General features: G+C 40.4%; 1 protein-coding gene across 1 annotated transcript; it reads right to left on the reverse strand.

Annotated features, from left to right (window-relative positions):
- Positions 1-34,497: 34,497 nt before the first annotated feature.
- Positions 34,498-37,665, reverse strand: barhl2 (BarH-like homeobox 2). The gene is made up of 3 exons (XM_078258192.1): positions 37,113-37,665; positions 36,006-36,231; positions 34,498-34,810 (listed from the first exon to the last, which is right to left on the reverse strand). Exons 1-3 carry the CDS (start codon positions 37,663-37,665, stop codon positions 34,498-34,500), a joined length of 1,092 nt encoding a protein of 363 aa, XP_078114318.1.
- Positions 37,666-72,089: the final 34,424 nt, after the last annotated feature.

Below are 72,089 nucleotides of genomic sequence, written 5' to 3' on the forward strand. Positions count from 1 at the left end.
GTGATCTCGCTATGGGATTTAACACTAACGCAGGCAACCAGGCCTGCTCCATCACAACGTCTTCCTCTAATGAACAGTGAAACGCTCCATTGACCAGGAGGAGGGAGGGCGCTGGGTTTGAGATCGCAGCAGATCTGTCTACAACGCTAATGATCATTGCGGTTAAATTCAACTAATTAGCCACATGCATGCCTGCTGAATTTGCTGCTGGTTTCAGATACGCGACAAGAAACACTGAGCTGGTGGTTTCAAACGCGGAGACATCTTGAAGTGCAAATAAAGATTTCCCCCAAAGGCTCGTGTGGCCGTGTTCATGGCACCCAATATAAGTTAAAGACATTCTCATGCTTATGAGAGAGAGCAGGCAGTGTAATTTAATTCTGTTGACATTTACTGTCAAGGAGTATTAATTCACAGGCATCCTCTGCTGCATGGGCTTACTCAGCACCAGCGGGCCGCAGGCTCTGGAGAAAGACATGCTCCCTTTACTGTACTCTTAGCAGATTTCCCCTCAGACTGTTGCTGTGATCGGAGGCACACAACCCCCAACCCATAGGTCACAACTGCAAAACGTAGGGATATAGCCTGGTGGAATGTCATATATACAGGTTGTGTCCTCTAAGCACAGAGACACCTTCAGAATGCATTTTAGGGGATGTGCCTTTATCATCATCCAATGTCACAACAGAGAAGATCCCAGATTTCTTCAGTACTCCACTTAGAGGAAAATATGAACCCACTTTGCTTAGTGTGAGATCTATTTCTGACTGTTGTCTGGCTAAGCATCACAGCAATTTCCAGAGGGTAAAAGTAACACAAAAAAAACATCCATTAAGACCTTATAGCTCGTATTTGCGCGTTGCCTACTCCTGAAATTCATGTAGGGCATCACAGTTTTTAAAGAGAGGGGGAGAGAAAATGTCAATAATATTTGACCTGATTTGATTTATAAAACTCACAAGAAAGCAGATCAATTCTTAAGCTCATCTTTCTCCTGTTCACTCTTCTAATTTTTTATTTAGCCTACTTTTGTTTTAGATTAATATTTATGTGTGGCTATGATACAAAATGTGCATGCACATTTGTGTTCATATGCTCTTCAAAGTGCATCTTACCATGTGCATATGTACATGTACTGTAACTGTTGAAATAAAGTCTAATGGACAAGGCTTGTGCTTGGTTTAGCTTCTAGCAACGACACAATCTTGAGTGAATAATGTAGCCCCAATCAGCAGATGATCTGGGGCTAAAAACTTGAGTGAATATCAGGAGCCTTTAAATGTAACAGAGAACAATTACTTATTTGCGCGGGGCTAATACATCATTTACTATATTTAAGGAAATGTGTAGTATGTGTGGAATAAAATCCAGAAAAGAATCAAAGAGCATAGTGGGTATTTTAATATATGCTCAAATAAAGCACACAGTGCAGCAGAGAGATGCTTCTGCTTTTTTAGCCATTATGCATTTTCACATTTAAATATTCAGGAAATAGGGAAATATTATAAGTGAAAGCTGATAAAAGCTCTTTTTTAACTAGCAAAGGAAATTGTGCTCCTTTTATTTTCCTACATTAAGAGACTTCTGAACATAAACCCTATTTTTGCTGGTGAATTGTGACCTAAATGAAGGATTAAACTGTGTATAGCAGAGCCTTTAACTGCCTGTGCTGGAGCTGTGACAGGTCCTTGGGAGATACACAGAGACTGCTTGCAACACATGTCATATATCATAGCTTCAATCTGTACCCCAACCACTACCTGCAAGCTACAAATGTGCACTTCTCCTGTCATTTCTGAGACAGAAGAGGAGGGGGGGTTGGGAGCTAAAAACCAAATAGCTTTGCATTGTTTTGTTTTTTTGTCTAGCCTACATTGTTTGAATCTGGGAGAAAAAGGAAATGCTGTGATTTGAAAACATAACCATGCATTTACAATGTTATTATTTTTTTTTTTTTCATTTCATTTCATTACCAGAATGATGCCAATGAACTACATGTCCATCATGAACACTGAATATGATCGCTTAGATGTATATTATGCAAATATAGTTGTGAGGAATAACGCTTAACTTCTGAGTTGAAGGGCTTATTGGAAATTGGAAAAAGGTTCTGGCCCTGACCTGTGTGCTGGTAAAGAAACAGTCACAGGAAGTGACAATAACTTCTTTTTTTTTAAATTTTTAGGGCTGTCAGCGCTAACGCGTTAATCGCGGTGCCGGCATGCGATTAATTTATTTTACACTTCACTCGGCTTTGCGTCGTGCCTAACGGCTACTATTTTGACCCTTTGGCGCTGCCGTACTTCTTCATAACACATCTTCTGCTGCAGAATGCAGGCAGGCTGCTGGCATGGAGAAAGACAGCAGCAACGCACTTCTGAATGGCGCTTTTCTTTTAAAAAAACTCCTGGACGGCTCAGTAGACAAGTCGAAAGCCATATGCACATTGTGTAAAGCCGAATTAAAAATATAACCGAAGCACGTCAAGCTTGAGCTACCACCTACGAGCTAAGCATATTAATGTGACGCAGTTTGATGCTAGCGGGCTCAGGCAAAGCAGTATTTTGGAGAGTGCTACTTGCCGACCTGTGGATGAAACCAAATCCAAGAAAATGACTACAGCTCTTGCAAAATGGGTGGCAACTAACTGCAGACCTGTCAGCATCGTAGAGGTCTTAAAGAAGTGCTACGGTTGGCATGTTCTGACCCGTCTTATACATTGCCATCGAGGGGGACAGTAGTTTCACCACACACAGCCTATACGACACGGAGAAAGCAGCTTAACTGGAACTGCTGCCAAGTGCAAATGCTGTCTCATTAACCGATGATCACTGGATGTCAGTGAGTAATCACAATTATTTAGGAGTTACTAAACACTATATTGACTCTGGCTGGACTTTGCACTCGTTTGCCTTAATGGTGGTTGTTAGTGTTATATCTCAGTCAATTGTTCTCAATCCTTGTTAAAAATGTAAAGGTTAAATGTCCTGCTGTGGCATCTGGTTTTTGGACCATTTTGTTTATACTGTATAAGCAAAGTGTTAGTGTTACATCTCAGTTAGGTTAGGTACTTGTAGGAATTGTGCAGTAATGACAGATTCACACATTTGTTTACAGTAAATAAATAATAGTCAAGTTCATAAAGTCACTTTCTTTGCATTCATTTGATTCCCAATCAAGATACACTGGTAGGAATGGCTTTCAATTGTTATTATGTACTTAAAAACAGTTCTGAAATGCAAAATAATAGAATTTTAATTGTGATAAAACATGTGATTAATCGCGATTAATTATAGAACTTCAGCGATTAATCGTGATTAAAAGATGTTAATCGTTTGACAGCCCTAATTTTTTTATTTAAAGATCAATTATCCAGTTCATTTGAAACTGGTATTAGGATTAAAGTTATATTGCTGACAGATTGACTGAGTTTGAACAAAAATATCTTCAGATCTTTGTAACCTATTTGTCATTCGGCACATTATCACACCTGATTACTATTTACATTTGGTTATTTCATCTAGGTGTTGCAAATTATTAAAAAATCTCAGGTATTAATCTTTATTCTATTAAAATCTATTTTGAAAGAAAACTTATTTAAAAGCTTATTTCATAAATATTTAGCCTACATTTTATCTCTAAAGGCTTCTGTGCAGAACACCAGCACTCCGTGAGACACAAGGCGTATGCATCACTTTCTCTTGCTTTAGGGAAAAAGCATTAATTGTTTCTTGCTGATCTAATTTCTTGTGCTATTGTGTTAATCTATTGTAATGTATGATAAACAAGCCATTATGCATGTCCGTGATAATGATTTCATGCTAGTGTTATGCTAAGTCTTAAATAGGTTGGTAATTTGGACACAGCTGTAGGATGTCATCAACTATGGGCATTTTTGTTCTACATTCAATTGCCAGTTTATAAGGTTCTGGGGGTGTAACCTATAACTACTTTGTATATGTATCTGCTCATGTCACAAAAATATCTATCTGTATTCAGATTTATACCAAAAAGAGCTGTTTCATTAATAATGTATACATGTGTGTAAATGTATAACTTAAAGGAGAACTCCGGGCAATGTTTACGTTAATCTTGATCGCTATAAGTATGTGAGTACTGTCGATAGCAACAACAAAAAAAACGAGCCGAATCGGTGCTAGCAATATGGAGCTGCTGCAGCTAATGCCGAGAGCTCCCACTTAGCTAAAACGGCCGTTTTGGGAGCATATCATAAAGAGTGCCTTTGTGCCTCTTTAACAGACACAAAATGCAATTAAAATGTCTGTGCAACATGAACAGGGCCCTTACATGACAACAAGATGCGTTTTCAACTCAGACATTGTTTAAATTCACTTACCCTGTTGGCTGCTAGCTGCCGTCTGGGATGAGTGAGTGTGTTCAGCCAGGCTTCAGTAATAATCATCACGCAGCAGTCCTTGTGTATTTGTAGCATATATATCCATTTTGTGTGCGATCCATCTGACGTTGGTGAATAGTAGTCTCTGCTGTGGCGAACTGTGTGTTAGTTGCCTTAGCCAGGCTAGCAGGCCAGACCGGCATCCTTCTACTTCCTCCCCACCTTCCCAGCCTGCCTCGGCCGACAACAACGTTACTTTACAAGAAACAGGCATCATTTGGCCCGTTTCCATTTAGTTACATAGTCACTGATATGATCATAACCACTACAGTGCTCAATTACCTATTTTTGAGAGGGAAATAAACTTTTTTAGCCACAAAAATTTCGCCGCAAAAGTATGAACTGTCCTCTGGAGGACATCCACCAGACCAACGGGCGCCCGTGGATTGTTGTCGGCCGCGGCAGGCGGGGAAGGCGGGGAGGAGGTAGAAGGATGCCGGTCTGGCCTGCTAGCCTGGCTAAGGCAACTAACACACAGTTCGCCACTGCAGAGACTACTATTCACCAACGCCAGATGGATCGCACACAAAATGGATATATATGCTACAAATACACACAGAACTGCTGCTTGATGATTATTACCGAAGCCTGGCTGAACACACTCACTCATCCCAGACGGCAGCTAGCAGCTAACAGGGTAGGTGAATTTAAACAATGTCTGCGTTGAAAACGCATCTTGTTGTCATGTAAGGGCCCTGTTCATGTTGCACAGACATTTTAATTGCATTTTGTGTCTGTTAAAGAGGCACAAAGGCACTCTTTATGATATGCCCCCAAAACTGCCGTTTTAGCTAAGTGGGAGCTCTCGGCATTAGCTGCAGCAGCTCCATATTGCTAGCACCGATTTGGCTCGTTTTTTTTGCTATCGACAGTACTCACATAGTTATAGCGATCAAGATTAACGTAAAAATTGCCCGGAGTTCTCCTTTAACAAAATAAATTTAAATAACCTAATATTTTGATCATGTACCTAAATTAACCAAACAATAAAGCATTATTTCCATTTGAGTAAGTAAAAAAAGCTGTGTAACTGGTAATGCTCCAAGTGGAACTGAATAGTAGAAATGCAAGGTGGTTGTACAGTGGGAAAATAAAAGTCAAAATTGAAGTGTGTGTATTAAATGTAAAGCTGACCTGAAGTGTGTTTTTAATAAAGAAATAAGAAAGCTACCAAGTATAATTGGGCCATAATAGCTCAAAAAAATACAGTACATACAGTTGGTCTGAGAGGTACGGATAATAATCTGAATATCTTTTGGCCATGTTGCATGCACATTTGAGACTTAAACTTCAGCTCGTCAGTTTCCTGTCAAGTTGACAAGGTGCCAGATAAGATGATGAGGTAAAAATAATAAGTTGTAAAAGTGGGAGTAGTAGTGAATCTGTAAGCATTCAAATACAACATCCTATAAATACTAGCATGATAAAGGTTGTGATTTTCAGGGTTTTTTTAAAAAGTGTTTCAGAGAGGCATTGATTCAACCTTTTTGATGCTGCAGTTTGTGGAGTTGTCGAAGTGTATGCGAGGAGTTTCAAATATTTTGTCCATCCTATTCAAATTAGTGATGGTAGACTAACTATTAGAAAGTGAAATGAGTTGTCTGAGCATCTGGTGTTCAGACTTTGTTTCTCAGAACCTATATTTTGCATTTTAAATAGGTAATACTTTAGCCAAGTCTCCCCAACACTTACCCAAAGGTCAGTTTCTGATATTTCTCAACAGTGCAATTCACTGCTTCTGAGCAGACTGGATACCAACCGCATCTGCAAATTAAAGCATTCACTAACCAATCATACCACTTGAGCTTCAAGTGCAATATGAGTCACACTGAAAATCAAAATCCTTTATGGCATACCCAACACCTGCCAGTTGCCTTAACTTTGTGGATAAACTTCTTTTTTTTTCTCCTAGTTCTCGCTCAGTATCCAGTCATCATATGATGCTGTAGCAAATGAAATGGGCATGAGCACAGAAAGCAAACACACCTTGTTTCTGCAGAAAAGCCTTGTACTGGATGAACAGGTGTTACGGCTGAATACCATTGCAACTTCAGAAAGGAAATGTAACAAGGCTAAATCACACACTGCAACGAATAATTTATTTCCAAATAAGCATTTAAGATCACTAAACTAAATCAGAAGAGTAAAATACCTTGGTGAAAAATTTGCATATAAGATTATAATTAAAGTGAAGCCTCTCAGTGCGTGTAGTGAATCAGTTTTTACTGCTTTCTTGAATTAAACAGACATGAAGGATCCAGGTGGTAAATTTCATCCACTTATTTTTAATCAGCTTTTTGTATTGTTTAAAGTTTTATTAAACGCTGAAAGGTTATGTGACGAAATAAATGTACACTATCAGTTTCTAACGTTGTTTATGCTGGTTGTGGTGAATTCAGTGCTGTAGAGCTAAATGCATACTTTACATTATAGATGTGGGAGAAAGTCTCATGGAAAAATATTTGATGAATCATTAAATCTCATAGAAACTATGAGCCAATATTCTATAAACATGAATATTTAAAACGCAGTATGTGATTAATAACATGATTACACAGCTTTGTTGAATACTCGATTCTGATTGGTTAGTTACAGCATTCTACGGTCTGTTATTTCTGACTAGCAGACCACTGCTACGAATAACACACCATTGCTATGGATGCAGGTCTGATAATAAACTCTGGAGGACCATTTCAAAATAAAAAAATATATAAAATTAAATCAGTATGTTGTGTCAAATTATTGAATTTTGTATTAAGTAGTCATTTAATAAGCTGGATAATGTAGAGTGAGCAGGGTCACTATTGTGAACTAAACCCTTTCAGCATTATTCAAAACCTGCATCATCCTGTTGGAATTTAATTCGCAATTGGTCAGATGGTTTGAGCATAATCTCTTTAATAAAAAGCTTAAATTAAATTAATACTCATTTAAAAAAAAGTTTGAAATATCTTTATATACAGATGACAGTTTTATATACAGGTGCTTTATCATTAGAGAGACAGATTTTGCTCTGCCGCACAACTTAGCTAGCTGAACGATGAGGACATGGTGACTGAAGTGGACCAGAGAACCAGTTGTAAGAGTGCCTAAAACAACCACAAGGCTGGCAGTCGAAACTAGCTATTTAGCTAAAAACTGGGGGTAACGTGTATCTCTTCAAGCTTCCTTTTTAGTCACTAGTCCTCTTCCTTCCAACTCTCTCTCCCCTTCCCCTTTTCTGAACCTGACCTATCAGCTGAACTAGGGTCAAAATCTTTCCACCATGAACTCCCCAGGAGTCTCTCCCATGTTAGTCCTGCAGGGTTGCCACACATCATCCTGGAAGTCCTGACCTTTGATGTGTGCATGCGTCATAGCCTCGCTTTTGACGGACCCCTGCCGGTTGTTTATTAGTGCTTGGTGAAGCTATGGGACTACACATTGCAGGGAACACCTGTGATTCAAAGTTCCGCCCTTGGTCTGAGTGCAGCTACGAGGGTGTTCCAAAGCAGCTGAACATTCCTTCAACCAAGGCCTCAGCCACGGTTGTCGCCTCTTGGTCAGTAAGGGGGTACCCCTCAAGCTATTTTATAAAGTAGTCAATGGCAATGTGGCCCCAGCATATCAACAGCCCCTCTGTCCACGAGTGCCCCCACACGGTGCTGCTGTAAGGGTGTGCGAGAATGACCTTGGGGGCTGGCGCGAAGGCCCTAATAGAATGTCTGTCTCAGCCGTCTCAATGTCTTTGTCACCCCAAAGTGACCAACTCTGGATGCACCTCAAGCACTTCCCAGTGGAGGTCTTTGGTTACAGCCAATGTGGCTCTCCAGTGGCTGGCTCATGTCAGCACCTCTTCAGAACTCATTCCTGTAGTTCCACTCCAGGTCATTGAGACCAGAGACCTCTGACAGTGGCAGACTGGGCAACCACAAGTTCCCAGGTTGGCCAAATGTCTGTTTCCAGCCGCCCCATGACCACTTCCCCACCATCGACTGTGTTGCTGTCAAGGGTAAGTGGCAGCTATGTGTTGGGTGCAACCAGCACCAGGTACTGTTTCAGTTGGTGGAAGGCTGCATCCTTATCTGGTCTCCACTTGTAGGGTTTGGGACGTTGCACAGCCTGAACGGCATGGTGGTGACCTGCCACAGGCAGTATATTGTTGTGTATTAGGATAATTTGATGGCTTCAGTCCTGTTGCTAACTGTTTGCCAGTTCCTACTTGGTTTTATGAAGTAAGTAATTGCTTAATAATTATGATGTCAAACAACACTTACAGATATATTTTGCTGATTTAAATCCAGCTCTGTGTCATGGCAGTGTGGGCAGTGTGCCAGTACATAGAGCTCCCAAGGGAGGTCTGCCAAGATCCACTGGATGCTGCAAAGCACCTCATGACCTCAGGTTTGCCGTGATCCGTGCACTGGCACAATAGAGGGAAGCCAAACACTGTTTATCTAAACACACTGCCCACACAAAGATGACACAGAGCTGGATTTAAATCTGGCAAAGTATACGTGTCACTTCTTTGAAAAACTGCTCGCCCTGGCTCTATTTTCGCACACTTCCTCCAATTTATTGTTCAAAATTGACACTAAACTGGACTCCAACTATAAAGAAACAAGGTAACTTACTTTGCAAATGTTAGCTGCTTGTTAGCAGAACAAAAGTAAAGTGCCAACCTAGCTGAGTTTAAGAGGAACGCAGCAGTGAAAGGTAATGTTGACAGACTTTCTCAGGGATTGTTGACTGAATGACAACAGTGTTGGCTAAAAGGCTCGGGATTGTAACAATGACAGGAAGTTATATCTACCTTCACTCCTTCAATTACGCTAATTTGACCCTCTCCGTAACTGTGCTTGACTGAAAAACAGCAGTGTTAGCTTAATAGCACAAAAAAAAAATCTAATCCCCTCCTTGCAGGGCACAATCGCTCATAGCATATCCGGAAATTTTTTCACGTTTCATCTGCCACAGTATGCTTGCTCACTGCATGTAAGGAAGAGTTGTGTCACAAAGACACGCTTGTGTGTCATTTCCATATTGAAAACATTGCACTTCTCATCTTAACATACTTCAGATAGATACATTTCGATAGATAGATAGATAGATAGATAGATAGATAGATAGATAGATAGATAGATAGATAGATAGATAGATAGATAGATAGATAAATAGAACCTTTATTGTCATTATACAAGTGCATAATGAAACTTTGTCTGGCTTTCTTCCCAGAGGGAGTCTGTAGATTTGTTTTTGTGCTGCCTGATGCTGCTTGCTGATTGTACATGCTAGCATAATGCATCACTTTAAGGTCAGACAGGTGTCAGCAGATGCTACATAGGTAATCACTACGATGATATTTCAATTTAAAGTCATTGTGTCATTTTGTGAGTGGTTGAAAGTTGTCTTTAAACCACCTTTAAATTAAGTATCATGCTCGGAGCTTTCTAACATGCTAAACGTACCAGCAAAGTCTAAGTTATTCCATTTATTCTGATTAAATTCTCTACTTCATTAACTTTCTTGTTTCAAGTTTCGGAGAGTTTTTCTTGTCTATTATACCAGTACCACACAAGTACACTACTATTAGATTGTCAAATCACTGCTGTTCCCCTTTAAAAATCGCACAGTGCTTCTGCACGATAGACTATTGTTTTATTAAAGGTTGGAGTGACACCATGATCATCTCATGCAAAAACACTTTTTTATGAATTATAAGCTGATCCCTGCCATGGAGAATGAGCAGGCTCATGCTGGCTTCTTAACTGCTGACACTGCTGGTCAACGAGATGGTTTTTTCCTCTCCACGGGTGTTTCTTAACTTGCAATAGAGAGCATTGGCAGGTCCTAAATTGGTGGCATTTTGTGGTCTTTAAAGAAAGGAGACTCATTAAAACTAACCCAGAGAAGCCTTCAAGTTTCCTCCATCATTAGATGTAACAGCAGATAAGATAAGTATAATTATAGATCTGGGTAACTTGTGTTGTCAATTTAAAAGTGATGGAGCTGCATAATCCCCAACCTTGTAATTGGCCAATGGCCCCTGCAGCGTCAGGCCTGTTTTTAATGAGTGTTAGGCTGAGCAGAGGTACTCACAGAGTTGGTCACTGCTGAAAGCACGCATATTACTTCTGTTGCAAATCACCCAGTGCTACTCTTGTCACTTTCAAGTCTTGCTCCATATTTTCATTAATATGACTTACATTATTTTGTAATGTCTTTGAATGACAAATCGTAACTGTGTATATACATTTAACAAGTACACAGGTAACAATTAAAAGAAATTCAGATGTTGTTGAGGCTTTTTCAGGACAGCTAGTGTAATGCTGTGGTATAATACGATCTAAATGAAAAGTTTCATGCATTTAAATCTATTTAACAATTTCCACTACCTCCTCTGAACACTGAGACTCCCAGTGCTAACTAAAGTCACATTCACATTTCATACACTGTCAATACAGTCTTAAAAAGCCAACACAGATGCGCCTTAACCATTAACAGCCTCTAGATACTGGCCCTAAAAAACCTCAGACTGCATTTGATTCTCTTTTTTAAAAAATCCTGCTTTCTCTCCCAAAATCAAAAAGTCAGTAATATTTTTTATTCTACAATACAATACAATCTTAATGGCTAATTCTCTTTTTTCTATGTTTGGGTAACTTTGAGAATCATTGCTCCCTTAAGGAGTTATTAGTAACTAAAAAACAGAAGCGTGTTTTGGGCATGTTTGTTTTATTGATGTGGTGTCGAGGTCTATCACATTCAACTGTGGTTTTCCGCTGTTTGTGTCTTTTAGTGGTCTGCTTAGTGCTGCATGAAGTTCAACTTCCACTGGCTGAGCGCCCATTTCTGGTTTAGCACTCCGGCTAATTTAATGAGGATTCAATTATTTAATTGTGCAACTCTTTTAGACTTTAAAAATGTTATTGGAGGATGGATCGAATTCTGATAGTGAAACAAGTCATTTCCCGGGGGTTGTGACACAAAAAAATATTTATCTACTGATTTACAGACATCTCTGTAAGCCTATGGTAAAAAAGTATTTTTGGGCATCATTTAGTGGTTTGGAGGGTCTGGCTAGTCTACACAGCATTCCGGGATAGGAAAAAAACCTGCTCTGGTTTATTGGCATTTCTTTAAACCAATCACTTGGGCTGGAAAAGCCATGGTTTCAATGCAAAATATACTCAGGAAGGAACTTGTTTTGGTGGAACATGTGTAGATTCAAAAGTTGTTTTAGTGGTGCAACAGAAAACTCAGATTGGACAGATAGTCTAGCTAGCTGTCTGGATTTACCCTGCAGAGATCTGAGGAGCAGTTAACCATAGTCCTCATAAATCCACCGGAGTTTAGAATGCCCACACAAAGGAAGCCCAAGGCAACGGATATCCGGCCTAAATGAGTGAAATCCAGAATTTTCGTCGGCAAGGGAGCAATCCGACTAGACTAGGTATCATGTGACAGACAAGGAAAGTTAGAATTCCACTGTTCCACCGCTATGTCAAATTGCCTTTAAAGTCCGTCACACTTCCTGGGGGCCTGGTTTAAACATTCATACAGATATTGTAAGTACACAACTTAACAAAATATATAACAAGGGTCTAGTCAATTTAATACATTTTAATGTAGAAATTCTACAGAGATCTTTAAAAAGAATATTGAATATGTGTCCTACAAAGAGAAAACTAAGCTGGCATCCAAAAATTATTAAAAACACTGCTATTTGTTTGTGCTACGTTTGTGCCGGTTTCTGCCATAAAAATTACCGTTTGTGCTGTTAAGTGTGCTTTTTAAGTAATTAAACTTTCTGGCCAGTGACGTCACCCAGCCCCCCATTAATGTCCAAATCTCCCCAAAATGGTCTCAATCGTTTGTGCTATGTTTGTGCTGATTTGTGCTGTTAAAAGAAACATTTGTGCTACTTTGGTTTTTACGTTATCAGGCTTTATTTGTTACATGGCTACTATTTGCACCGCAAAGGCTTCTGACACCAGCCATTCATGGGAGTAGCTGGCATAGTAGCACAAATGTTGTTTTTTTTAACAGCACAATTTTGGGGAGATTTGGACATTAATGGGGGGCTGGGTGATGTTACGCGTGTAACAAAGCGTAATAGCTAAAAAAACATAGTTTTTTTAACAGCACCAATGTAGCACAAACGATTGAGACCATTTTGGGGAGATTTGGACATTAATGGGGGGCTGGGTGACGTCACAAGCATAATAAAGCGTAATAACTTAAAAAACATAGTAGCACAAATGTTTTTTTTTAACAGCACCAACGTAGCACAAACGATTGAGACCATTTTGGGGAGATTTGGACATTAATGGGAGGCTGGGTGACGTCACAAGCATAATAAAGCGTAATAACTTAAAAAACATAGTAGCACAAATGTTTTTTTTTAACAGCACCAACGTAGCACAAACGATTGAGACCATTTTGGGGAGATTTGGACATTAATGGGAGGTTGGGTGACGTCACGAGCATAATAAAGCGTAATAACTTAAAAAAACATAGTAGCACAAATCTTTTTTTTTAACAGCACCAACGTAGCACAAACGATTGAGACCATTTTGGGGAGATTTGGACATTAATGGGAGGTTGGGTGACGTCACGAGCATAATAAAGCGTAATAACTTAAAAAACTTAGTAGCACAAATGTTTTTTTTAAAGCACAAATCAGCACAAACGTAGCACAAACGATTGAGACCATTTTGGGGAGATTTGGACATTAATGGGGTGCTGGGTGACATCACTGGCCAGAAAATGTAACTAACTAACTAACTTAACAGCACAAACGATCATTTTTATGGCACAAACTTCACACAAACGAATAGCAGTGTTTTTAATAATTTTTGGATGACATGGGGGGCCAGCTTCATGCAGGTCATTTAGCCAGCAAATCAATGTATACATGAGATTTCTTAGAACAGTTTGTAAAGAATCGACTCCTACGTCACAAACATTTCTTGCACTACACTTTAGGTCTATTAAGTAATATTGTGATAGCATCATTAGGCCTATATAACTTTTATGAAGCGAAAAAACTACTGCAAAATACCTTTAAAGTCAGAAGTCCATTATGTAGGTATGTACTGTAGGTAACAAATCCTATAATAGATTAAACATTCAGATATACTATAGATAATCAATCTTGGAATTGAAAAAAAAAAAGAAATCAGAACTTATGGAGATTTGTCAAAGAAGGAAGAAATCATTGAAAGAAAATTTTAAATCTTCAAATGAAAACATTGAACAATTTGGCCCATTACTTGAATCAGCATGGAGATATAGATTAAAAAGAAGCTCTGTATGATATTAAATAATAGGGGAAACTTTAACTACAGCCATTCTAGGTTATTTTTATCACATACTTTGGGAAACACTAAGCATGATTAACCATTGGAGGATATGGCTCAAGTAGGCATTTAACCATAAAATTGCAGTCACCCCCCCACGGAAACAGATCAAAAAGAGTGGTAAAAAGGAGCTACACAGTAGTGCCACACATGTGGTCGAGGGTTTAAAAAATTAGCAATGCTCAACTGGAACGGAAGTAGCTTGCAGTGACTGCCACAGCAGAGTTTCTCTAATCATATGTAACATCTACCTTTGGAACGTAGTGGAGGGAGTTTACAATAAGCTTAACCCCTACTTTTATATTGCACTCAGCAGGTTTCCCCTTCCATGTTGGGCACTTTGAACACTATTTTGTTATTCTGACTTCACTTGGTTTAATAATCTGCAGTTCCCTGTTTTTTTTTTCTTTTTTTCTTTGTCTTTTTTCTAAAACTCTACCTCGCACTGCTTTGATGTGTTGGGGAATACACACTGTAGCCGATTAAGTCAGCTGGTGTTTGACAGGTTAACTATTAAAACCTCACAGCAGAAAACTACATATAGAGGTTACGTTTTCGGACTTTTATTAAATCCTAACCGTCGCTAAAAGAGAACTAGAATTTAAGTGTGAAAACCTTTTTTGTAAAGTCGTGGAAGGGAATTGGTTGATGATGATAGCGTAGGGGAATTAGCGAAATTCCCTCCCACTGACCCATTTGATAGCACGCAACGGAGGTTGTTTGAGAATGTGGCGGTCATCGTGGTGCGACGCGTTTAGCGAGGGTCAAACTTTCAGGAGCTCTGTGGTAACGTGGGAAGAGAGAGCTGAAAAAAGTGGCTGTGAATTGATTGAAGTTTGTACATAATTCTGCATCAATGGCCTCCTCTGTCCCTGCGCTGAGGACTGAGAAAGAGACAGGGTTCGATTGCTCAATATTCATCTACATTTTTTCCCCTGGATAGGCACAATATGGTGGGCTTAATTAACTTCTCTCAAAGGTGAAGCAGTGCGCACCATCTGCTGTGAGACAATCACATTTGTATGCCTCTCTGAATAATCCCGTCACTCTATTAAAGCAAAGCAGTATGCCGGGGAAGAGAAGTCTGGGTAGAATAGAAACACTTCTCAATCATATATCACTTTAAAAAAAATCTAAATAGTCTTTAAACTGTTGAATGTGTTTTATTTAATCACACATTGCACCTTTATCTTCCCAGCAAAGACAGAGAAGTTGGTTTCCACGAGATTTCCACAACTGTCCAAAAAGGAAACATTTAAGCATGAAATAAGCATCGTAGTCCATTGAGACATATTTCTCTGATCATTTCATACATGTTATGGCTAGGCAATTATATTCTTTAATATATCTGAAGGACCACACATTGCAATCAAGGGTCTGCTGAACTTGCCCTAAAGCCGGGTCATTATTTGATCTTTGTGCATCTTAATCTGATTATCTCATTGTGGAGGTAAACTTCAGACTCAATCTTGTTAGCAGCTGGCCAAGATGGATTACGACGGCCAGTGAGGTGGAAAATGAACTGAGCAGTTCAGCTTTGGACTTGCTCTCTTTCAAGATACTCACCACCACTACTTCAACTCCTTCTGCTTTTCTTTCTGTTGGCCCTTCAAACAAGATATTATCCTCAGGAAAAGCATTGGCTCGCCCCCTCCCCACACACCCTTTTCTTTAGCTCTGATGCTTTAACTAAGTGAGGACAATGGCAAAAAAAAATCCTGACCTCTCTTAAACATTCAGATTTTCAGACACACCGTGTTATGAGAAGATTGTAAAGTGGCTAGAACCTTAACTCCACAAAAAGACGAATCTTGCCCTGAAAGGCTTAAATTCTAAGACTTTGTGTTTCGGCTGTTGTCGGGCCATTTTGACCAAAACATGCAGTAACCCAATAGGTCGAGAGAGGTATGCGTTGCCTCGATTCTCATCTTAAATGAAGAGGGTTGGTTTTTTGCCTTTTCTTTTTTTTCCTCCTTAAATTATGCAAATGCCTTAGATGTGTGGTCCTGCTTAAGACACTCAGTTTTGCTTGTGGTCTTATTGCGGTATTGAGTGCCTTTACAGTGAATGCACACCACAGTCCACAGCACAAAAAGTCCCCCTAAAGGCTGAAAGGAGTTCAAAGCATTCAAAAGACAAAAAGGACTAAGCTGGGATTTTTTTATGTACACTGAAAAGAAGAATAAAATATAAGTTCCCTATTGGTGCCTGTTATGGCAGTGGCACCCATATTAAAGCATTATGTTACGACATAAAGGCTGCCTGAAATTTTCCGTGCGCACCATATGCAAAAAAAGAAATATAAGAGAACTTGGGAGAATAACTTAGAAAGGCGGTGATTTTGTAACACGAAGCACTGAATGCTCTTTTTGACACACTACTGAGGGAACAAGAAATTCAAAAGAGGTTATATTCGATCAGGTTTTCTGCCTCAATAGGTTATAATCACTCCTAAAGTATTGAGCACTACACAGAGAAGAGAGCTTCTAAGGAGGCTAATCAGCAGGTTTTCTCCCTATTATCGTTTCCCATCTGAGGGTAACAGCCCACAGAAGTACCCCCTTCTATTGATTATCTGGACTGGAATTTAAATATTAATACACTGCCCGGCCCTGCTTGGCACTCTCTCTAGAGCTGGGCTGCATGGCAAAGCACTCATTCCCCAGATTAAAAACCCCCTCGTCTTTTTTTTTTTTAAAGCACAATCCTGCTCTCTTTTCAGCTGTAAGAAAAAAACTTCAAGGGGGAAGTTGAGAAGAGAAAGGGGCCAGAGCTCTGTCTCTGCAGTGAATTCAAAGACGACACTTTTCCTCCAGGCCTGGGTCTGCTGAAGATGCAGGAATCACACGGCAGCCATTTAACCGCTGCTGTCTGCCATAGAGAAATAGAGACGGAGGAGCTACGTCCTCTGTTTGCCTGCTCAAGTAAAAACGGAGGATTCATTGAGCTTTTAACCCGTTTTAGCACATGAATTACATTAGAAAATAAGGCAATACATATTCCAAATTATGGATTTGAAGAAAAAGTTTGCAATGTAAACACTCAACAACAGATGGATAAAATAGTTGAAGAAGCAGCCAACATAAATATAATGTGATAGTTTCTCGTATGTTCTGTACATTACATCCATGAGCCCAAAGAGCCTTGTCCACTCGACCTTGTGAATGAGCACATTTGCCTTTAGGGCTGGTTCTGCAGAGAGGGGACAAAAGTGTGTTGACATCAGTACTGGTTGGGCAACCCAAACACACAAGTTATGGCCCCACTTGACACAAGTGTAGTGAGCCACAACAGAGAAAAAAATGGGTAACATAGACTGAATAAGAGCAGAGATGTTTGGTCAGTGAGATAAAAGGGTTATATCAAATACGGGTCAACAGGAATTTTAGACATCTTTATCATAGACACAGCATTAAACATCATATTAACAAAAATAGATAATAGGTGTATGTGACTTTAAACCCCCCTCCCCCCGTTTCATTTCCCCTAATGCAACTCAGTGTTGGTTACCGCTCACATTATGAGTCAGAGTGATCGTCCAAATCCTGGCGTAATCCTCCAAGAGTCATATAACGAAGAGATCAACCCAGAGCACAAGACAAATAATTTAGCAAGACGTTAAGTCCCCATCTCACACAGTGAGAGAGATGTCCATTAATACACCTACCTTGATTTGCATTTGCTCTAGCTGAGATTCATTGAATGAAAAAAATCCTAAGTTTGGCCCCTAAGTCAATCAGCTCTTTTCACTCTGAAATTTGGGCCTAAGATACATAAAGTTTTGCCTCCCCGAATAATATGTGTTGAGGCTGTAATTAAGACTGTTGCTCAAGTTGGAACGACAGGCTCCTCTCCACTGAGGCAGTGGTACTGTCATTTCTGGGTGATGGTTATTTCTTTTTGCACAGCACACATTATTCTTGGTTTAAATTCTATCCAGAGCCTGTACATGTTTCATATATTCCCCCAACACTTACCGTAGCTAAATAGTTTGGCTGAATAGGTTTCTTTGGTTTCTTTAGGAAAAATGAGATAAGAAAGCAATATCAGGCTCAGGGAGTTGGTACGTGCTTAGTCTAGCTTAGTATGAACACTGTAAGCAGCGGGAAACAGCTAGCTAGCCTAGCTCTGTATAGATTATACTTTGTATAGCCTTTGGTTTAACCTTTACATGAAAAAGAATGTAAAAAATATTCAGGATTTAAAGGGGGAGTAACATGGTAGAGCTATTTCTTGACAAAAAAAGTGTTTAGAATCTGGTTGCTGCCTGATACTGGCAACTCGTCTCAGTACCAAACTCTGGCGAAATAATGGGATAAAATACATTTTTGCTCCTACCCCCATCGACAGCAGTATGTTGTTTTGCTTCGGTATCGGGACTCCGGCCTGCTTCTCCAAACTGAGGACGTGCCAACTGCCATCTACTGTAGGTACTACACTGACTATGGATAAGTACCTCATACAACCCCACTTCAAAATATCCAAACTATCAATTTAATACAAGTATGTACAAGAGCTAATTCTGCTTTTTTACACGTTTACAGTATCAAAACATATACGAATGATATGCCAAATCTGTGGTCCAAAGAATATAACACGCAAACACCTTGACTCTTGTAGGTGACAACAGAACTTTTTTGTCCCAAGACCATCAAAGTTGCTCGTCCCTACACATCCTAATTATCTAACCTCATTCCGAGTATTAGTAGAGCTTTTTCTGATTAAACTGTCTCAGAGAGGTGAGGACCTCTTCATACACCTCTGCCACATGATAATGTGACAGCAAAGGCCATTAATGCAAGAGCACAGAGGTCATTAGCATCGCTCCATGGTGTAGCATAAAGTAATCACCTCCTGAGATCTGTCTCCTGTGACTGCTGTACTGTCTGTCCTCCCCCTGTGGTTATTCTCTACACGTGTAAGGTCAGTTAATGATGGTGGACAGAGATATCTGACCAGGGGAGCCGCTCTGGCAGCTGATTATGCTCCGCTCCCGACACTTCTTAACCAGCCATGGGATGACAAGGCCGACACTGTTAAGGATTTTTAACATTCCCCGCTGCTCATCAAAGATGTTGCAATGAGAGAAAGCTGAACATAAATTGGGATTTAGCTAGTAGGTGTGAAACTCTGGTTTTTCCGGCAACATTTCTAGAGGGCTTAATGAACGATGTCTCAGCATACCAGAACATAAAAATAACATTTCTTGATTAATTTTAACGTAAAATTGTAACTGTGAATTTTATCCCAATTTATCCATCTAGTAATGGCCAAATTTAATGACTCAGTTTTGTTATGGGGGAAACAAAAGCACAGTGCTGGAGTGATCACACAACCCAGTATTCACAATCACATCCAGTGTTGCATTGGTGCGTAGCGAGTCTGGCGTTCATGCGGGAGTTCAGAGTTTGCGTCCTTGCACATACCTGCAATTAACGCCTCACCTTTCTTTTAACTGTAACCACTATTTTTCCCTAGCCTAACCGAGTATTTTAGTTGGCACAAAATTCCATACTTTCAACATAATTAAATTGCCATAATATCCAAAAAAGGATCCATCTAATGTTAATGTTGTCTAATAAACATTTTGGTTATTTACCATTATGTGTTTCAGCATGCATGTAATTGAAGTAATTAACACTGTATAGGCTTCTGGTTCCATTTTTATGACCACTGAGTGATTTGCCAAACATAAATTTTTACTATTCTCTATGATTCATTCACCTCATAAAACATGATAGCAAATTAGCTGCTTATAATAATAAAGAGTAATAATATCAATATTGATATAGGTTATTCTAGCCTTGGTATTATTTATATTGGAGTGGAACCAAATTGTGTGGTATTGCCTTCTCCTAACAAATGATGTAATTGCAAGAGAAATGAATAATAATGGTGTAAAAACCACTACCAAATAAAGGTATTGGATTTAAGAAGAAAAAAAGTCAGTTTGCAGAATTATCCAATATGGACATTCTTGTCCAGCCATAGGGTTGAATCGCAATACATTACCATCATAATCTTAAACCAAAGACAATGAGTTCAATGTGTAAATATTGAGCAAAATGCACATCTGTACTAATTCAAAGTAAAAAAAATCTAACTCTGCGAGTTAGATTTAACAGTAAGAAAACTGGACTGAAATGAATGTATCACTATATTGTGTAGATTTGATTGCCTAAAACCGTCTCTGACTGATTTGTGCTGATGTAGCACTGGCAGTAAGTGGCTTGTTGTGACGAATGAATGGGCAGCATTGGTGTCTCGTCATTCATATTTTCAAGTGTGGTCTGAGCATCAAGGGCGTGATTGGATCAAAGCAGATGAATTCGCCAGATCTAATACCCAAGTTCCTTTAAGTACCTTCAAGAAACCCAGGGTGGTGTGTTAACATTCCTGTTGCTGTGAGGAGACCAAACAAAAGGAGACAGCAGTGACAGTTTAGCATGGATGACAAACAAAGATACAAAAGAGAACATCATACCAGAACAATACATCAGTACAGCTGATGTTTCTCCTTCACACACATGGCATCCTAGTCATTTTTCTTTGAGATGTGTGAATGATGTTTGCCACCATCCATCAAAAAAGGACATAATGGAGGTTGGGGAAGTCAGAGAGACTTGGACACTCCAGGGAGCTCATTACTGGACCTATTAATCTGTTATTTGACCCCAGCGAGAGCACTCCCCAATCTAAAAAAGACCTATGCTTCCTTAATCCAAAGATAAAAACAAAACCTCCACTGTGTCTCGGGGATCAACGCTCCAATTCAGACAACAAAGCAGCGAAATAACATCAATGCCTTAAATTGGTTTGTTCTCAGTGTTAGATAAAAGCAAGTTGATACAGTTTTCCTTCATCTGACTGAGTGCTTTGAAAATGAACTCCAAGCTAAAGCTAAATTATTGATATTCAAGAGAAATCTTAATGTTGAACCACCAAATATAAAATGAAATGGAGTATTAAAATCACCGGTCTGGCAGACCTTTGTTACCACAGGAGTATGGGATAGAGAGTGTGCTTACCACTTTCCCTTTCAAGAAGAGTCCTCCTGCCATTCTGTGTATGCATCCTTCCTTCAGGGGTGATGGTCTCCTTGTTAGTGGTCTGCTGTTGAGCTCAGCACTTTGCCAAGTCAAAAACAATGTCATGCCTTGGAGGGCTGTGTGTCTCTCTCTGTCCTTGTGTAAGGCTTCTGCACACAATACAGAAGACAATAAACACAGGTATTATCAGACAATTCCTATTGTCAGTTTTTCCCAGTGAAACAGTCTTACATGGACTCTAATCATGTTATTAAGGGGCACAGTTAACCATTCACATCTTACACCTTAAGGTTTTCTATTTACCAATCAACCGAGCGGGATCACCACGTGTCAATCTTTTGTCAATTACTCTTGTCACGTATACACCTTCAATGATTTCCTATTGCGTTTTACACAAATTCTAAGCCACAAAGGTAAGCCAGTGAGCCAAAGCAGTGTGTTTGAAAGAAATTGCATAGGCGTGGTTTTGTGCTGAGAATGTACATTTTCTCTCAGGTTACAACAAACACCTATTGCTCTATAAGTTATGTTAAGGTTAAAATCTGACAACGCAAACACTACCATAACCCCCCACCCCCACCCCCCGTTTCCTGTCATTCCTATCAGCCTGTAGAATACCACACATCCTTCCAGAATTAAACTGTCCTAAATTGTCATGTCAGGTTACTGTGAACTTGGGATTCATATTTTCCCAGAAAATTTGACATTTTCTGGAATCAGTGACGGTAGGTACCGATCACAAAACAAAGGATGAAGAAAATATTCTTTTTTAACTAAAAGATAGCTTCGTGCTAATGTAATTTATTCATCAGATGCTAATTATTTCAGTTTCTAGCAGGCTTTGACTTTTAATAGAATGCAACCCTGGCCACTGGCGACTCCATTTTGTCTCGTATTGCGAATTTTTGCAACGAATGGAATAATAACAAGCATCCGACTCAGTGTGCAAAGTTGCTGTGTGTACCAATTTTTATGACAGCAGGGTTCAAATTGACTTTTTGTCCACCTGCCAAATGGCTAGTGAATGTCCTAATTTTACCAACCACTAAATAGATTACCATTGTTTTTTTGGCTGGTGAGTGAAGCAAATCTACCAGCCAATTTTTACCAGCATTTCGCTGGTTGATGGTGCCAAAGAGTCCTGGATGACGGATTTAAACGCAGGATTTACATCCCATCCTTACGACCTGTACCGTACACTACCAGTTGATGCTATTAACCTACTCTAATCTGATCATGTAGCAAAATCGAGCCTCTAGCTCACCCAGTAAGAGCGTTCGCGCCATGTTGGCTGAGTCCTGCAGCAGCGAGGGTTCAAATCCGACCTGCTGCCCTTCGCTGCGTGTCATCCCCCATCTCTCTCCCCCTTTCATGTCTATCCACTTTCAAATAAAGGGAAAAGCCCCAAAAAAATGATCTTAAAAAAAGAAGAAAGGAAAGGATCAATATAACGTGTTAACTAATTAGGCATATTACTGTAAATCAAAACTACATGTATGCCAATATGTACAGTATAAATACATGTATATTATTGGTTGGTAGGCCTATATGTCAACAAAAATGAATACTGTAGATGCTTAATGTGAAAACAGCTAAAACTAGAATGTTAGGACAAATAACAACGATTTATCCAGCCCGTCTGCTCCCGATTTACCCCAAAATATTCACAGCTACCCGTTTGAAACACATGATCATGTAGTTTGATGCTGTGGCTTAGCCTACTGCATAGCCTATGTTTTGGAGGTAATGAAGGCTCTGTGACAGGTTGCAGGTTAAGACATGATGACACTGTACGGACACTCCATTTCAAACTGATTCTCACAGAAACTTCTGGCTTTGATTTCCCCCCTCAGATGGCTGGAATGAAAAGGACAGTTATACATATTTCAAGGCCCGAGGATCCACAAAGGGACTTAGGAATAAAGAGGTATGGACCTTTGAACTAAACAAAGGTCCATCACCCACATATCATATCAGATGTGCTGTGTAGCCCTTGTAAAGACGTGGATATGGAAGGAAAGGAGAGAGGAACCAGCATGCCCTTGCAGACAGGTTGTCTGAGTGTTGTCTGCATATCCCGTGACCCCCCATCTTCCCTGTGTCACCATCTCTAACCCACATAGCACTTGTTGGCCACAGAGGAGTGCGGAAAAGCCTCCACAGCATTGTGCATCTGTGGGCCTCTTTGAATTAGACCAGAGGCTCATAACAACAGGCAGTATCAGTTGCATTAAGTTGATTAAAGTGCTTGGCGGACACAGGCACTTGTGCTCTCACAATGCTAGATGAAAGAGCAGCGTGGCAGCAGCCCCTCTCCTGGTTGTCAGAGAATCCGCCTTTGCTCTCAGCAGAGGTCAACAAAAGACCAAATAAGATGGGAGTGAAAGCAATCGAAAGCTTCTTTGCCAAATGATCTCTAATTGGCCCTTTCTTCCTTGTGATTTTGGTGGTGACAGTCGACTTACCCACAATTCTACCTCTAAAAGCTTCTCTTGAAAGTGGGCTACTTGAAAGAAGTGACCATTACCTAAACTACAGTTGTGGAAAATGACAAAAAAACAACCTAACCCCGAGTCAAAAAAGAAGAAAAAAAAGATTTCCCCTAGCTGAATTACATTTATCAAAAGCAATAGGTAATTGAATTGCATTTATCAAATTTAAAAAAAATACTGCAGTCAAAAGGGAACAGATGACACATCATTTTTTTTAAAAACAGGCTTATGAGAATTATGGTTGAGGTTGCATTTCTAAAAGGATCGTGCTTTAAAAAAAAACAACTGAAGCTGATCAAGATCTGACAGCGCTTCGGTTTCATTTATCAGTGCTCCACAGTAATTTATTCAAATAATTACGATGCCAGATGCCATCCCCTCTTTAACCATCAAAACAAACTACAAGCTTTGTCCCTCCCATGCAGCTGAAGAAGTGTCATGTGAGGCAAGCTTTCCTTTTCATTACAGATACAATTTGAGGAACGTGCCATATTCCACTTTTGGAAAGAAGTCGAGGCACAAACTGACAGTATTGTTCTAGTATCAGTGTAGAAAGAAAAAAAAAAAACAGAAAAAAACAAACAAAAGCTTTGGCACTAAGGAGCTGTTCCAGGGATGATAACAATGAAAAAAAGCCGAGGTGATCAATGCTGTTCTGGATTTTGATAACACATTGCTCATGGCTGAGACAAATGATGGAAATTCTTAAGGAGAGAGGGCCTGCAATATGCCAAATATGCTCCAAATTAGCCTTCAAGAGCAGCTCTCAGTGTGTATATGGAGGCTGCGTGAGTAAATAAAGGGCCAGCATAAATTACCTTTGGATGTCAATCGTGATAGCACACCCTGTTTTCTTTTTGTTATCGTGTCGCCTATTCGTCTTGCTGGCGGATGACATGAAATGAAAGTTTTTTCTCTCTAGCACCACCAACAGTACTCAGAGCGCTTTCTGACACTTGAAAACGCTACGGGTTCGTGAAACCACAGCTGGGCCCCTACTGATTGGCTTGCACACAGGCTGCCACTAAACTTTCGCTGCTTGAGGAGTTGTCTGTGCCAGGACAGGTGGTGTTTATGCAGATGAATGAACACATTACTGTGTGCTCTTCCTTTTGGTTTAAACATTAGCGTTTCAAATGTGACAAATCAGATGTTCATCTCCTGCTATATGCAGCCATTGTGTATGCTGCTGAGAGACCTTTGTATATGAATTCCCGTAGGTGTTGATGTGCACATCCATAAAGTATGGACAACGTGTACAGCCTCTGTGATATATTCAGGCAATTTTCTTTGAATGTAACGCATTCAGGCACAGTTGTAATATTTGTGTGTTTTAAGTTTATATTTTATACATACCTGATATCATAGCTACTATATATTGTAATCATGAGAGGCTGGCTTTGCAGTATTTGTGGGCTACAATGAGCAAGCTGAAATGTATTTTTCATACTGCAGCTGATTGGAGAGCTAGCTTCGGGGTCTTAAAATGGGTATGGTGAACATCACGCAATTATCTACCTATTATCGCACATATGTTCTGCTATAATTGGGCCTCTCCCCTAGTCATTTCTGAGGAGTATATCAGTGACAGCAAGTGCCAACCTCTAATGATATAACATTGTCTACATGTGCTGAAAAACCTAAAGGTCATACAATAAAAGCACTATTTCTGTCTGTGTAGGTTTAAAAAAACTCATAATATCCATCCTGTTACATTATTATTTGTATTAGTGATTCATCTGTTGAGTGCTTTCTTGATTACTTGATTAATATTTTGGTCTTTGGAATGACAAAAAAACGTTTAAAACATAATCTTAGATAAGTCTTTTTTTTGCAGAATTTTGTGAAACAATAACATGGTATAGAAATCATCATGGTATGTTTTCGAGGAAAGTTGATGAACGATAACACGGAAATATCACGCAGCCCTGTTTCACTGTATCCTTATACTCAAGCATTTTTAAGTGTACAATGATAAGACCTCTTCTGTGCACACATGAAAATGGCAGTAAAATACAAGTAACAAGTTTGTAAATATTTTTTTTGGAGATTGTGGCATAAGAAGTAATGTGTTACAATATGTTACCAAATATTGTTGTTTTTTTTGTGACAAAATCTGAAAATGGATAAAAAGGTCTGCTTGATGAGAACTAGCAGATTAGACAGGACATTTATAGACTGAGGCCACGACTTTATGAAATGTTTGCTCCACTTGCAGCGACCTGCTTTGTTTCTGCGACACTCTGTGCTGTGGGTGAGACACTAAAGTCCCTATTGTCTGAGTCAACTTGACCTGACCTAGCTGGTTAAGCTGAAGCATTGTGAACAGCAAATCGCTTCAACCAGGGGGGTAGCTGCTTTGTGTGGCTATGGTGAAAATAACCTTATAAAAAAAGCCCATAGCTATAGTTAATGCGGAGAAAGACCAGTTTTGTCCCTGGAAAAGCTCTGTTTATTTCCAACTGCCAGTAAAAAAAAACAACAAAAAAAACTATTGATTCAATGTACCATTCTGACTCCCTTGGTGATCTGATCCTCCCTTCTCCATTTAGCAACACTTTTAGCAATTCTATTTGTTTATACACACGCATATGTCCAAGTTTCTCACCACCTTATGTGTATGAGAGACAGACATATGTCTGCATATGCATGTGTTAGAAATATAGTCATTCCAATTCTAGTAGGAGATGATGGTTGTGAAATATCTAGAAACATTGCGCCAATCAACAACTCGCATGGCCTGAAGCAGGCAGCAGCAAAGCGATGAGAGGGCCAGACAGTGCTTAGCACAAGCTCCTAATCATATTTCACCACTCGACAAGCCTGTGCTTGCACATCGCAGGTACCTGTAACCTCCTATCAGTCCTTCTTTTCACACCCAATGTTGCTCTCAATGTCACGCTTTACCAAGTTGATCTGGAGACAGCCTTAATTTAAAAAATGTAATTAACTGTGCCATAACACAACCTCCAGCAAGCGCTCGCTGCTTATTCTTGTGATCCAAAACAAAAACAAACAATGTGATGGAAATGAGGTTAACATATTGCCATATTGTAAAATCAGATCCTGTTTGGACAAGATTCCTTTCGTTGCTGTACATATTATTTATCATTACAACATGAAGTTGATTGTTATTTGCACAGCTGTCTTTAACAATCAGAGCAGATTGTCTCTGGAGCTATTGCACCACTCTGTAATTTTGGCATTTATAAACACTTTTGGATTTTAATAGATAGTGTTCTTTGCTTATACAATAACAAATGCCATATAAAATACTCTTTACTAATACCGGTCATGGCTATGTGTCTTTACACACACAATCACACACATACATGACAGATCAACCGTGAAAACTATCAAAAGCCGAATTACTGGTGGTTTAGTCCAGACCAGTCCAAACTTGTATGATTGTCTGTACTGGGCACAGCTCTTGTTTGTGGTCTCTCACTGACTGCCGAGTGGGCACAGAAGGGGGACAGCCTTGTTCTCCCCATAGGCCCACTGCCACCTCTTCATTTCCTGCTGGACCTCACCACCAGACACCTCCCTGACTCTAATTCCCACAGCGTTAGCTGCAGTCCTCCCCAGCAGTAGAACCATATCCTTACAATGAACCACACTGCTAATTGTTCCATTACATCAACGTACATAACACATCTTAAGAAGGAACAAAAGATTTAAAGAAAAGAAAATACACAGAGGTAAGGACTAACTTGACATGCTAATTTTCATTAACCCTGATCTTTCATCATCCGCCCATCCTCCCCGTCTTCTTGCTCATACAGGGTGGCAAAGCACTCAAATTATCCACAAGCATTCCAGCTATCACTAATTATCCAAAGAGTTCCTCATTAGGCTATTTTGAATCCAGCCTTAGATCAACACTTACTCTGACCTCAGGGAGTCTTGATTCCCAGCAGCGGTTAAACAAACAATCAGTTCAAAGGATCAGGTATTCTACTTATGAGGAGAAAAAGCAAAGGGTAAACAACTGCGAATTTGAAGGAAATGACTCCAGCGGCTCTCTGGCATGGATGCACCAATCTATAATTAATTTTGCTCAAATACATTCAATCTCTCTCTTAAATGGGTCATTAAGTTATGAAAAGGTCTAAATACATGCAATGCTAGCTTAGCCCAGACTAACTGCTTTAGCTCACTCTTAAAGCAGCTACAGTATAGTCAATAGTTTATACTAACAACGGATCACATTTGACTACTTGCATGTGAATGGAGTCGCTTATAGGGATGAAGCCATAGAAAATGGCCGTAGCTATGCTAATGTTGTTTTTTTTAATTATGAGGACTTTCTGCTCATTGTTTTGATTGTCAGGCCTGCAACTTTACTGCTTTGGTTCCGACTCACCGCTCTTATAGTGTTGTTTTTCGCCCACAGCAGATGTTTTCATTAAAAAAGCTTTTTTTAATAAACCATTGGATGCTACAGTAGCTGCCCAGCACCAAATGCCAAATGACAAGAGTCATCAGCTAGCTGGTGAACATGTTGGCGCCGTTAGCACCTAAAGAGGCATACATCGTTCTTAAAAGTTGGTGGAGACCAAAACAGAACTAAAATGATATTGACTTTTAGATCTAGATTTGCCAGGTGGACATATAAATACAGTAATGCTAATGTTGCACCGTGTTTGCTGGATGTTTAAATAGCCAACTGGTTGCTAACACATTAACCATATCAAAGGTAATATGTGTACAGGTATAATACTGTACAACAGTGGCTCCTAACCTCAGGCTCAGGCACCCTACAAGTGGTTAGATTTAGAGATCTAAAATCTAAATCTAGATTCTGTTTATTTATTTTTACTTGTTCTCTGATCTTTGCCTTTTTCTTGTCAAATACTGTAGCTTTAACTTTTCAGGCATTTGTCATTCAAATTAATGAATCTGGGGGACGAAAATCACTCTTTGATTGAACTGCTCACAAGTTACGCACACACAACCTTGGTCACAAGGAGATACTGCTTCATAGTAAGGGGCCACAAGCAAAGGTCTCAGTGTGGCCCTGTCTCCTAAAAATTAGGTTCCTGAACAACTAAACTGCATTCTGAATTACGTTTTGAGGATAACATATTCCATTCCAGATCATGTTTTTACGTATTACAAATACATTTCTAATCAAAGTCTGTGTTTAAAGTCCGTGTGGGGAGGAGGTTAGGGTGGGTGGATGGGTCATACAAAACACTGGACTTTGACACTTTGTGTCCCATGTGAAATCACAATTCAACGTTGACTTTATTTATTGGTTTAAAATGGCTAACCCTAACCCCAAACCTAACCCTAACATTATTTAAATATTGGATTGATTTTCACCAGGGTGTTTATATTTAGATTGTTTTATTCATATTGTTCATGAGAGCGGGAGTTACGCAACTTTAGGTGTGGAGCAGGTGTGGAGGACCTCTTTTAAAGTTGTATAACTCCCGCTGACCATCCTGTCCGGTGGCTCTTTTAATCTGGTTAACCACCTGTTTCCCTTTTAAATTGCTTTTAAATAACCAAACCCGATTTTTTTTAAGCAGTGTTTTAAGTGGCTAACCACGTCAGTGGTCCCGTTTCGCCCGAGCCCGTCGTAGCGCCCATCCCGGACACTACGTTTTTAACACGTTTTAACCCAAACCTAACCCTAACCCTAACCCTAACCCAAACCATGATCTTTTCCTAAACCTAACCAAGTAGTTTTGTTGCTTTAACTAGTCAAGTAGTTTTTAAACCTTACCAAGTAGTTTTCTTGCCTACATCTTACCAAGTCATTTTGTTGCCTAAACCTAACCAAACCATTTTTATTTACTAAACCTAACCAGGTAGGTTTTTTTTTAAAACTGCGACTGTTTTAAAACATGAACCTTACGTACAGGTACGTAATACAGGAATGAATTAGGAGACATGGTTGCTCAGTGATATGACAAACACCTAAAAGCGCTGAGCAGTTTAGACAGAAATTACATTCTAACAGAAATTAAATTTCACATATTTGGTCACTTTATACTCACTTTATACTCAATAGACAATTCAAGAATGTAGTACTTAAAAGGATGCTTGCAAAGTGCATGTTACATTGTCCTTTGTTTGTTACAGAGGTAGGCCCAAACACCAGTCCCCATGCATGTTCCCCAAAAGAGTTACTGATACTCTAACCAATCACAATCCTAATGTGCAATAATTTCAATTGCTCCTCAGCCCCCATCCTCCTGAGCATGCTCCCTTAATGTCAGCTCTGTGCTCTGTGAAACACCACCAGAATTTGAGTCTGTCACTTAAAATATAATGCCGTCAGATCTGTTACTTTAACCTTGAAGCAATTAGCTGTTGCTGAGCTGTAATGAATCCTGACATCACTCCGCTGTGATGAAACCCCTAATTGCTCTGTAAAAATTGAAGCTTTTGACATCACTGCTGACAGACTTTTTTCTTCTTGGTTGTGCGGTCGCATGTGACGGCGCCTGGTTGAAACTTGAAAGGTAGCGGAGCTTCTCTGCCATCAGCTGTCCTGTCACTTGACAAAAAGAGAGAGGGAAACTGGCTGGATTTGCTGAAATGATGAGGCCATTTAAACTATGATATGTCGCAGCTACGCGGCATCATTCAGCGGGACTGTTGCAGATGTCCGTGCTAGTCTAGGCTCAGGCGTGAGCTGGGTGTTTATGAGATGACGAGTGGATGGCTTACAGCCTCTGTGTCAACAAGTCTGCTCACTGGTTACTCACTGCTTATAACAATCAAACTTGTGGAGCATTTTGGGTTAGGGAAATACTCCCTGTCACTAATTTGTTATATCAACACAGAGGGACTAGAGGAAACATGTTGCCAGGTCAGGCAGAATGGCAACTCTGTTCACATAAAGGGAAACTGTGATTAACTGTCTTTGATAATCATATTTATGTCTTTCAGTTGCAGAGTCTTAACCTTCATGCATTTTCAGTATCTTAGATAACAAAATAGCTTGTGAATAAGACCCAGTGGTCCACTGTCATGAGTTCCCTGACATCCCAGAGTTACAAACTCATAACGTTAGTCTATTGAAAATGAATCTCCAGTTCATTATGTATGTAGTATGGACTAATAAAACAAGAGATCTCGAAGTCAAATTCATTTTTTTGGCCTATTTCATCACAATGTTTAACATGTATAATGCTCTGGTAGGTTTCAAAAATCTGTTTTCATGACCCATAATGCCTCCATGTGCATGTGTAATATTGCATCATACCTGTAAATGTTTTAGCATTAATGGTAAATTGAATGCTAATTCACGTCTTTTTTTTTCCCTTCCTTTAATTTTTGTTTAATCTTCTATTAAATTAGACTATTTCAAGATTTTACACACAAAGATGTCCGTGCATGAGAACACAGTATATATTTATTTTCAAGCATCATTTCAAATATGTGGAGCAGACTGCACCTATAGCATCACCTTGCAGCTAAAGGTTAACAGTATGTTATAGGTTTCAAATTTGAAAAATTGAAGAAACATCCTCAGATGTTTGGTTTTTTTTTCACAGAGTGCTGATGATTTGGAACATAATCAAAGCAGTGCCCATAGAGAAAAATATCAATACCGACACTCTAACTCCAGATTATCTTAAGGTTGGCTTTTATGTGTTTTGGACTGTGATCAGTGCATACACTAACTTCATGCAAGCATGTGTTTTTGGTGGCAAAAGCAGCACAGTACCTAACTTATAAGAGAATGTGTCCATCTTGTGCATTTTTTTTTTCCCCAAAAGAAGCTATCATTTAAAAATGTGATCTGCCTTGTAAACGCTGCTGGTCAAACACTAGTTTGACCAGCAGCGTTTACAAGGCAGATCACATTCTGCAGAGCATTAAGTTCTTCTGCAGGCTCCTAATGAAACGGTCTCATCAACACACAGTCAGGCAGGGGGACGGTAGACAGCAGCTGCTGATAATAGTGTACAAGATGTATAGGAGAAGTTAGTACAAGGGTTTTTTTTTTTGGAGAAGGGGGTTGGGTTAAATTTGTGTTTAGTGAGTGATGTAGGAGCTGTGATAACGAGAAGCCAAGGAGAGCAAGTGTTACCTCATTATTGTAATGAAAAAGATATCCCACCATTACATCAGTTGGGGAAAAGTGGCAATTAAAGTGGCCAACAAGGTTCCTTGAGGCAAGAAGAAGGAGAAGAGAACGTCTCTCTAAAGCCCATCTGTTCTGGATAATATGTGCCATGTAAAAGAAAAGGCCTAATCCTCTTTATTCAAGTCTGCTGCCCTTTTTTCCACCAGTGATTGTGTTTTCTCAAGTATTGCTCATCTTCCCCCAAAAACTCCGTTTGGCCTCTGCAGCGAATTCACAGGAAGTTAATCCAAATAATATCATCACATTTCATGTTCTAACGGGAGTTTTCTAAAAAAAAAAAATGTCATGTTGTGTTTAGATTTAATCGGTCAAATAATATTTCTTGCATTTGGCTTTTGTGTTTAAACCTCATCAAGCATGTATAATAATAATAATAATAATAATAATAATAATAATAATAATAATCATCATCATCATCATCATCATCATAATCATAATAAATTCACATTCATACTGCCATTGACCGAGTCAATAACAAATGCAAAACATGCCAGTAAGCGTCGTGCTGCCAGTTTAACTCAGACTCACTGTGGCCCAGTTTAAACAGACGGAAAGCTGCTTTGTTTTGAGCAATAATACAAAATATATAGAGAAAAATCTGATTCTAGCAAGGCCCAGAATTACCAGGTAGTATGAGTTGGTAGCAGCCCATTAATTCAGTGCTGCTGTACGGCTTAGGCTATTATTAATGAATTGGAACAGCCCGCACAACCGCCGACACCCCCCCACCCCTCCCACCCGCAGAGTGCAATAAATAAATAATGCTGCAGAAGTCATGCATATGAACAACATGCGTCGGCACTATTCTGCAGTAATGGGCAGAAGCTGTAGGGTCAATACGGTAGGCTAATATTTCTCAACATTGGCGATATAGGACAGAGCAATCATTGCTTCCAAGGCCAAGAAGAGAGCGATGCATCCTCCAATAAAATAAACGCGTATGCGGCTTCGCTCTGTTATCCACCAACACCTAGATTTAATGAGAATAGATATTGTATTTCGTGTAATTACTCTGAACCATACTGTATGAGGAGCGCGCCATAATTGTGCCAATAATATTAAGTCTGGCCCTGGCAATTTGGTTAAACGGATAAAACGCATCTAATTGGTGTGGTGTGTCCTTAAAAGGGCGCTGTCCGTGCATCATAGAGCAAAATGCAAGCTGCAGAAAGTGCAACCAGCGGGACTGTTCTACTAAATGACTGAGAGAGGTGTCCATGCAGTGAATGACAAGCAGACGGCTTAAACAGGCTACATTAACATGTGTTCAAAGTATTAAGAAACAGCTAAACTTAAGCCTGTGTTGACTGCTGTCGTTATGTATTTGGTCTGTGTGGAAGCTCTACATGACCGCTATGCTTTTTTTTTTTTTTTACTCCACAATGTGCGTTTTCTCTAATATGGCCGGAATAAAAAAAAAATTAAAAAAAATCAGCAACAAAAAAAAAAAAGAAGCGCTCATAAACTCTTCAAAATGTTATGTTCAAAGAAAAAAAATGAAATGTAAAATAAACTGCAGGTTTGCATGCATTTCTTGTTTTTAGACCAGCAAAGTTCAATTTGGCTCACTGTTATAAGCGATGGTTTCAAAGAAAAGAAATCCAAACAAACGGGCCCTGAGGCGCTAATTCACACCCCGCGCCTCCCCGCCATGTTCTCCGGGGCGCGGGTTTATCGGAGGCTCAATAAAACCAACGCATTTTGATAACATTTCATTTCAGACCCGCACTGTATTTGTTTAGTTGTGCTCCTGAAGCAGCATCTTGTCGCAGTAGGCTACAGACACATTCGGAATCCCAAGATGGTGATTTTTTTATCACATAGTCGCACTGTCACTGCAAAACATTACAAAAAAAATAGAATTTTAGAAATGTGCCAAAGCAGGATGATGCAACAATGCAAATGGCGTGGGAGTGATGCAAACATTATTGTGACGCTGAAAAACACCTTAATGGGCAATAAGGTCACTGGAGATTATTTTCCCTCAAAACTTCCTGAAACAAGTTCACTAACGGCTATTGGTTATTGAGATTGCGCAGATTATCAGCAGGGTTTTCTTCTTTCTTGCAGCCTACTTTTCCTCGTCCATGCGCCTGACCGCTCACGCTGAGAAATTCAGGCTTATTGTCTGCTGTGCTCTCAGCTAACAGCTGCTAAGCCAAGGCCACATTCCCAGTATATACCCGATTCATCCAAACCATTCATCCCACACCACCAATCAGCTGCTGCGCATCCATATGTATATGTGCTGCTAAACAGAAACATAAAGGCGTGGAAATTGACCTTTCAGTCGGTGATAACTAGTTTGAAACTAAATGAAATGTCTTCCAATTTGAAGACCATATGCTCCTACAAATTATTTACGTTGATCCATTTATGTCATAAAAATTATGTCAACCTCAGAAAGAGCTGAGATGATGTGGGTTAGACACCAATATAATTATTAAAATGACTATGTCCATATTTATACACTGAATTATTGTATCACTTTTAGGCTTATCTTAATAAATGAAGATGTAAATTATACATTACATAGGCTACACAATTATTTTATAATATAAAAAATGGAAATGTAAGTGATAGGCTATCCAAAACCAAGTTTATAGTCAATAATGTATGATAAAGTGATAATTGATAAATTGATAGCTGCTAGATTTTTTTCGCCTCTTCTTCTTTTTGCGTGAAGGTTTGCGTTAACAAATGAAATTTGAACTCAAGTTTGAATTGAAGCGTCTGCAAATTCGATTAGTATCATTACTTCTTTATTCATTCCGTTCTTCTCCATCTAATAAACTTTATAAGTTTATTTGCTAATGTAAGTGTATTTGTACAAAAGACAAACAAACAAACAATCAGACATGAGCAGTTCTTGTGTCTGTCTCGGCCCGGACAGAAAGTCTTTATGACTGGGCTTTAGGCTGTTTGGGCCTATATTAAATACCTCCTTTACTTCTGTAAAATGTCTTTAAATGTGTCTTTCTGGGGGGGGACGACGACAAGTCCTGCAAAGTGGATCCGATGCAGTTACTCACTATCTCCTGTTCAACCAGGTTTCTGGTCATCGTCTTTGCTCGATTTATTTCGAGTTCTATCGCGGATGCGGTGTGCCGGGCATGGGGTTAGATAGGGGGTTTAGTGCCGGTTGCCCCCCCGGCCCAAGGCCATGAATGAGCACCCTCGGGACCAGAGGTCTCTGGAGGCTGGGATGCGGCGCGGTAGGAGTCCGGTACATACTGCTGTACATGGCTGCGGCCGCCGCGGCCGCCGTCGTGCTGTCCACGGTGCCCAGCAGGCTCGGGTGGTAGAAATAGGGCGACGGGAACATTCTCTGTAAGGCCGAGTAGTTTCCTGCTTCAGCCAGGAGCTCTAATCCGACCGCTGTTTGCCTCTTCCATTTCGTCCTGGAAACCAGATCAAAATACAACGGATGAATTATTTAATCAGTCAGCTCTCTTGCTAATTCCCAAAACGCCCCCTTAATTGGAATGCAGAGGCCTAATTATGGCAGGCACCAAATTATGGTTAAGGTTTAATTAGGCAAAAAAAAGAAAGAAATATCACTAGAAAAGACACTACTATGATATGCTTCGGTCCAAATCGATCAAAGCCTACTTCTCTCACACCTGCACAAGGCCGATACATACAGCTCTATAATAAAGGACTCCAATGCCCCTTTATTTTGAAAAGTCGAATTTTAACCTTATAGGATTTTAAAAGAAATTCTGCGGGTAAAAAACACATTTTAAACTCAGTAGTAGGCTAATACCAAGGAGGAAAAATGAGCATTCACTAAATCTATTGCACGAAATATATTGACAATTCATAATTAAATTAAAATATAGGCCTGTACATGACATGTTTAAATATATTATTATAAATACTAGGCCCAGTGGCGTTGTTAACCACAAAGGTACACGTGCAAAGCAAGTAGAAATTCTTCATAAAATGTTGATATTTTTCAGAACATCTGTAACGTCAATTTGTTCTGAAAAATATATCTTGACATGATACAGGGCGTCATTTTGAAATGTGTCATCACATGTGTCAAAATATATTCAATAAAATAAATCTTGTTATCTCAAAATACAAATGCTGAAAAATCATCGGGCCTTCCGTGCCCGCGAACGATTCAAAACTTTTGCCTGCCTGTGCTGCCACAGTGTAGTTGTAGTTGTAGTTATACACTAAGTTCGCATGGATCAGAAATGATAAGTCATAATCAAGACATCAAGAAATGTCAGACATGTGGAGTGTGAATATATGACCGGCTGAAAAAAATATTCAGCAACTTAAATACAAATAAAATGTATCATCCATGTGATCTGTACATAGACAGGCTGTGGGCCCTCAAAGTTTAACAATGTGTAATAATATGTTACCATGTTTTTTTATTTTTAATGATGAAATAGTCAGTGTGGTTCCGTTTGGTTTAAAAAGCCTACTGCTGACTTAGATCATTCCTCTAATAAAGAGTTAGTTTTTGTTTGTTTTGTTGTTGTTGTTTTTGGGGGGGGGGAAGCTAAATGAGGCTGTGTTGTTGCAGGATTGGCCCTGTTGGAGCAGTGTCTGTGTTTGTTGTGTCTGGCGGTTACCTACCGTCTGTTTTGGTACCAGGTCTTGACTTGTGTGTCTGTCAGGTTGAGAGCCGCGGCCAGGTCCATGCGGTCCTGCACGCTGAGGTATTTCTGTCGCTCAAAGCTCCTCTCCAGCTGGTTGAGCTGGTGGTCGGTAAAGGCTGTCCGTGCTTTGCGAGGCTTTTTCGTGCGCATCGGTGGACTGTCTCTGCTACTGGAGATTTCCCGGTCGCCTTCTTCTTTAGTCCCTAAACACAGAGCAAGGCGGAGGAATTAGACTAAATGGTTAAAACATAAACAATTAAGGGCCTATGCCTGGAAATGTCTCCTGTCGAAAATTGTATTCGTTCTTCCTTTCGACATTGAGCCCATTATAAAGCAACCAAAAATAACCACACGCAGGTGTGTGCTGAGCTTCCACGCCTCCAGTCAAACTTTCACCAACTTGCATAAATGCTTGCTCCAAGTGCTGCACTCACACACGTGTCATACAAAAAGGCAAAGCAAGAGCAATACTATAACATTTGTGCGTATTTGTCACCTGAAGTTTTTTGGGGTTATTTTTCCTTCAGAAAACGAGAAATCAATACGTCAATCCATCTCTATTTGTAGCCGGTTTGCAGTGCACCGTGATCCCCCCTCTAGGAAGAACAATAATCTCTCTAATTGACCCACTAGGGAGGGCCCGCGCACGGGGAGAATCACCAGGCTTACATCTGTTTTCACATCTATTAGACTAATAAAGGAAGCTGAAACTCAGACAAAGAATCACACAGTAAAATATATATATATATATATATATATATATATATATATATATATATATATACATATATATATATATATATATATATATATATATATATATATATATATATATATATATATATATATATATATATATATATATATATATATATTCATCATTAGAACTATTATTATCATTCTTAATAGGCCAAACACTATTTTTGGTCAATCCCTGGTCTATATATTTTTGTTGGCTACACTGGTTTTCGTAGCCCATAATAATTCACCTCAATTTAACAAACTGCCATTATAGTGAATGAAACGACAAAAACTAGGCTAAATGGCGTATTTCTGAGATGAACTATCTTTTACGGGCTCTTACCGTTGCATTTCATTTCACTTTGAATGTCGTCTCTTTTGTCCAACTTGCCTCTGTTTTCGTCTTGTTCCAACTTGGGCCTGAAGCCGTCCGGAGCCGTGGCACTTTCTGGTTTTGGCGTGTGATGTGGTGAGGATACACTGGTGCTGTAAGGTGCGCAGGCTGCCAGCGGTTTACTGTCGCCTAAAATGTCTTTGATTAAAAAGGAGGAGGTGGCAGTCCTCGGGGCGCAGCCGGCCCCGGCGAGCGGCTGCTGCTGCGGCGACAGCGGCAAGCTCTGCGGCTGGTTGTGGTGATGGTGGTGGTGATGCTGAAGGCTGTCCTGGACCAGATGCGGATCGGCGGCGTGCTCCATGGTGACCGAGATGGGGGATGAGGGGGCTGTTCCCACAGTGTCTATCTCCGAACATGGTGACGGGGTTGCCTGGCTCCTGAAATCCGCTGTCCTGCTGTCGCCGAGCCGAAAGTCTCCGTTCATTAGCACGGGGTTACCAGAATTAGAAGCGCTGGATAAAATAGTGTCTATCCCAAAACTCGACCCGCTGGATCCTTCCATATTAAGAAAGGAATGATGAAGTCTTCATAACAACAGTGAGAGGCTTCTCCTCCGATGCAAACCAGAAGAAAGTCAGCAAAATGAGCTCTTGAGTTGCAGCAAAAACATGAAAAATTAAAACAGTTGGCAAATAAACCCAAGAGAGAAACGAAATCCACGTTTACAAGCGGCTCCAAGATGCTACATTCAGTGGTGAAAATGCAGAAAAAGCAAAGTGTGGGACTGCGTACTCCACGTTGCTTTTTGGGTTTGGATATTGAACTTTGTGTTAAAAGTTGAGGCGTATAGAGAGATATACATAGGGCTGACTCCTCGACATCAGGCTCCCCCTTTTTGCTGCTAATCGTTCCAGTGTTGCTCTACGATGACTTCCTATACTGACGTCACGGCCCACGGCGAGGGGGCATTAATATTTTCTCCTTTATAATAAACACTCGACGTCTTTTCTCTCTTCCCCCCCCCCACCTTCCTCCGCTGCCATTGGCTTACATCGTGACCGGCTCCGGCACCTCACCAATCAGGGAGTTGTTTCTTTATCCAGACGGTTCAAGCTAACCATTGAGTTGAGTTTAATTCTAGAATAGCTCTTTAAAAAAGGAGGATAAAAAAAAAAAAAAGCATGCGTGTGCTTTAAGGCCATGCCGTACTAGTTTTGAAATATAGCTGCGACAGAAAGACAGAGAAAGTGGAAAATAAAAAAAGAAGAAGAAATGAAATTATGAGCTCTAAACAATTTGATAAAGTCTAACTAAACGGCAAAAAAAAATCCCCAGCAGTTCCAGCATATATGGTAGGGTGAATTATTAATATATCCTTTCTTTTTTTTCTTTTTTTTTTACATAGCATTTACGTTTATTGTCTCTTTCCGGAATGTATTGTTAAACTCGGCAGAGCCAAATCAGCTGTGATTTTTAAGTTTGAAAGGCTCAACTGTTGCCATCTTTTCAACTTTGTCCGTTTTCAGAACTAGTTTTGAATTAGAAATCTATTTGTAATATAAGACTATTTGAAATGCGAACATCAGGCCATGGCAGTGACACGGATGGCATATATCTTTATGGAGATATTCTCAGAGCCGAGAGGTCGACATATTTAGGAATGGGGAGGAGTGGTGGCGACTGCCATGACAGCGCATCTAGTTAATAACCATGTCATCCTAATTAGTAAAGTAATTATGAGGTGCTAATGAGCGTTCAAAGGTAGTAGGAATTCAGTACTTTCTCCCCCTCCGACGTAGATTTGAAGGCTTATGGAGGGAAATGTGCGTTGAGCTGACAAAGTGTCTGCAGAGAGGCTGCACTTGTGTATCTGGCTGATTTCTGTTCATGGGAAATGTCACTTCTCACAGAGAGGTGAATGTATGCTCGTGCTCCACTTCTTTTTTCTTTTTTTTTCTTCGGCGGACGAGACATTTTCTTTCAGATGGATTTTTCTTTCCCACTGCACAGCATCCGACCTCTTCTGGAATTTGAGGATGAATCATCGAGCGGGTTTATTTTATTAGTGTTGTTGTTTTTTCCCCCTCTTCTTCTTCTTCTTCTTCTTCTTCTTCTTCTTCTTCTTCAGCAGGTTGATAATGACGATGATGATTATTACTGATGTGAGGCGGATGAAGATTTGATGCTGTTATTCACACGCTGTTCAGAAATCCGGATTTCTAGGTTTGTTTCTGATTTAAATCATTATTATTTAAAAAAAAAAAAAAATTACAATTACCCATGGACTTAATTAAAAAGCGATGTATTTATTCTATATTATGTTCTATTGGTCTTTGCATGCAGACATTGTCAAGAAATGTATTAGAAGTAGCCTATATTAGAAGAAAAAAAAGCTACTCACCCTCTATTATATATATATATATATATATATATATATATATATATATATATATATATATATATATATATATATATAAAATTATTTAAGGTTTTTACTTTTTTTTCGTCGCTTTTTAAATTTCTCTACACCTTTACAGGGTTGCACCGGAAAATGAAAATGTTGAACTTGAATTAATAATTCAAATGCTTTGAATTACCAACAAACTGTAAAGCAGCAGCCTCTATGTTAACAGCTTTAATATTTTGAGTATATACATGAGGTAACGTTCAATGTTTGAATGTTGTTTTCTTACAGCGTTCATTTCAATTTCAGCTTTTCATTAAAAAATTGAATAGCCTAGTCTGTTTTCTATCAGGCCTTACAGCGAAAAAAAAAAAAAAATACATTAGCGTCTTCGAGCTAGGCTAAAATGTTCCTAAATGTAGCAGAAAAGTGAACTTGTATTAATCTAATAGTGTTCAGATGACTCCTCTCGCTGGGTCTGCACTGTCCCGCCCGAGATGCAGGCAGAGTTTGAGCACCAGGCGGCGACAGAGCGAGTCTGCTGGGCTGAAGTTCATGAGCAAACTGCGGCCTCACTTGCGCCTCGAACTTCACGTTTCACTTAGAAAGACTTGCTATTAAATGAATACGGACTTTAACGTGATTACCAACCCGTCAGGTATTGATGAAGCACGGTCTAAACACAACGTGACAGTCGTGGAAACAAGATTATAACAACAGCATGGCACAAATATATATATATAAAAATACATTATCTCCACAGTGGAAACCAATTAGAATATCCTGTCCACATGCAGCCTATATCATCAGGGCCCTCTAAAACCTTATTCCCTACAAATCGCTCAGATTAGATCAAAGCGACGCCATGTCAGTCAATGTGTGTGCAGGAACACGGGCTGTTCATCAACTGCAAACAGGAACAATCAATCGCGTTATTGGCTCTATGGCGCCGCAGGAGCGAATTCAATGCTACCAGTTAGGGTATCGTCTTATTGGCCTCAGCTGATGGTCGATGATGGGACAGTGTAATAGTGGCTGGCACCATATTGATTCTCTGGCGGCTTTGCGTGTAAGCTGTCACTTCACCGCTGGCGACCTTTAGGTTGCACAGTTGCAGCGTTTACACAGAGACACCCCGCATTTAGACTGTCAATCACTGCGGGGGGACATGCTGGACCGGAGAGGGAGCATTTTGGCTCCCAAGTTTAAGACACGCTAAAGGTTACAATAAATTGAAGGCTGCTTGTGTAAATGAAATCATTGGATTTTACTGCTTTGGTGATCAAAGACTGGCCGTCTCATTTTTTTTTAATTGCATAGGACCAACGTCATGAAAAGCAGGATCCAATCAGGATGGATGAGAGGTTATTTAGGGATTTGGTGATTGGTTATGACAAAAATATGCAAGTAGATAAATGATTTGTTATTGTTTTTTGGCAGGTTTTTTTCTTCTTCTAGTAATTAGCATCCAATTAGAAATACATTTAAAAAAAAATGTAAGTGTTTTTCATTACAATTTAATATAAGAATGGATACAATTGCTTTTACATTTCCAGGGGCGAAAGGTGACGTTAGCAGGAAACAGCAACAGTGACTAAACATGTAACTTATGAAGTCAATCTTAATCTTTCCTGCGTTTAAGTTATACAAAAAAAAAAAAAAATCAAGTTACATTTCAAATGAACAAAATAAAGTCTGTAATCTATTACAGTTACTAAAGAAAAAATCCCAGTCACGTATATATACACACATGCTATTTGAGCCATTAAAACATGATGATTACTCAAATTGAGACTCAAAAATGTACATTTTGTGGACTAAGACTTATGGTCATATACAAGCAAACGTACAATATTGTAATAACAACGAATCACATTTTAACAGAAGTTTTGTTTAATTCAAAGGTAACACACACAGGAGATATTAATGAATCTCAAGCAATAAAGTTGTCTTTGTTTTTTTATTTGGAACATTACTTAAAAGTTCATACTGTTATGAAAATGTCCAGAGCAGTGGCATGTGCAAGGTGTGGTCTAATGTCTGGCAGACCATCCCATCATAGTGCTGTAGTCCTAGACAGATGGCCAGGGAATAACATTGATTAAAAGCTGCAAAAGGACAAGCTTTCTAACGGTATGTACAAAGTCAGAAGGTCACAGTGACTAATCAAACCTATACCACCCAGATATCTTCTCTTCGGTAGTCAATGTTTAAGTAGGAGGAATGCATTTTATTAAAAAGCTAAACGTTTTATTCGTCCACGTGGCAGGATATGGAGCGACTGGCTATTTTATAAAATGTACACTCTGCTGGATTATTCACCAAATCAAATCCTTTAAAATCCTATAGAACCATGTTTGTGCAAATCACTCTGCTGCAATAAAGACTTCTAGTAAGAAAAAAAAAAAAAAAAAAAAGTGAAAATGAACCTCTGTAAAATATCTTCCCAAACTTCAACAGCATTTTAAACACCTGGGCACATGGAGGTCTCATGTGTTCTGAAGTATCTTGCTTCTGCAAACATCACACATCTTTTTGTGTGTGTTTGTGTCATTTCCGAGAGGTCACGCTGGTAAGCCGAGAGAGAATGTATGCTTTAGAGGAGTATACTGTTGGAAACTTACTTCCAAAATCTTGTGATTCTTTAGCAATTGACACAGAGGTTCCTGAAATACATTTCAGTGAAAGCATCTTTGCACTTTTATTAGTGACAGCACTTGAAAAGTTACGTTTGGTATCTTTTAGATGTTTGGCTCAGAAAAAAAGAGGCAATATCATATAACATTTCTATTTTCCTTTCAAACTTCAGTATCAAAATGTGTATGTTTACCTTCTTTAGCTTTGTTGTGCTTGCTTTCAGCCGTATGTCTACTTCTGTGTATGTACTTTGAGACAAGCCGGAGTCAAATTCCCTGTATGTGATCACACTTACTCGGCCATTAAAGCTTATTCTGATTTTCGTTAACCCAGTCAACTCATTTAGCTGGTTGTACTTGTTATGCGTCATTTCCACAGCTCCAAAATCATATATATCATAATATCACTATCATAACAATTAAACTCACTGCATAAGTGCCTTTTTATTCATCTGCTTGCGATGACAGATAACCTATATTCCACGCACTTTCATTTATAATTGCCTATATGCAGCGGTGTAATACATTAGGTTTGGATGTGATTGGTGCATTTAATTAGCTTAAATATGACTTGCAGACCACTTTGTGGGGGATGCTGGTGCAACTAAGGCAACAGTTTGCTCAACTGAATGACGCTCATAGGGTCAATTTGGCACATTATATTAATGACAAAATGAACTTGTGTTTAAAATCCTATTGTTTTGAGTAAGTCTAAATGCAGATATATTGCCATATATATATAAAAAAAAAAAAGTTAAAGTAACATACTTTCCACCTCAAGAGATTTCACATTTTTACACAGTAGCTTCCTCATCAAAGTTCAACTATTATTTAATGCACCAAGAAAGTTTTGGCAACTCATTAAATCCCCATTTAGCATTCAGTAGTATATACACACACTTAATAAGCACACTATATTGTATACATTTGTATATCCTTGTCCAAAGATATGTAGATGTTTATTACATGACATAACTTTGACTACGACTATAACAATGCTTATAAGCATCTGTAACTGCTGTGTAAACAGTTAATGAGCTGTTACCATATTTCATGATACACACACACACACACACACACACACACACACACATGCACATGCATACACATACATATGCATATGCAACCCAACACTGCTTTGCTAATTTGCTATGTATGTACATAAATGTACATAATGAGTTTTTTTGGGGGGATTTTTGATGAACCTCTATATCATTGGAAAAGACATAAACAGACTTCAAGGTTGCTGATTATCTACTGCTACACCCCCCGCCCCCTTTTAAACAGTTGAGCTTAACTCAAGGTCCACTTTAGATTTGACCCAGGGCTTTCAACCACATGGCCTTCATCATTTTAGATGGGGTTTGCTCAGTAGTCATGGTCATGGAGAGTAAAATAAATCCTTAATAAATACAATAACTTAAATTACTGTTGTCTGATACCAGATTATGCTTCATATAAGTTAGAGCTTTTGACAAATACATTTATAACCCTTAAAAATGACTTTATATTTGCTTACAACTACATAATAGTGTGTTGTATACCAATTGTTAAGTGTTAATCTACTGATTATACATGCTAAATGGGAGAGTGAGGGGGATGGAAAAATGAATAACAAGTTTAATAAGTAGTTTAATTAGTTTCTGAGTTAATTATAAATGACTGGACTTGTCCACTATTGATTTAACTTGACCTGGATATTCTACACTTCTCTTCACCTTTACCATTTTGCATCTGACTGTAATTTGCATTTCTTAATCCAATTGAGTCATCAAACAAGTAAATAACAAACTGAGTACATGGCTGTCTGCCATAGTAAACATATGAGATAATAACACATCAGTCTTTTGTAGTTTTTAGAGCAGATACGCTTGTTAAAGTAACAGTGAGGTGGATGTTGGGGGGGACATTCACACCAATTACTCTCTTTTGCAAGTCTATTAGCGATCAGATTACAGATTCAGGACAATACTTCTCTTTTGGCAAATGGATAACATTTTTCATTTGGGTGTGATGGAAAAAGGCTAAGATGATGGGATGATGGGAATCAAATTTCAATTCAAAATTACAGCCCAGGAGCTTTGAAATTAAAGGTTGCAGCGTGAGAGCGATCTGACATTTAGGATGGACACATTGCATGCTATATCAACCTCTAAACGTCATTTCCACTCATGCAGTAATGAAACGTGACATTCAAGTTCAATTTAAAGTGCAGCTTGGTATTATTCTATACCATGCAATTCAAAATAATTATAATAAACAGTGACGGAGAGTAAAGTCTGCTTTCTATTCATCAAGGGTTAGCACGCCGGGCATTAACATTTCCGGTCTACTATGAGAATAAAAGATCCTTAAAATCTGTATTATATGTAAGTGTTGGAGAGTCAAACAGAGCTGGTTCCTGCCACGTCAAATATTCAACGGAAAGCAACGTCACTGGAAAAGATTCTGTATTGCCTCCCTCTGTCCGAGGTACATGATCAGAAATACTCAGGGAGCAGGGAACACATAGATTTGAGTGTGTTCCAAACGCACACTGGCCCTGACAAGGTTGTTATAACAGTCAGAGGGGTCTATACAATCACTTAATTACCAAAGCTGTCAGTCAAAGAGGGTCGCTGCTGGCTCCATCCATGGCTGCGAGCAGCATTCCACTAGCAGCCTCCCTGAGTGATTGATCCATGCTGATGGCATCGCAAAAATAATTACAACTCGTCTCCTGATGTGTGATTCCATACCACATTCACGCTTCACAAAGGTAATCGGGGGGATCAGGAGGGGTCAGTGCCATTTCCTATTACCTGAAGTCCAAGCAAAAGGGTAAAACAATGCAAACAGAGTGAGGCGAGGAGAAAAGACAGAGGAGGCGGGGGGGGGGATGGACATTACGAATAGCCGAGGACGCTCGTGTGCACTTTGTCAAACTGCGCTGTGAGATTTCCTTCCCCTCCCCAGAGCCAGCAACAGCAAATACTGTAACAGATTGATGGTGTCCAACATGGGGTAATGAAAATTCAAAACAATCACTGGGTCATTAAGTTGATTGGCATCACAGTTGTCAAGATGCTGGAGGCTAAATTGGGGAGCGGTGTAGCTCATTCACAAGAGTCGGCTTTTATCTGGTAGCAACATTTGGTGTCTGAGAGTGTCTCCAAACCTGAAAACAAGCTCAGGTTTGGTTTAAAATTGCATAACACCTAAACTTTACTAAAAAAATGACACGCTCTCTTAAAATGTTTTCCTCTATCACATTCAAAGGGATATATAGTGTCACATACAGTCTCAGTGCAACTTGGATTTACTTTCATTCCATTCATTTCAAAATGGCTACACATTAGGAAACAAATCACACTTAACCTCCAACTAAAACTTTATTGTCATATCATATGTCCATTATCAACATTTCTGTTGTTATGTATGTATTTAAGTTTGGGATTAATTTGGTTTACCACCCCTTTGGTAATATGCCAATCTACCTTTTGTGTTACAGATTTAGAATTTTGGTATCAGTGGTTCCATGGCAACTGACAGGCAAACAGGCCCAAATCACAAGTGGAATCTGCCATTCGGATTCAGATGCACGTTGTGGAGGCATTCATATTCATGTTGAAAGCATTAACCATCATTAACCAATCTGCCTGGTCCTGACACAGAACTGCAGCATATGGACGACTGGTAGAGATATGGTGCATTTGTGTCACTCATTACCCATCCTTCAATTTCTGACAGCATGCTCACTCCCTTCATCATAAAAAATAACATGCCAAAAACACAAAGAACACAATATAAATTGTGAATCAAGCGAATAAACAATGTACATATGGTATATCCACCTGAAGGGACCATCCCGTTCTCCTTGTGTGATTGTGAGCAGGCAAAGTGGAGTCATGATGTCACTAATGAACCCTGCGAAATACGGCAGTGAATAATGAAACACAACACTGCATTTTGCAACAGAAAGAATAAAAGGTGAAATAATCAGCAAGCAAGGGAGGAAAGAGTGAAAGAAAGCAAGCAATGATTAAATGATCAAAAGCTGGCAGAGCGCGTCTCTGTGTCACTGCAAGGCACACTCATCTACCCACAAGTGAAAGTTAGGTTTCAAGCACAGTGTAATTATAGCTGGGGATGTCAGTTTGACATTAATGCAGCCAGCAGAAATTCCCTAATTGGCCTCAGAGGAGAAAGTGAACCAGAAAATATATTAACATTTTAAAAAAGCATATTTTGCCTAATCCTTTCACTTTCCAACAATATTTGAAGACCAAAATGCCCCAGGCATGAGAATTTAAATGAGCAATTTTATTTTTGAAGGAAACGGCCAATGAGACAGAAAATAGACTAAAGGGAAATCATTAGTGTATGAGAGATCCTGACAGGCTCGCCTTGCTGACTGGCTGGCCTGTCACTAGGAGTCTGTGTTCTTCAGCTCCACGCTATGAGCTAAGCTGATAACATGAAAAGACCCATAAACGTGCAGCCAGAAGTCAAAGCCTATTATCTAGAAATTCAAATGCGGGGGTATGGATGAGAAGAAAAAAAAATGGGAGGGGGAGGCCTCTTTCTGTTTCCTGTAGGGGAAAACTGGCCAGATCGAGAGATCTTGTAATAGGCCCTGTTATCCGACACAAACGTGTGGCAGGCAGCGGCGCTGCCAGAAAATACTGCAACAAATCATAACATCACTCAAAAAGGGGGGAGATAAAAAGCAGAAAGAACATGGATGGCAACAAACTGCTTAAAGTTAGGAGGAGATGCAATGTCACATGTGCCCAGGCTGATGTGATATGACCGTATTAGAGAAACACAGCTAAGTGCAGTCAGGAGACGTTAGCCCAGTCCCCCGGTGATGAAGCAGCTGAGGCAAGCATCGCCCCTGGCTTAGGACTGCAGGGCAAACTGCTCAGGCTGGAGAGCCTTGCCCTTTTGAAACAAAACAGAGAGGAATGGCCAGGGGAAGCTAGCCGGCCTCAGCAAAAGAGGCCAGGTTTATTTCCTCCAGCAATAAAGAGAAAAAAAGAATGATTGAGAAGACAGAAGGAAGTGAGAATAACAGATCTCAGAGCTTGCGTCTCTTTTTGTGCGACAACAAAGGGCATATGATATTCCAGCCTCCTTTACAGCTGGCTGGTCAGAGGTTTCTTCTGGCACCTCAGTATCCCCCCGCTTTATTCTACTGACAATCATAGAACAGGACTGCTTGCCAAGGTATAGGGATTTGATTTTTTTCTATTAGGCTGTTACCCTGAACACAGCAATTTAATCAGGCCCTTTGATAAACATTTGACACAAAGCAGTGGGCTTCTGTCTCTGCTGCCTACAGCCCAGGGCAAGAGATTGAGACTGACAAATTTTCATCCACAATTTTCTCTATTTTAACTCCACCTGTCAAATAGTATGCCAGTCAGTGTGACACAAAGATGGGGGAAATCAAAGCCTCCCTCATCTTCAAGGAACACAGACGTGCAGAGGGCTACAAGTTTAGCGGGGGATTGCAAATGGCACACAGACAATGCAGCAACGCAGATCAGGTGCCAAAGATTACAAATTTTCTGCATGCACTACAAATGAATATAAACAGTGACATAATGTTAATCACCAATCAGCATCCATCTCATACTCTATTCACACATGAAGATGAGGACGCTCAATCATCACCTTGAGCAAAATGTCAAAAACATCCCAAACCCCTCCCTGCCGGAGACACCTACTCTGCTATCAGCCTGAATCCTCACAGTTCTCAACAGTCATTTGCAACAAACATCTAACTAGAGGAAACTACAAACTACAAACCATTTGACCCTGAAGCACAGAGTATAGAGCAGCCATTTTTCACCCAATGGAAGCAGGCTCAGGTCACAAGGGTCAATACGTTCTTCACTGAGCCTACAGCGAGATGGAAGCCTCAGACTTGTGTAAACATCAGGGGACTTAACATGGCCTGCGAGCTTTGTGGACCTGCAGCAACGCTCCCCAGAGACCGTGGAGGAAAGATGCGCTACAATAACGCTACACAAGCAGCAAATCTAAATGCAAAATGTGATTATCTGATCATTAACTTCCATAATTGAGGTGAACACCGCTAGTTACTAGACTGTCATAGAGGCTGCTCTTTCTTGCCCCTCTGGTACGAGCCCTGCACTACAACACAGAGACGCAAAACATACAACGCATACAGCATTCCAGAGGCATCAATGCTGAGAATAAATGATATGACCCCTGGCTATAGTGTGGCCTTCAAATCTAAATCCCTACCTGACCAGCAAGAATCATCATCCTTTATTCATTCTTCCTGCATACCAAATACATTCGGCACTGAATCGCATCTCCACGAATCTTTTGATTCCTTTCAATCAGTTTCAAGGACTGTAAACAATGGGGCCATGGATATGATAGGGAAGGAAATCTACCTCAGCTCAATTAAGGAGCTGCCCTGCAGCCTCCTGCGGCCCTGAGAGATAGGAGCTATAATTAGAAGAGGGCAGTTAACTTGCAGACATTATTGATGATCCGCTGCTGACACCTCCCTCATGTTAGCATTAGCATTTTCCCTGAGCTGGGGCTCATGTCAAGAGAGGCTGGTCTCTCAGAGTCCGTGTCAGCAGGGGGGCTATATATGAGCTATACAGCGACGCCACATTATGGCTGCAGGAGGCGAGAGAGAGGGAGAGAGAGACACCCGAGCTCTCCTTCAGGCCCCTCTCAGTGCTCGTCCACCTGATGGGAACACGGAGACTTGGCTGTTCTCCCCCTCATCAATACAGCAGGGCTCTTTGTCAGTAATTTGCAATAAGTGTCCGCGCCACATCTTAAGGGAGCTGGAAATCATTACTGGCTGAGGCCCTACTCTGCTACTAATTGGATGCGTTGGGCCTTATCAACTGAGGATTTTCCGAGACCTTTGACAGATACCAATTCGAAAATCATTGTTCAGTTGTCAATTTAAGAGACCGTTAAAAGAGCTTATTTTAATTTTAATTGGAACTTCCTCCTGCCTTCACAGTGAGCTGTGAGGATTAAAAATGAGCTCAGGGCAGGTGTGTATGTATATGCGTGTGTGTGTTCATACTCCCTGAGATGAGGAGGAAAAACATGCAGGTCAAATTGACGGGTAACAGTTCTGACCAGCGTACAAATGAAGACAGCATGCACACACATTTAGTTTACAAGACTCCCCCAGCTTTCCTGGGACTTCATCATCAACATCAAATAAGTCGGAATCTGAGCTGCAAAGCTCCCAATTAAGCAAAAAACCGCATCCGCTTAGGATGTTTGTTGGGCGAGTGAGCTGGGACCATCATCGATCACCCCCAGTAAACTGACCAGCTGATAGTGCTGCCCTAACATATTTATGTGCTGCACTCTCTCAATGACCCTGAACTGAAACACTCTCTTGGCTTTAATAAGGCCTGGAAGAGGTGCAGCCCTGACCATGTATGCAGCTTTGTGGGGGGAATGGCTGCGAATGCTGGCAGATGTGGCAAAAAGCTAATATGCGTAAACGGGCGTGGGGCTTCAATGAGCTGCTGACGGTGACATGGCCACCCAGGAGCAGAGGGCACGGGGCTGAGGGCGAGGGGACCAGGCTTGGCAGTGAAAGGGAACTGAATTGTTTTGACACCACTGATAATTTAAGATGCCAGTGATCCCTTATTTAACCCGTGGTGTCTCGCTTTGAGTGACGCCAGATATCACCCCAATCCACTACCAATGTAAAACTGCATCAACTCAAGCTGAAGTTGTATGAAAGCGTGTAATGTTTGGCACAAAAGAAAATAGCAAACCATGTTTTTCTTTTTTTTTCTTCTTTTTAAGTAAATAGAGCTGTCATTTGATAATAAACCTGGCATTAATGCTAATTCTGCCTTCCAGTATTTGCAGTATTAGAGGCTTAGAGCAGGAGAGCAATACCTTTCAGAGGGTAATAAGTGTCTAATTAAGGACTAGACAGGAGGAAAATTGCCATGGTATAAAAGAGCTTTTTTTTCTTCTTTTTCTCTCTTCTGCTTTTTCACAATCATGTCTCTGGGAGCCGGCGTTGTGTTTGCCGGCTGTTTTACCCGCTGTCAGAAAGGATTTGAGGCAAGGAGCCATCTAAGCATGCGTACGAGGGGATTCATTTGACCTCATTATACATCAATAAAGAAGGAAGCCGGTTTACTAAATATCACCATGCTGCCCGCACTTCATGTCAGATCATACAGGAGTGTGCTAAAAAGATGATTCCAGAAACGTCTGGTGAGCAGAGAGGGAAGGGGAGGGAGGGAGGAAGTGGGGAGGGAGAGAGAGGGGGAGGATGGAGGAGGAGGGTTTGAACCCTGACTAGCCAGGAGGGATTCTGACAAGCACAGGAAAAAAAGCAGAAACGCAAAGCCCTGTTTAAGAGCAGAGCAACTGAAGAAAAAAGATTTATGCTTTTAATTAATGGCAATTAAACCATGCCTGTTGGGCTGGCCTATGGCAATTGTTCTCAGTAAAAAGGAGGCCGAGCTGGTGACAAGCATTTGAATCCACTAAGTTCTACCAGGGGAGCTGACACTGCAGGCATCAAACCTAAACTAAATCAATAAAAGAATTAAACTTTTATGAATTGCATTTTGACAAGTATCAGATAGCGCTAAGCTTTGATATTACCAATTCCTCCGAGGTGATGCAAACAAGGAGAGGCACACTTAGAGATCCAAACAATCAAAGGGTCTCGTTAGCATGTGCTGTCAGATGCAGCAGTGCTATTAATTACTACAAATTAATGTGACTCTCTCCACCTCTGCTGATTGCAATGATAATCAAGCTCGGCTCTGCACAGGGAACATATGCAACCCTGCCAAAAATAATGAGCACAGAAACCAACAGACGCTCCTCTATGGTTGTGTTTACAAGCCCAAAATGCTTGTTGCTTATTTTATCCTGCAGCCACACACACACACACACACACACACACACACACACACACACACACACACACACACACACACACACACACACACGCACATGCATACACATACATATGCATATGTAACCTAACACTGCTTTGCTAATTTGCTATGTATGTACATAAATGTGCATAATGAGTTTTTTTGGGTGATTTTTCAATGAACCTCTATATCATTGGAAAAGACATAAACAGACTTCAAGGTTGCTGATCATCTACTGCTACACCCCCCACCACACACACACACACACACACACACACACACACACACACCAAACATTTCTAAGACAAAAAGTAGCAGTTAAACTGAGCAATATGTGTTCAGACAAAAGTAGGTGTGACACTGTCTAGAAGGGTAGCAAAAAAAAATAGGGGAAAAACAGATAGTGTTCAAAGCTGGCATGACAGCTCAAACGTCCTGTCACTTAAATCACTGTTCATATCTCCACATGACGAATCCAGAAACACATCCAGCATCGTAGTGACATCATGCTCGCGAGCGCCAACAGGCTTTCTAAATGAGACTGAAAGCAGTAATTACTGTACGCCCCCACGCTAAATTGTTTACCATGAGACTGATCCAGCTTGCTAGTGTTGCTTACTCACCCAATTTTTCATCCTTAATACTGAGATCTTTCATGGCATTCAGCTAACACTCGTAGCGGGGCACGCTGGAGCTCACACAAGTCTAATTTGTTCAGCGCTTATGTATTATTCATTATTATTCAATGCATTTTCAGAGTGATTTGCAAATTCTATCAGTATACTTAAGTTTACACACATAATACAAAATGTAAGATTTTATGTTTCCCTACAAGACACAATCGCTTTAAGGGAAATACATTTTACAGAAGTTGGCAATGTAAATTTAATGGCACAGATAAATGGATGCTCTTGCCTTGTGAACATTAATATGTGGAAATTATTTTAAGAACTGCAGATAGTAAATGCCCAGCAAAGCATTTGAAGGGAGACACACAAAGTGTAATGAACTGCAGTGGAATATCTTCATTCTTTGTTGGCAGGTGAGTGTTGTCAATGCCACAGAGCACCAGCTGGCTTGCAGGTGTTTGCCCTTGTTGACGCTACTTTAAAGTGTAGCCTACATGATCTCATTCCCTTGATAAATTTGTCCCAGACTCCACCTGACTCTGGCAACCCCTGAACCCGCCAGATCTGTGCACCCCCGAGGACCCTAATTGTGACCTCATGGGGACTTGGGAGCATGTTATTAGCTACTGTTTGTGTGTGAATGGAAACACTGCAGCGATTAGGGTTACAGCGCGGCTGAGTTCCTGAGGAACTCAGGAGTGATGGCTCTAGTTTCAGACTCATTTCTATGCAATTCTCACTCTCTGATCTCAAGTTAAAAGACAACGTCGACACTCTTAAGAGCACGCTCAACTCTTTTGAGCATAATATGCCTAAAATTCAGGTCATCTGTTGTATTTTTAATTTTTGACAAAGTATTCCACAATTATGAAGAAATATGTAAAACAAAGGCATGAGGACATGACATTCATGCTCTATTATTACTCATTCCCATTGCTGCAATGCAAATTAATGCTAAAATATTAAATGAGGAGCCTATAGAGATATGTACCTATACAAAAATACTGTGCAATTTGTAATAAAGAATGTATTGCATTATGTGTACCCTCCTCTGATTTTAAAGCTTAGCATTTATATGCAGTTAGACCTCATTATGATAATTTGATATTTTGACTGAATGGCTAGAGGCAGGATTATAAGAGAAGTCTGTTTCAGAATGTTAATGTCTGCCTTTGAAACTAATGCATTTATTTATTGATTTTTCACTCCTAAATCTATCCTTCTTAAGTTGTCATGGTTTAGTTGGAGGAGGGGGCGTGGGTGTCTTTTTCTTTAACAAAGTGGTCAGGGCCCGAACTGGGGAATGCAAGGGATGCGCGATGCATCGAATCCCTGACAATCGTGTGTTACGCCTCATCTTTCTCTTTTTTACCCACACCTTCAATGTCACATTTCACAGATGTAGTATTAGCTACGAAACATAAGCAAAGGCAGGAACGCAAGAGAAAAGGGTGGAGAAAAACCTGGCGGAGGAGAATCTGAGAGACAGATTAATGCCTTGCTGGTACTTCAGTGTATCAGGACAAGGATTACTGCGGTAACAGCTGCGCCCATGAGTCCCCTGACTGAGAAGAATTACAAGTATTATCACCTACATCATTAAAGTAGGGTTCATAGATGTGGAATGGCTTCAATCAATTCATCCCCAGATAACACCGAGCCAGCTGGACCCCCTGCGTGAGAACTTGACTTAATTGGCCAATAAGTGGTGGGGAAGGGTGTATGCTATTTGATCAAATTACGGGGCCCCAGCGAAGGGATTACAGTTTTCGGATGAGTGTGGAGGGAGGCCGGTGGCGGAGGCAGACTGCGGGTCAGGGCTACTGTTAGCATGGGCCCAAATAAGCTTGTCCGTGGCTAAGTGTGAGGCCAGTGAAAAATAGTGGCCCACTTGGCACTGAGGAAGAGGAGGGAGAAAGCAGTATCCAGGTCAGCCTTTTGCTTGGGGAAATATACTCATTCATCATCCCCCCCTGGCCTCATTTCTGGCTGGTGATACTTGTAAACTAATACGTTCCTTGTGCTCTTTAGTTAGGATCATTATGCTACAAATTCAGTAACTTTTATTTTATGTGTGGGAATAAGCAGATAGAGGAATGTGTTTTAAGGGAACAGAGCTATACTACAATGCAAATTCAAGAGCATATGTAATTGGTACAAAAGAAATAGGTTTTTTTTCTGTCTGCAACCAGGGTTTAGATGCTTAGATGCTAGCACGTACAACAGAGCAGCATTCGCCATGTTGTACTATTTCAGCTGATTATTCAAATGTTTAATTAGCATTCAGATGTATGGTTAGGCTCTCGTGGCCATAACGCATACACAACTAAATCTGCTCCAGTAACCATAAAACCAGCCAAAGAAATTGGAGAGATAGCAGGAATTTAAATTAGCTAAAATGCCAACGCTTCGCTGAAATTACCTCTTTGCAATATTCATGGGTGAAATGGCTTGGCTGAAAGGCATTTTCATTATCATTATTCCTAAGTAGAGTACAATTTAGTCATCAGTGCCCGACTCGGTTGCAGTTATTTTTAGAGGTGGGAAGGAATTCACCTCTACAGGACATGAGGGTAAAGAGAATCTAATTAGTACTGCGGCCCTGAAAGCCAATAGAATATCATAAAATGAGTTGGACTGGACTCTATTTACAAAATAGGGATTCATGATGCAATTTCAGCTTGTGCTTGTGTGAGGGGAGGAAGAGACGGAGAGTGTGTCTCCGCAGCCATTTCTCAAGATAATTCCTTGCTGGAGAGCATGTTTGTCATCGCTGTTAAAGTGTGGTGCACATTAATTCTAGTTTTGCCGTAGTGTAATTCTGGCAAAATGAGCGGCCCTCCAGGGGGCCCTGCATGTAGACTAACTACTGGACAGAATTAGACTCCACAGTCCCGGCTATTCATAATGTCATTAATATAAAGGCAATTAAATGAGTTTTTAACCTCCAACCTCTTATCGTTATTAATGAACAAGTGGAGGGAACAAAAACCCACCAGAGATATAAAGCTGGTAATTATCTTTGCATCAGGCCTTTGAAACAGGTTTGAAAATTAAAGCTTAGCAAATGACTTGTTGGGGTTTGTTTCCAGGCAAACCCAGAGGGAGACGATGTGGTTTAATTTAATGACGTGATGTCATACCAGGAGGGTTAATTAGATGGGTTTTTACTGTCGCTGGGCTCAGTGGCTGACGCGCTGGCATCCAACACACACACACACACACACACACACACACACACACACACACACACACACACGGCTATCTCTTACCACTATCAAACTGTCAAACTGGTCATTAGTATCTCGTACTCTCTCGCCGTAAAGAACACTTGTGCAGGGAAAAAAATCCAGCTTTATCAGGATAGTAAAAAAAAAAAAAGATAGAGATGGAGTGCCTGCAGGTTGTGTGTTTCGATATGCTCATTATGGCCTTATTACAATAGTAATTATGTAAGTGATTGTGCAGCCCCAGCCAGTGTTATCAGGTTCCTAACATGCTGACATTAAGAAGCACCGCGGGTCACTTTCACAGTGAGAAGGAAAAGAAATTCAGCAGTAGGGCAGCACGATATGAGGAAAATATGCGATAGTGTTGTTGAATAACGCGATAACGATATTACTTGCCTTCAGTATTCTGCTAAAATACAACAAAATGCTTGTTGAATCGAAAACAAATGAAAGGAAATCATTTCCGACGCTCTTTCATTGAACCAACTGAACATTGAATTGAATATAAAAGGCAGCACTAAAAATAAAACAACACATTTTAAAGTGCAGTTTTCTACTGATATTTTCTTTCATCTAATACAGAAACTCTCTGAGTGTGTATTGCGATATGTCGCAGCCCTTCGCGATGTGTTTATTGCGGCAGTTGATATCGCGATGACGATTTAAAAAAAACGATGTATTGTGCAGCCCTGTTGAGCAGTAGTGATTCTTTCTGGGGTAGAGAATATCTGAGAAAACGCAGCAGGACGGCCGAGTCACAAAACTCAGTTTGACCAGAAGCAGAGAGTGAAGGAGCAGCACAGACAGGGCAGCTTTTTCTTCTCCAACCCTCACTGCTCCCCAGACGGTGTGGGTGAGGGTCAGGGGTCATTGTCACTGTGTACCCAGTTCTGCAAACAGCTCATTAGTGAGTCGGCAGTCTCACAACAGACTGCACTCCTGGGAGCAGGGTCACGTTGGTACCTGCTCCACGCCCCGTTTGTTTAGAGGTCTCTTTAGGGACTGTTTTCTGCTTTTCTCTCTTCTGCTTCATGTTTAATTAATAATTAACTTATGTCAACCGCTTGTTTACCCACATGGGGTAACACGAAAAAAAGGATAAAAATGCTGCGATGCCATGACAATGATAATTCACATTTATTGTTTAGCTTGTTAGCTGAGCCCTTATGGTCTTGTAATTACTGCCCTTTGGTTACTTGCTTAGTTACACATTTATGGAACATACAGAAAATACGTTTGTGTTTTATTGACAACAATAAAAAGAAAACAAAACACATAACATTTTTAATTCAAGGTCACATTTCTTTTTTTATTGTGGAATATATGACATACTACTGTATACCCAGTGGGTACTCTGCAGCTGGATGTGAACCTCTCACAATTTCCAGTCTCATATTCCGTGGAAATGGGAAAAATAGGTGTGAATGTCATTTTTCACGAGTCCTTGGACTGCTAACTAAGCTGTCAAATGGGTAAACTGCGCTCCATCTTGCTGACAACAATCTGTAAATGAGCTACAAGTAATTTACTGTGATTATACTGGCAAATGAGTCGAGCTGTTTGTTTTTTTTCAAACGTCAACCGTCTCTGACAGGAGGACAGAGAGGCTACCCTCAAAGTCTTCAGTTCAACTCATTTGGCTAATGCATTTTTTGAAATCTGGGTGTTATTCAGCAATCACGACAATTACCGTTGGAATGAAGAGTGACAGGGGTCAGAGCCTGACGTCTTTATTACAATTGTCTCGGATCAGAGAAGGAACGGCTGTGGTGGGAGCTCTGAGACTCGATCGAGACTTGACAGTGTATAAATCTGTCTGTCTGTAGGTCAACAGAAGTGAAGAGGTTCCCCGACCCGCTGACCCACAGGTCCGGCTTGACATCTCACTATATAGCCTGAGCCCATGACAAAGGCACCGCTGACAGATGGAAGGAGGAAATAAAAGAGCAGGCGGCAGTTCTGATGTTTTCCTTAAGCGCGTGGTTAAATGTCAGTTCGATACTTTGATTCCATATGTGTGTATGCTGTTTAAATGTCTTATGTAAATGGCTTTCTCGTTTTATTGGAAGATAATTATCTGCTAAGAAGTCTACAGCTTCAATTTGATGTTAACCTAAGCCGTAACCAATGATGGAAAGTAATTAAGTACATTTACTCAAGTACTGTACCTGAGTACAATTGTACTGTGTAAAGTGCATGTACTTTTCATTTTATGCTACTTTACACTTCTACTCCACTACATTTCAGAGAAATATTTAACTTCTTACTCCAATACTATTATGTACCAGCTTTAGTTTGTGTTACTTTGCAGATTAAGATTTTATAAACACAACGTATGTATTAAATGATGCATTATAGGTTAAGATAGCCAACAGAAAAAACATAATTTAAAATAGTTGCCTCTTGACCAAGCTACAACATTAAGATGTCCACTACTGCATCAGTAATAATCGTCCAGTGATACAGTGAATCATAATATAACACTGCATAACTAACGCACTTTATATTTAAACAAATCTCAAAGTGCTACATGTTAAATACAAAGAAGTGCTACAAAGAAAAAAAAAAAGGAAAATTAAACAACAAAAGGACAAGGAAAGGGGTTAATAATCAGCCAACGATTAGCCTCTGCTAAAATGGTGGGTCTTATGGCCGCATTTAAAAGCATCCACAGTGTCTTCAGGTGGTCAAGGAGAGCATTCCACAGACTGGGAGCAGCTGAAAAAAGCCAGATCGCCCATATCGGGCTTTTTGCTACTTCAGTACCTTTACTTGAGTAACATTAAATGCAGGACTTTTACTTACTAACAGAGTATTTTAACATTCTGATATTGTTACTTTAAAAGGTAGGGTTGGTAACTAATTCCAATATATGCAATATGCAATAAATAACTTATGGGCTCTGATAAAGGAGCAAAGAAGATCTGTCATCTGTAGCTACTGCAATCCTGTAAAAACGCCCACCAATCACTGCCTCGCAGTCCATTTGGAAGAGCCAATGAAATGCCTCCTTGCCCCGCTCATTCAAGTTAATAAATGATAACACTGTATTAAAAATGTTCTATTCACATGAATATATTAGGGACGATTCGATACGATTCATGAATTCTAATTCTCATGTTTTTTAACAGATGAGCTGCAGAGAAATGACTGAAAAATCTTCCTTTGTTTATACAAACTATGCTAAACGTGTCCTCTTATCAAACGTGCCAATTAAATTTGATTTGAATTTAAACAACAAAAATTGAATAAAAAATACTTCTTAAAGCTATGGTGCGTAGTTTCTGCCGCCACCATGAGGAATTCTAAGTAATGACAACAAAACTGTTGGCGCATCGACATGATACAAGCCTTTTGTGATTGCGCACCTCCCCCACCACTCCTCCATACAGTTGCTAGTAGCCAAGGAGGACATTCATTCATTAATATCAAAACTTTTTTTTTATTAATCCCACATCAAAATAGCAAAAAAATCTCCACAAATAAATAAACCAAAAAGACGCAGTGACATCTGAAGTCAAGTCAAACTAGATTACGCCCTCATAAATTACGCACTTGACTGTTAATTTTTTATCTCAACCGGTATCGATTTTTAACTGATCCACCAACGTGGTATCATGACTTTGCGTAAACATACACACCACTTTCCTAAAGCCAAGTGGTGTGTTATCTGTACACATTTTGAGCTAATGCGTACAGATGTCTACGCTGTATTGTTGTTTACAGCAGACGGCAGTCTGCAACGTCACAGCGTGTTATCGCGAGGCTACGTGTTATCACGAGGCTACGGTTAGGTTTAGGAAACATCACACGCGAGTTGGGTTTAGGAAAAAAAGAAACGGTTGGGATTAGGAAAAGAAGAACGGGGTTGGTTTTAGGAAAAAAAAAACTGGGTTGGGTTTAGGAAAACAACAAACATGAAGCAAACGCCACATACCAGACACAATCCCCGCTCTCCTGGGTGAAAGTCCTGTGTTTTACACATCCTCCACCCCGACTAACCTCCCTATGTGGATTTTCGGCCTTTCATACTACTCGCTACGACGTCAATTTGCACGCAATCATAAGGTAATGTAAATCAATGGAGGCCAAACGGTGTTCATAAACACACTGAAAAGCGAGTATGCGTCTTGATAACACGCCAATAATGGCATACGAATTGGCGTGTCATACATACGCCACTTCATGAGATCAGTCTGGATCCACAATGCATCATTACATCCCTTATATATATCAGTCGTGCACCAGAGGATTATTACAAACAATCCTGGTAATATACTGTATATAGAACAAGACTACTAACTGGCGTAATATTGGACCTAGTACCTGAAGTTACTGTTCCAAGAAATCCCAGGTTAGCAGGAACTGTCCATGCCAACCTGGAGGTCAGTCCCTGGTCCACTGGAAAACATCATCCTCAACCTCCACATCCAATTTGAGAAATTGTTGATTAATTGCAACCACACTAAAAGTAGAAAGTGTCCTCTGATGTGTCTGTGTATTATTTTGCCAGCACATGCTTCTGGCTCAGGCCCCCGTGGCTCTGATGGCTTTAATTGACTGTCTTGCTGTGATTAATGGTCACATGTTAAACATGCACATCGTGGACATTCTTACACAGATGTGGAAGGCAATTTGAGGGAGAGGGTCCATCTCTGGAGAAGCACTTATCTCTGACTGTGAGCTCAGCATTTGGGATGGGATGGGAGAGAGGAGCACTGCTCTGGTCTGCAGGCCCCAGAGCCGACCTACGCTGCATGCCAGTGACATTGAGGGTATATAAAGAAATGGCCTCCCCCCACTGGGCCTCAGATAATGTGCTCTGGTTGGGAGGAAATCCATGGCTGAGGTGTGATAAAAGGTTGGAAAACAGAGACGGGTCTATGGTTTTATCAATCTTTGAAGCACTTTAACAGATAATGCTTAATAAGTACTAGTACGTTTTTGGCAGAAATAAGAGGCGTAATACTCATAAAAGTACCTAGAAATGTAAAACAATGATACTAAAACTGAAGTATTTTACCTCCAAAGTAGTCTTGCATTGCCAGACCATCCTCCACAGCGCTGCGGAGGAGGGTCTGGCTAGTCCACACAGCATTCCGGGATTGAAGAAAAACGTGCTCTGGTTTATTGGCATTCTTTAAACCAATCACAGTTGTCACTAAACTCCACACAGAACCGCTGGAAAATAGCCTCGGGAAGGAACCTGTTTTGGTGGAACGTGTAGGTTCAAAAGTTGTTTTAGTTGTGCGAGAGAAAACTCAAATTGGACAGATAGTCTAGCTAGCTGTCTGGATTTACCCTGCAGAGATCTGAGGAGCAGTTAACCATAGTCCTCATGAATCCACTGGAGTTTAAAATTCCAACACAAAGAAAATGGAAGGAAACGGACATCGGCGGAATTTCCTGCGGCACCGAAGCAATCCCGGAAGTGGAACGATGACGATATAGACTACCTCAAAAGCTACATTTTGTGGCCATTTAAAAAAATCCTTAAACACTACCAATATGTGATCCAAGTCCTGTGATCCCCCAACATGCTTTCGGTCACGGCTGCAGATTACAAAGCTGATCTAAGCTTTAGGAAATAAGAGATTCACCACAGTGACAGTGTCTTCACAGTGGGGTCCACATGGCAGGGCTCTGTATGGAAGTGCAGGCCAGCATCAATCAACCCAGCATCAGGCAGCCACCAGCCATCAGGACCAACCACTGTTCAGACTGATTATGGGGGTAGCTTTTACATCATTAGCCCAACCCCCTGCCCCTTTACCCCATCTCCTGATGACCAACAAGGCTTGGCAGGCCAACGCTGAAATGTCTTGGCCAACATAACCAAGGACCCACCATTACCTGGAGCCACTCAAACACCAAACAATTTGACCCTGTTCGCCGAGGGGCAGTTAAAGGCAACGTGCCGAGAGGATAAAATGCAACTAAAGACAAAGCCCTTGAATGAGAGAGGTCAGTATTGGAGCATGAGATTGAGCTAATTGAAATCAACATCCATGATTGGACACACAGGCAATGGCACTTGGCAGCACGTCTCATGCCAACATCAGTCACCATTCGCGCTGCCCTGCCGGCAGTTAGGGCAGCCTGCTGAGGAGTGGCAGGGGTCACATGCCTGTCATGAGTTTACAGAGCAAGGGCTCATAGAGGAGCTTCTGTAATGTCACTGGTGCTTTGTGCGGCAGCATCGGCGCTCCCTTACAAGGACATTGAAGATATGGTTTTGGGGCAGCTCAGAGCCTTTACCCGGAGTCGGGACTGGACTGGGTCTAGAGCACTCTCACCTCCCAGCAGGCTGCCTATAGGCCAGTGCTAATGGTGGCTGCTCCACAGAGCCATGCCAGCCCCCACACTCCCCCAGCAACTCTGGCACCACACTCGCTCAGGGCTGCACACATTACTGCTACACTAATTAGCAAAGGAGCTGACCAACCAATTATGCACAGTTCAGTCAAGATTCAAAGGTTAAAGGGTACTGTAATGCTGCATCACACACTTCAAAATGATTAAAATGTACGGTACAAACGAGCCAGCTGTGGGGGTCACACACTGTCTCCCAAACAAAGTGCATTTGAGCTCACTAATTTAAACCAACACCTACTTTACTTTACACTCTACAACACATATGTGGGAGCAATAATTTAGCAATCAGATCATGTTTTACAACAGCAGCTTGTGTTTAGGCTGGGTGGAGAAATATTTTCTTTCATAAACACAGCAAAAGCTAAGCCAGCAGCAACTATTTAAATTTCTATTTGAAATAATAAGGCACAATGTGATGATTACATGCCAGACTAGAAAACGCATTTCCTGCATAAAATGTGTGTGAATGCTGAATAGCTAAATTGCTAGAGCTAAACTGGATTAATAGCTTAAATATGTAAGAAGAAGTTGAAGTAGTGAGAATAGTTGGAAAAGTGGGAATTGTTTTAATTGGTATGAATTTCATTGACCTTGTTGACACCACTAATGTGGAAAAAAGCTAATGCTAAAGCTAAACTGGAGAAATGTAAGAAATAAACTAAGTTGTAAGAAATGTGAAATGAATTGTTTTAATTAATGTAGCTTTAAAAATTGAATAATAGCCATATTGTATTAAAGTTGTAGGTGTTACAACAGTGGCAAGCCAACAACATATTACTGTATGTAGTTGCAATTTGACTGTCCGCCGAAAATGCTGCGTCATGCTTACTAATCAGTGACCATTGTAAACACAGAGGAGATCGCTTTGATCTCTGATGTTTGTCATCAGCTAACAACTTGTCACCTGTGTCAGGCTGCTGCCATTAAGGGACATTGAGAGTGACCTGTGAAAGAAACTATAGGTAGCATAAGTGAAATGACCTCATCTTCAGCGCTGCAAATCCATATATATATATATATATATATATATATATATATATATATATATATATATATATATATGACAAGGAAGATTTGTGGGCGTGAGTGCAAGTTATAGAGAAGGGACTACGATGTTTTTTTAAGGCTCCGTGTGCTCTAGCGATGACATGACCCACTGTAAGTCATGCAGTGCACACCCATTATAAACTTCCTGAAAGGAACACAAAATTTAAACTTAATTTTCACAAAAACTGATAATAAGATAAGAAGATAAGAAGATAATAAACTACTGAGATAGAGCATACTACCTGAAGTTTTTGTGAATGGTTTAAAGTTTGATTGGTGTCTGTAGGTGAAAGTATGAAGTAGGAGTAGCAGGATTTGAAGCCTGCTCTCATTGACTTTAATTGTAAAAAAAAAAAAGTTAATATTTAAAAACAATATAAATAGCAGAACAAATGTTGAAGAAGTCCCATCACGTGCTTAAAGTGCTGAACATTTTGATATTTGAATGTTTTTTGCAGCTGAACGAATGCAGGAGTTAGAGGCGACCGAAGAAAATTGAAGAATAAAGAATTGGATAACAATACTGTGAATGCTGCTGAATCAGCATTGACACAATGAATGTAGTTATTGTCTATTTCACATTCAATGCAAATTATTTACTAAAACAAACCAATATTCATCTAAACAAGATATTCTTTTGGTGAGATGTACCTGTTGTGTTGTTATGGGTATATCAATGTAACATGAAGAAAAGGATAGCAGCTTTATGTATCGGCCATTGCTTAATTTAAGACACAGAACTCCAGTTTGTACGGTGACCCATTTCTGCCACATGCTTTTGTCAAGGGTTGTTACACACTAACACTGTGCCAATCACAGCCCGGATATTGAGTTGACAAAATGTGACAGAACAAGTGCTTTTGTTTGGATTCAGTGAACGACAACCGAACAAGCCACATGCCGGAAATGTACTTCCGTTGATCCAGACTAGCCTTACACAGACGTTCCCTTTGGTTTAACAGAATGATCCTAAAATAAAATCTTACCAAATTTGTTAAAAATGTGCAACCCTTACAATTTCAGTTGTTGATTTGGCAAAACCTCTGATTACTTGTGGTAATGCTAACAACTTATGTTATGCTAGTAATACTTAACATACTACTTAATCGATTACTGGGTGCAGAAAACTCGCTTTGAGGAGCTACTCGTCAGAAATATAACAGAGCAAAAACAAGTATCTCTTGACTTTTTCCCTAGCTATTCGACCATAACTTGATCTCTAAATTGCTGTAGCTATACTTGTAGCGACACAAATATATTTCCTTTGGGATTATCTCATTACTAGACATATGTACATGCGCATACATTACGAGCAGTGTGCACATGACCCAGCTGTTGTCTTTCAAATTTCTTCCAGTTCGTTCATGAGTTTTTTTCTTTCAATCATATGTGCAAGTGTAGGCAATTTCAATCTAGTGCAGGAACGGCTGACTCCACCACTGACAATGGAACCTACCACGTAGAGAGATGACTAATGAGTATGAACACATTTAACAGATATGGCAGAATAAATGCCAGACATAAATAGTACAAAAAGTTGGGGTTGATATTGAAAATATTATGGATTATAACTTTAAGTAATAAAATAGAAGAAAATGAATGTTAAATAAGATAACATTCTCTAAAATCTAAGATAAATGAACCTTGTTAAAGGCCTTCATATACTTATAACCATGATATACACATTATACTTGTTACAGAGAAGTGTGATCAAACTTTGCATCTGGCACTGGTAACCAGGGGAAAGCTGGTCTCCTGAACAATTTCTGAAATCTACCCACAGCCCAATTAGTAGGGATGTTTAAAAGACCAGACTTGTGACCAGAAGGTTGGAATCCCAGCTGGGACGCTGCTGTGTATCTAAGGTACTTAACCCGAATTGCCTCAGTAAATATCCAGCTGTATTAACAGATATAGGACATACAATGGGAACACACTTACCCTTCATATGGGATTTAATGGGCAACATGAGCACACTGTCAGTTTTGCAGCTTTCTGCAAATAACTTCAATAACTTTGCAGAAATGAAAAGTTTGTTGCCATAAAAGCAGCAACAGCAGAAGGCTATGTATTATCCCAGAGGCCATTACTGTGCCTTTGTCCTAACGGGATTCACAGTTCACTCTATCGAACTGCAGTCATTTGTATTCTGTTCACACAGCACTGATCATCTGCCACCATCTGCATAGTTTTATTGCCTGTGATCATGTTGCTGTTCAGAGGGGCTGTCATTATGCTTTACAGCATTGTTAAAGCCTGCCTGGGTGCAGCATCAGAAGAAATGGCTCATTCAAACATGGCTCTCCCCTCAGTATCACTATGTAAATGTCTAGATCAAGGCTTACAAAACACACCTCTTCTGCACAAGAAGAAGAAGTGCCTCAAGACAAAACTGACCAGCACTTTGCAAAGTGATACACAGAGCCACTGAGGCAAGGCTGAATTTAAAAGGTCCACATTTTCCAGAGCTGTGAGCATCAAAGACTTCTGACTTTTTATTCTTCATTAGACGCACAAAATAGACATACACATAAAACATCCCCTCATACAGCTACAGTCCCGTCATGCAGCTGCTTATGTACTGTATATTGTAAATTGCTTTAATGTGAAATACAACACACCCAGGATTAGGATATGTTACGATATATTACCTATTCAATGTAGATAAATCATGCTTTTTAGTATACTATGAAAACAAAAATATTGAACTTCTTTGAATAATGACTTTCCAGTGATTTAATGCTGAAGTCTACTTCTTCTTGAGAGTCCCAGGTGCTGGCACTTTGCATATTGTTGTGAATAACATCCGTTTGTGTGATGGGGCGAACCTTGCATTGCCCCTTTGGCAATGTAAAGCAGCCCTTTAGTGCGAATCACATAGCCAGAGGTTATCGCTTCATATTCTTAAAGTCAGAGGCAAATCAAAGGCCTGAAAATGTAATTATTTAAAAGGCAGTCGACTATTTTGTAGAAGTGGGAGTTCATCCAGCTAAACAGTTTAAATTCAACTCATCTGCAGCAGTGCTTCTAATAGTTTGAATCATGCTATTAGTATGCCATTAGTAATGTAATGCTTATAGATGAGGTGCAAGGTTCTTACTTTACAAGAAAGAAAGGCTGTGCAAGTGTACTCTGTAAACAGGATGGATTTCCTTCATTAAACATTCCTCATGAGTCTGCAGAGTTGCTTGTTCTGTGTTTTGAGAAAATACACTTTTTTGTTCCCATATTACCAGTAACACACTTAACACCAAATCCATTCCTCAACAGTCTTGTGGCTGTGCCTGTTACTTACTCATCTGTTTATTAAGTAACTTTTTATTTGAAATGTCAACTACCTACTACTACTACTACTACTATGACTACTGTCAGTTAAGGCTATTGTTTTTCTCTTTGCCAGGGCAACATGGAGAAAACTAGCAAGCCATGCTGAACAGATAATCCAAAAGACTAACCCAGTAGCAAAGAAAAAAAACAACGCATTCTCATGAACGGGTCCGTATGATATCGTATGAAAGTTTATGCACACCAAACGTATGATATCCTACGAAATTAGGAGACCGCTGGCTGGTCACGTGACACCGGGTGGTCACGTGATGCCGGGTGGTCACGTGACTAGGGCCTGAAATTAACACCCGACCACCCGCCAAATGCGGGTGAATTTTGCAATTGGCGGGTAACACTGTCAATCTACCTGCCACGTTGGCAGGTAGCCAATGAGAATTGAGTGAATCATACGCGTAACTATCGGTAAGCAGGGTACACGGTTGCTTACGGGCCCTGACCAATCAGGGGGCCCCATCACTGGAAGACATTGATTGACAGCCGCGGCCCCCTATCGCATTTTATTACATTACTCGCGACAATCCCAGCAGTTCCACGTGCAGCCACTGACCAAGCGGGAGTGAGAAACGGGTCAAATAAATTTCCTTGTTTCTGTAATGAAGACGAGACGTGTGTGTGACTCGAACATCTCACATTTACCAACAAAACGTACAGCGATAGACCATGCAAAACATTTCAGACCGTCCTGCCAACCTGTATACATTTTAACATCAATGTACGCTGTAACGATTTTTCACTATAAAGTCGCTGAAGGCTGCTGCTGTTTACATACTGTCGGCACTCTGCAGCGGGCGGGGCTGCTGCTCCGTTCCCCCCGTGACTGACACACGCACACACACACAATCACACACGGTGAATGCAGGATAAACCGCAGATGAGATGTATAGGATGACCTAAATTGAGGACAGCTACTCTCGTTATTGTAAGTGCAATGATAAGTTAAAGTCCAATAAGTACATTATCAAACCGTATGAATGTGTGTCCCAGGCCAGGATAGGAAATTAACTAACAATGTAAAGATCAACAAGCCACTGACAATGACAGATATGTTCATGTTTGATTCATTCAATACATTATTTATTTATAATTAATTATTTTTTTGTCTTAAATCCACCAGCCATTTTCATATTATACCAACATTTGCAGCATCCTGAGCCTTTTTGGTAAAGTTCCTAGGAAATCTCAGCCCAGAGTAATTCATTAATAGTAATAATTATTATTCTCCCCAAAACAAGTTTCCTTTTTATTTTTAGAGAACAAAAAAAAATGCAACTTTGCAACTTTCACTGTCTGTGTGAATCCCTAAGCAGGATTATCAAGGCTGGCCCCCCTACTATAGCACGTGATGACGGCGCAATGTCCACGAGTAGAATACCATCAATAGGACAGGATAGGATCATAGAGACACAGCAATTCCTGTTTTTCACCTTTATAAGGCAAAACAAATCTGTCTGGTAAAAAGTCACTGGTGGTCAAAAAAGTTAACTTCAGGCCCTGCACGTGACGCCGGCTGGCTACGAACTCCATGACGCCGAGCGGCAGTTGCTAGTTGTTTAAGAGCTTCACGACGCAGGTTACGGACCTCCGTCACAGCTCGTATCAGTGGCAGTTCGTAGATGGGTTCAGCCAAAAATGAGTGACTTTGAGCCGGGTACAGAGCAGCGCGAGCTGCCGCTCATTTCGGCGGAGAATATGGTTAAATTTAGTCCACAAAATATGAGCATTTTGCTATGACGAAAGTTAAGATTAGGCACCAAAACTAGTAGTTAAGATTAGGAAAAATATCGTAGTTTGGATTAAAACACTCCCAAGGAAAACGCATTTCCTGGGTGAAACTCTTAGTGTCCCTCGCGAAGCAAACTCCGCCTACGCGGTATAACCGTTCTTATACATAGACATTCTGCTGCTGCACTGCTAGCAAAGTATGGTGGGCTTGAAAACTACTGATTGTATTAAACAGGAGTGAGCTTTTATTGCTCATTAATTTACCCTTAATTCTTTCGACAGTGTTTTTGCCGGTTGGATTTAAAAATTGAATGGAGTAGATATTGTAGGCAAATAAGTATCAGCAAAATGAAGCCGGACTGTAATTTGTGGCAGGTTTAGAGAATGAGGAGCAAAGAAAAAGAAAGCGGTGGGCTCAGGAACGCCTATTGATTTCTAAAATACATTCTAAAAGGTCCCCTGCCTAACTTTAGCTTGACAGCTGGATTTGTGAAGACTTTGAACTACTCAAGAACAAGGGTGCTGAGATAACTCCTAAAAAGACAGTGCTGGTGTGGACTGGGCTAAGAGGGCCTTAAGGAGACATTCAGAAACAGTCAAAGACTTTGCTTCAACCGGCACGGAGGGCCAACCGTGGGCCACAACCATTAATGGTATGGGAGGATGCTGGAAAAACGCTTGGCCCAAATTTGCATGTAAAAAACGCCGATGGCACATTCGGATAACAAGACAACAGAGGAGGAGGAGGAAGAAGAAGAGGCTGGGTGGGAAGAGTCAGCAGCATCTTTAATAATACCAGGGAAAACTCAGAAAATGAAAACTCTGCCTATAGGTATGGGGCTAATTAACAAAGTTTTGTCTGAGAGAGGAATCGGGGGCAAAAGAGAATGGTTAGATTCAATATTCCCCAAAGATTGTCTTCAAAGCTTAAACCGAGGATATTAAATGCATCAGAAATAATAATAATGCGAGCGTGTGTGTCACTGCTGGCGGCTTCCGTCTCGCTCTGACGGTAGGCAAGATGTGTGTGTCTGTGTGTGTGTGTGTTAATATCCACTGTGTGGGAAGGATGTGTTAAACTCATGAAATACTGGATTGCTCATAATCAGTGAACAACAGTTTTCATGAAAATGAAGAATATTTTCATACAGTATATGCATATATTCACCGCCAACACACACATTTCCCCCTACATGGGACCTAGCCCCTGGAGATCCCCCATTACTAATTAAAACTCTTGACAAACCGTCTGTCTGCCTGGGACATGGTCACCATAGGGCCCCGGCGTGTTGATGAGATGATGAGCAACGCAGATGAGCAGAAGTTTATTTTTTAACACGTTCTCCTCTTGTCAGAAGACAGCCATTTATCTCCACATTAATTGAACCTGCTTGTGCCATTCTTTCAATTTATCACCAGTCAGGACAGCTAGGCTCATGTAAATGTGCTCTCACAGCAGCTTGCCTGCTGCTCAGTCAACACACAATGCACCATCCAGCTTTCTCTCTATCTTCATTTTCTCTGTTGCGTATCACTCCACAAAGAGTCACAGGTTCAGTTCACCAATTTACAAAAAAAACATTTTCCGTATTTATCTCTAAGGATAGCCAACAATGCATATACCAGTATTGGTTTTGACAAAAAACAAACAGGAAAATAGGATGAGGTTGGCGATAGTGTTTATTTTTCTTAATCCCACCAAAAGACAACAACTAACAAATAATTGATCCTACAAGCATTGTCTGTGTATCCAAGGCCTAATATATATTTTTCCTCTGTCATAGAGCTCCATTGTTGTCCAAAAAATGGGAGGGGGGGGGGTCAATGAAACAGCCCATTTGTGTGATGTCCTGTTGTGTTCTTAAATCCCCCCCCAACAAAGCACAAGTAGACTTTATATTTCACAACTGTTTTCCGTCAGATCGTTAATAGATATCAACGTTTCCGACCGCACTTGAAGGCAGCTTTATTTCACAGGAGCGAGAAAAAGAAAAGAGACGAGCGAGACAGAGAGAATGCTTTGTTTTTGTAGGAAACATTTAGCTATTACACAAACTCCCAGGCAGTTCAGTGTTTGTGTTTGGCTTTTTACCCTCATAGTGTTTTTAAAACTTTCTTGTGGCAGCGATAAAGGCAGTGATATTTCCCGTTTACTGTACATGATTCTCAAACCGCTCAAAACACACCGACAAGTCTGATCGCTGGTTACATGATTGGCCACCGCAGTATGACGTGGGGTTGCTTTTCTCCAAAAATTTAAATGGCCTCAATTATTCGCCGCAAGCCCACTGCGTTTGATTGAGTGTCTGTGGCAACCCCCGCCACAGCCTAAACGCACTACTTCAAAATGAATGGAAAGACGTGCGTTTTTTGCCGGACCGTCGGAGGGCCAACGCAGGCAGTCTGAATGCAGCCTTAAACTGTACAAACACTGAAAACACACTTTTCCCAAAAAGCAACGGGTCACAGTACACAACTCTCTCTCTCTCTGTTACTGTTGTAGCTGACCGGGAACCTGCAGGTGGGTCTTCCAGCTTAATTCGCGCTCGCCATAGTCTGACTGACTCACATGCCAATCAGCTGGTTGTGCTAACCTTAGCACATGTTAACGGCTTATGGCTTATGCATCAATCTACATACCGTTAATTTGCGTGCAGCTGCTTGCACCAAACCGTTACTGACCTACCAAACTTTTTAAGGGGAGTTTTTAGGCGTAGTTTGCTTCCCGGGGGAAACTAAAGAGGTTCACCCAGGAAATTGTTTCTTGGGAGTGTTTTAATCCAAACCACAACCTTTTTCCTAATCTTAACTAGTCGTTTTGGTGCCTAATCTTAACTTTTGTCTTGGCAAAATGCTCATATTTTGTGGACAAAATTTAACCGCAATTTCTGCCGAAACGACCCGGCTCAAAGTCACTCATTTTCAGCTAAACACATCTACTAACTACTACTGATACGAGCTGTAACGGAGGTCCGTAGCCCCCGTTGCGAAGCTCTGTAGTGGCTGAAACAACTAGCAACTGCCGCTCGGCATCATGGAGTTCGTAGCCAGTCAGCGTCACGTGACCACCCGGGCGGTCTCCTAATTTTGTAGGATTTCATACGTTTTGGTGTACATACATTACATACATTTTCAGACAATATCATACGGACCCATTCATGAGAATGCATTGGTTTTTTTCTTTGCTACTTTATGCAGTCCCTCCAGAAAAACGTGATTATGCGATCGCATAATTCAATGCATAATCAGCCAAAGTTCGCATATTTATGCGGGGGCTGCACTTTCGCTGCATAAATTGCTGATTTCCACGCAAAATATGCGGGGCTTGCATGATTTTATAATCCCCGCTTTTTTGTTGCAAAAAAGTCACATATATCTTAGCAGAGAGTTGAAAAATGTTGCGTTTACTTCACACAAGAGCAGCCATGGGAACGTTATGAAGTGACGTTATGAAGTGACGTTATGAAGTGACGTTATGAAGTGACGTTATGAAGTGACGTAATTACGCGACGTGAACATCATCGAAAAGCTGCTAACCCCCGCGATGAAGCCATGATGAAACCGCAATTTTTGCAAGTTCCTGCAATTTCATTGCATAAAATTGCATAAATAGCCCACATATTCCATCGCATTTTTTAAGAAAACGTGCCGCATAATCAAGGATTTTTTTTTTGTATTAATCCACCACTAAAAATAGTTCCCAACAAATGCACTATTTACTGTTTGAGTAATATTTTCTAAAAGCTACAGTGCCTAGCTGTTTTAGAAAACTTTAGGGCCTTTAAACACCAGTAGGAACCAATGGGCTTGTGGCTGAGTGCCACGGAGAGGGTAAGAAAGTCCGGCAATATAGACAAACTAACCCAATGCTTCCTTTTATGTGATTTGTGACAATAAGAAAAATCACATTTAAAAACACCAACATCTGTCTTCAGAAAAGTGCCCCTATAATTCAAAATGATCTAAATAGCTAAATAGCACTAAATGTCAGTCAGAAAATGTTTTTTTGTAATTTGGGTACTATATAATGGCTGACTGTTACCGTAGCTGCAGCAAACACTGGTGTGGTACACTTAGTAGAGCTCATCCTTTGAGGCAGCCTTCAAATATCTAAAGCCAATTCAGCATGGCAATAAGTGAAGAATTACCATGGAAGCAGTCATGATTCAAGCCCTTTAGGTTTCTTTCAACAGCTTGTTTACAGTCGGGTTTGCTGAAGGTTGACCCCAGCTGTTGTCAACCTTGAGCAGGTCTCTGACTCTAGGCCTGTCCCGTCCAACGCCTCCGTCCATTTGTGGATCTTGGAGGGCTGAGGGGTCAGCTCTGTTCTTACACCGTCAAGCCCCCTTGCCTGGATCCTCACTCTGCCAACTCCACTTACTGTCTCCTGCCCCGTCTCCAATCTGCTGCTACCTCCGACCGACCCTGATACATAGCAGAGCACGGCAAGACATGTTTCCCTCTCAGCCAGTAAGGAGGGTTATGTGTTGTGTTATCTCTCACTATCTGTGCCTTTCTCCATTTTTTCCCCTAACTGTCGACTCACATCGCATTACAGCTGCGTGCCATAAGACTCGAAGCCATTGCAAAGGATCAGCTTCTATTAGGTCGCCTATTATCATCCCAAATCAGTCGCATTTTAGCATTTAAGTGTCGAAGGTTCACGCTGAATTTTCCAGC

The sequence above is a fragment of the Sander vitreus genome, chromosome 9 (genome assembly GCF_031162955.1).
Source record: "Sander vitreus isolate 19-12246 chromosome 9, sanVit1, whole genome shotgun sequence".
Taxonomy (NCBI): domain Eukaryota; kingdom Metazoa; phylum Chordata; class Actinopteri; order Perciformes; family Percidae; genus Sander; species Sander vitreus.

Excerpts from the sequence above, each read along its gene's own strand:
- barhl2 (XM_078258192.1), bottom strand. The coding sequence starts at position 37,665 with ATGGAAGGATCCAGCGGGTCGAGTTTTGGGATAGACACTATTTTATCC. Across the intron at positions 36,232-37,112 it reads AAGTGAAATGAAATGCAACG|GGACTAAAGAAGAAGGCGAC; the intron begins GTAAGAGCCCGT and ends CTCTGTGTTTAG. Across the intron at positions 34,811-36,005 it reads ACCTGGTACCAAAACAGACG|GACGAAATGGAAGAGGCAAA; the intron begins GTAGGTAACCGC and ends TCTGGTTTCCAG.